We start from the raw sequence: 72089 nt of genomic DNA, 5'->3' as shown, positions 1-72089 counted from the left end.
ATCACTCTTCAGAATGCTGAATCAGTGTCCTAGTTTTCCACATCCCCTCCAATATTCCGCATTATCTTTCCCTGTCATTCTAGCTAATCTGAAAGGTATCTATTGGTATCTCAGAGTTGTCTTAATTTGCATTTTTCTGATTAATAATGACTTGGAGCTTCTTTTCATATGGCTAGAAATAGTTTCCATTTCTTTGTCTAAGAATTTTCTGTTCATAACCTTTGACTATTTATCAATTGGAGAATGGCTTGCTTTGTTATAAATTAGATTCAATTCTCTATATATTTTGGAAATGAGGCCTTTATCAGAACCTTTGACTATAAAACTCTTTTCCCAATTTATTGCTTCCCTTCTTATTATGTTTGCATTAGTTTTGTTTGTACAAAAACTTTTCAATTTAATATAATCAAAATTTTCATTTTGTGATCAATAATGATCTCTAGTTCTTCTTTGGTCATAAATTACTTCTTCTTCCGCAGATTTGAGAGGTAAACTGTCCTATGTTCTCTCTCTAATTTATTTATAATCTGATTCTTTATGCCTAGATCATGAACCCATTTTGACCTTATCTTAGTGTATGGTGTTAGTGTGGGTAAATGCCTAGTTTCTGCCATACTAATTTCCAATTTTCCCAGCAGTTTTTTGTCAAACAATGAATTCTTATCCCAAAAGCTGGGGTCTTTGGGTTTGTCAAACACTAGATTATTAAAGTTATTGGCTATTTTGTCCTTTGAACCTGAGTCCACTGATCAATTAGACTGTTTCTTAGCCAATACCAAATGTTTTTTTGTAACCTTTGTTTTATAATATAATTTTAGATCTGGTACAGCTAGGCCAACTTCATTTGATTTTTTTTTTATTAGTTACCTTGAAATTCTTGACCTTTGCTTTTCCATATGAAGTTTGTTGTTATTTTTCCTAGGTCATTAAAATAGTTTTTTGGGGAATCTGATTGGTATAGTGCTAAATAAATAGATTAGTTTAGGGAGTATTGTCATCTTTATTATATTTGCTCACCCTATCCAAGAACATTTAATATTTTTCCAATTGGTTTGTCTGATTTTATTTGTGTGGAAAGTATTTTGTAGTATTGTTTGTAGAGTTCCTGATTTTCCCTTGGCAAATAGATTCCCAAATATTTTATACTATTGGTAGTTACTTTAAATGGAATTTCTCTTTGTAACTCTAACTGTTGGATTTTGTTAGTGATACGTAAAAATGCTGATGACTTATGTGGGTTTATTTTGTATCCTGCAACTTTGCTAAAGGTGTGTATTATTTCTTATAGCTTTTTAGTGTAATCTTTGTGGTTCTCTAAGTGTATAATCATATCATTTGCAAAGTGATACTTTGGTTTCCTGATTATCTGCTCTAATTCCTTCAATCTCTTTTCATCTCTTATTGCTGATACTAGCATTTCTAACACAATATTGAATAGTAATGATAATAGTGGGCAACCTTGTTTTATTCCTGATCTTCTTGGAAATGGTTCCAATTTATCCCCATTACATATGATGCTTCCTGATGGTTTTAAATAGATGGTACTGATTATTTTAAGGAAAAGTCCATTTATTCCTATACTCTCAATTATTTTTAATAGGAATGGATTTTTTGTTGTTTTTTTGTGGGTTTTTTTGCACCTATTGACATGGTCATATGTTTTTTGTTAATTTGGTTATTGATATGGTCAATTATATGATTTATTTTCCTAATATTGAACCAGCCCTGCCTTCCTGGTACAAATCCTACTTCATCATGGTGTATTATCCTGGGGATGATTTTCTATAGTCTTTTTGCTAATATCTCATGTAAGATTTTAACATCAATATTCATTAGGGAGATTGGTCTATGATTTTCTTTCTGTGTTTTCAACCTACCTGTTTTAGGTATCAGTACTATTTCTATGTCGTAAAAGGAATTTAGTAGGACTCCTTCTTTCCCTATTTTTTCAAATAGTTTATATAGCATTGGGGTTAATTGTTCTTTAAATGTTTAGTAGAATTCACATGTAAATCCATCTGGTCCTGGGGATTTTTTCTTTAGGAGTTAGGGAGTTGATTAATAGCTTATTCTATTTCTTTTTCTTAAATGGGACTATTTAAGCAATTTACTTCCTCCTCTATTAATATGGGAAGCCTATATTTTTAGAGGTAGTCATCCATTTCACTTAGGTTATCAAATTTATTGGCATAAAGTTGGATAAAGTAACTTCTAATTATTGCTCTTATTTCCTCTTCATTGTTGGAAAGTTCTCCCCTTTCATTTTTAAGACAATTTGATTTTCCTCTTTCCTTTTTCGAATAAAATTTACCAAACATAAATCTATTGATCTATTTTTTTTTGTTTTTTTTTCACAAAACCAACTCTTAGTTTTGTTTATTAATTTAATAATTTCTTATACTTTCAATATTATTAATTTCTCCTTTTAATTTTAGAATTTCAAGTTTAATATTTGATTGGGGGGTTTTAATTTGGTCTTTTTCTAGCTTTTTAAGTTGCAAGTCCAATTCATTGATCTTCTCTTTCTCTATTTTATTCAATTAAGCCTCTAATGATATAAAATTTCCCCTTATTACCACTTTGGCTGCATCCCACAAATTTTGGTATGATGTCTCATACTTGTCATTTTCTTGGGTGAAATTATTAAATGTGTCTATAATTTGCTGTTTTACCCAATCATTTTTTAAGATGAGATTATTTAGTTTCCAATTATTTTGATGTATTTACCCCTAGCTTTTTGTTAAATGTAGATTTTATTGCATCATGATCTGAAAAGAATGCATTTACTATTTCTGCCTTCCTGCATTTAATTTTGATGTCTTTTTGTCCTACTATATGGACAGTTTTTGAATAGGTTCCGTGAACTGCTGAGAAGAAAGAGAACACTCTTTTCTGTCTCCATTCAGATTTCTCCAAAGATCTATCATATCTAACTTTTCTAATATTCTATTTACTTCTTTAACTATTTTCTTATTTGTTTTGTAGTTTGATTTATCTAATTCTAAGAGTGCAAGGTTGAGATCTCCACTATTATAGTTTTGCTTTCTATTTCTTCTTGCAACTCTCTTAACATCTCCTTTAGGAAGTTAGATGCGGGGCAGCTAGGTGGTGCAGTGGATAGAGTACCAGCCCTGAATTCAGCAGGACCCGAGTTCAAATTTGGTCTCAGACACTTAACACTTCCTAGCTGTGGGAAGTCACTTAACCTGGATAAGTCACTTAACCCCAACCTCAGGAAAAAAAACAAAAAAACAAAAAAAACAAAAAACAAAAACAAAAACAACATGGGAAACCTCACCTGGCCAGGACACTGAAAGGATTGACAGATTGATAGCTCTTTCTCGATTCTGTGTTAGATGCTATACCACTTGGTGCATATATGTTTTAGTATTGATATTGCTTCATTGTCTATGCTATCTTTTAGCAAGATATAGTTTTCTTCCTTATCTCTTTTAAATAGATCAATTTTTGCTTTTTGTTTTACCTGAGATAAGGATGGTTATCCCTGCTCTTTTGACTTCACCTGAAGCATAATAGATTCTACTAGAGCCTTTTACATTTACTCTGTATATATCTCCCTGCTTTAAATGTGTTTCCTGTAAACAACATATTGTATGGTTCTTTCTTTTGATCCAGTCTTCTATCCATCTGTGCTTTATGGGAAAGTTCATCACATTCACATTGACAGTTAAAATCGTTATCCCCAATTTTGCTTTTCTTTTTCTTACCCCACCTTAACCCCTTTCCCCAGTATTAAACTTATGGACACTACTTATGGACACAGCTCTTCCTCCTTTTTTTTTTTTTTAAATAATTTCTTCTAGGAGAGCCTTGTGAGATGGGGACCAGGTTACATCCCCCTTTGGAATTTTCTCTGGAGACTGTCTGCTATTGGTCTCCTCGAGGTTGAAAATCTGCTCTCTTTCTGTTTAGAAGCTATCGATGGTCCGTTTGCCTCTTTTACTCGTTTTTTTTAAAAAGCCCTTATGGTCTGCTTTCATGGCAAGGAGGTTACGAGATTTCTCTGCAGAGCAGGTACATATATTTGGACATTAGCTATCCTGCAAACAGGTTGCAAAGAGTGGCTGAGCTGTGTAAGTGCTCTGAAAAAAGCTCCACACTGGAAGTGCCTCTGCCCTGGGTAGCACAGGCAGAGCTGGGGAAGTATTCCACTAAAACCCCCACTGAGTGAATAAGTGACTGCCCTGGGACTAGAGACTGAGCAGCAAAAGTGTCACTGCCTAGGCAGAACCTCATCATAGGCATTAGCAGTTGCCCTGGGAAGAATTTCCCCTCTCCCCCCCACCCCACCACGCAAATTTGTCACTGCCCCAGGAAAAAGCCCTGCACTACAGAATGTGGTTGCACAGCTGTGCTGTGTTCAGTGCTGAGTCACTCACTTCCAGGTGCTGTGTGGATGTAGCCAAATGCTATTAGATTCTGGCATTTTTTGGAATACAGTCTATCTTTGGCTTTAATTTCTCTGCTGGTCTACTGCTTTGCAACCAAAGCAAAGTGGTCAACCTGTGATAGAGTCTTCCATATAAATTTTCCAGCCACAGAGACCACCCTGCTCGGTCTGCTCAGTATGCTAGCCTCTAGTTCTATTTCACTGCTTGTTCTGGCCTGCTACCACTGCTCAGGACAAACCTTTTCTGATTATCTTCCAGATTATCTTTGGCTGGGAAGTTGTTGTACTTCCAATCTTCATCAATTTTACCAGTCAAGCACTCTTTTTGAGGCTCAATTTGATAATTAATAGTGAGAATATGAAAGGAGCTTGGAATGTCACGTGTGTCTTCTCCACCATCTTGGCTCCGCCCCCTCCTGTTTCTTTTAAAGTGTTATTTTCTACTGCATTTTTATGCCCCTTTACTTAGTCTTTGAGTCTTGTTTTTTTGATTTCCTTGGGGACTTCCAGGGGTAGAGACAAGATGGGGGAGTGAGGCCAAGAAGCTGTTCAAGATCTCCCAGTGTTCCTTGAAAAACATGACATTTAGTCTCTGAACAGAGTCTAATAGAATAAAACCAATCTCCAGCTTAAGAGAGAGGAAAAACTCCAAGAAGGGTCAGTTTCAATGGGATGAAAAGGATGTTCCATCCAACTCAGAGAGAGTAAGAGAAAGCCAGTGAGAAGTTCTCAATCACAGCAAATAAAGAACTGAAATCCTTGGTCATGTCTCAATAGAAGAGCAGATAAATGGGGAAGCCTCCAGTCCCAGCTCAGAAGGCAAATTCTGAGAAACCAGGGTTTTCTTGGAAAGAGCAGGCAAGACTACCCCTTCAAACTCAGGGGCTTCTGTGTTCAAAACCAAGTCTCAGATATGTACAGAAAGCATAGGATAGCTTCCCTCTTTATCCTAGGGGCAGAACTCAACCAAAAAAAAAAAAAAAAAAAAAAAGAAAGAAAAAAGAGGACATGTCAAAAGAAAAGGAAAAAAAAATGAGCAAGAAACAGAAAAAATAACCTTAATTTAGAAAGCTATCATGGTGACTAAGAAGACCAAAACACCAATTCTCCACAGAGAAAATCTCAAAGAGGGATATGAATTAGTCTTAAGCCCAAAGCAGCCTCTCAGCTGCCACTATGAAAAGGGTTGCCTCAAACATTTTTCCACTTGTGGGTACCTTTCCTTCCTTTAAGATCTCTTTAGGATATAGGTCCAATAGAAACACCACTGGATCAACAGGATGATTTCAGAAAGGCCTAAAGGCCTGGAGAGACTTATATCAACTGATGTTGAGTGAAATGAGCAGAACCAGGAGATCATTATGTACTTCAACAACAATATTGTATGATTATCAATTCTGAAGGATGTGGTCCTCTTCAACAATGAGATGAAACAAATCAGTTCCACTAGAACAGTAATGAATTGAACCAGCTAAACCAACGAAACAACTCAGGGAAATGAGTCTGAACCACTACATAGAATTCCCAATCCCTCTATTTTTGTCCACCTGCATTTTTGATTTCCTCCACAGGTTAATTATACACTATTTCAAAGTCTGATTCTTCTTGTGTATGGACATGTATTTAACATTGTATTGTATTTAACATGTACTTTAACATATTTATCATGTATTGGTCTACCTGCTATCTGGGAGAGGGGGTGGGGAGGAGGGGAAAAATTGGAACAAAAGGTTTTGCAGTTGAAAATTTATCCATGCATATATCTTGTAAATAAAAAGCTATAATAAAAAAAGAAAAAAAAAGAAACACTGCTAGATCAAAGGGCATGCACAATTTGATAACTTTTTGAACATAGTTCCAAAGTGTTCTCCAGAATGGCTGGATCCATTCACAGTTCCAACAACAATGTATTAGTGTCACAGTTTTCCCAATTCATTCCAACACTTGGCATTGTCTTTCCCCAACATCTTAGACAATCTGAGAAGTATGTAGTGGTATTTCAGAGCTATCTTAATTTGGATTTCTCTGATCAATAGTGATTTAGAACACTTCATTTGATTAGCAATCATTTTAACTTCTTCATCTGAAAGTCATCTGTTCGTATCCTTTGAACACTTATCAATTAGAAAATGGCTTGAATTCTTGTATTTTGAATTAATTCTTTATACATTTTAGAAATGAGGCCTTTATCAGAACCGTTGAATGTAAAACCATTTTCCCAATTTATTACTTCCCTTCTAATCTTGCTTGTATTAGTTTTGTTTGTATAAATTTTTTATAGCTTTTTATTGACAGAACATATGCACGGGTAATTTTTCAACATTAACCCTTGCAATCACTTCTGCTCCAACTTTTCCCTTCCTTGCCTCCACGCACTCCCCTAGATGTCAGGCAGTCTCATACATGTTAAATATGTTAAAGTATATCTAAAATACAATATATGTTGTACAAAAACTTTATAACTTAATATAATCAAAATTTTCTGTCTCGTGTTCCATTATTAGTTCTATTTCTTCTGTGGAAACAAATTCCTTCCTTCTCCCTAGATCTGAAAGGTAAACTATCCCATATTCTCCTACTTTGCTTATAATATCACTCTTTGAGTCTAAATCATGAACCCATTTAGATCTTATCTTGTTATGTAGTGTTAGGTGTGGGTCAAACCCTAATTTGTTCTATACTGGTTTCCAAATTTTCCCAGAAGTTTTTGTCAAATACTAAGTTCCTCAATTATAATTGGTCTTCTTTGCCTCTTCATGAGATGTAATTTCTCTTATTTTACCTCCTTTTTCCTCTTGTTGCAATAGAATCCCCTTTCTATCTCTAGGTTCTTTTTCATATTATCATAATAAAATCAAATTATACTAGCACTATCTAAGTATAATTGTAATAGAAATATAGTTCTCAAGAGTTCTTTCCTTTTTACCTTTTTATATTTCTCTTGAGTTCTGTGTTTGGAGATCATTTTTTGTTGTTGTTGTTCAGTTCTTGTCTTTTCATTAGAAATAGGTGAAATTCACCTATACCATTGAATGTCCATCTTCTGCCCTGAAAGTTAATGCTCATTTTAGATAGATAGCTTATTCTTGGCTGTAATCCAAGTTCTTTTGCCTTTCAGAATATCAGAAACCTGGTCCTTTGATCTTTAAGATGGAGGAAGCTGCTAGGTCCTGAGTCCGGAGCCTTTTGTGGCTCCTCAGTATTTAAATTGTTTCTTTCTGGCTGCTTTCAATATCTTTTCCTTGGTGTGATAGTTATGTAATTTAGCCATGATATTGCTTGGGGATTTAATTTGGGGTTCTCTTTCAGGAGGAGATTATTCAATTCTTTCAAGAGCTATTTTACTTTCTGATTCTAAGATATCAGGGCAGTTTTCCTTTATGATTTCATGTAAGATAATGTGTAGGTTATTATTTCATCATGAATTTCAAGAAGTTTAATAATCATTAGATTGTCTCTCCTAGATATGTTTTCCAGTTCAGTTGTTTTTCCTTGGAGGTACTTAATATTTTTTTCTATTTTTTTTTTCATTTTTTTGCTTTTGTTTGACTGATTCTTTAAGTCTTTTTGAGTCATTCACTTCCATTTGTTCAATTCTAATCATTAGTATGTTATTTTCTTCAGTTACCTTTTTTACTTCCTTTTGTATTTGGCCAATTGAATTGTTCATTGTATTTTTTTTTTTTCATTTCAAAAATTTTGTTTTTTAGTGAAGTATTATTTTTTTCATATTACTTTGTAGGGGATTATATGCTTTTCCCCCCATTCCTTCTTGCAATGATCTAATTTCATTTCCCCATTTTTCTTCTTATTCTGTTTTAAGATTGTTTATGCAATTTTCCAAGCAAGCCTTGTGAAATGGAGATCAGCTCATATCTCCTTTTGGGGCTTCATCTGGAGTTGATTTGCCTTTAGGAACCTCAGGATTTGAGGTCTGTTCATCTCTCTTCATAAAAGCTGTTTATGGCTAGAGTTATTTTTGTTTTTTGCTCATTTTTTTAGCCTTGAGATCCCCTGAATGTCAAAGGAGTGACAGCTGCTTTAATTTGCCCTCAAGCTGTTCTGCTGATTGACTTCCAGTGCTGGGTAATTGAAGTTAGATTTGGTGTTCTTCTGGGGCTCAGTGGTTTATAGTTTGCTTTTTGTAGCAATCTGACAAACCACCTGCTTTCAATCAGGAACAAGTAGCATAGTAATATGCTCACAGAAGGTTTCCAGGTGTGTGGACGCTGGAATGCTCTGACTCTTTGCCCCAGTTCCTTGCCCTGGTCTCCCTGTGCTATGGTCTGGGCTCAGCAGATTGACCCCCTGTCTGTTTGAAAAAGACTTGTTTTGAAGTTCTTCCACAGTATCTTCTTCTTGGAATATGTTGTATATGTATAGGTTCTTTGACTCCAAAACTAGTTTAGAGGCTTAATCTGCTGTTGGTTTGAGAGAAGGTCAGAAGACGTTACGGAAAATTTTGTCTGCTCTATGAATGTAATTCAACGCATACTATGCTCACTTCTTTTTTTTTTTTTTTTTCTTTCACATGTTTTTTTCCTCTTCTTCAGATTTTTCTCTTTTAACATGATTGATACAGCAATATGCATTAAAAGAAAGAAAAAAGTAAATTTAAACAAATAGTAGGGTGATTTCACAAAAGCTGGAAACTTACATAAACTGATAAATGAAGTGAATAGATCCTAAAGAACATTGTATAAAAACAACATCAAGATCATATAGTGATCAACTATGTTGTCCAATTCTAATAGACTTGTGAGAAAGAGAGCCATATGTATATAGAAAGAGAACTATGATGACTCAATATAGAACAGAACATAATATTTTTACCTTTTGTTGTTGTTAGCTTGCTTGTTTTTTTTTTCTTCTCATTTTCCCCTTTTGATTTGATTTTTCTTATGCAACATGATAAATGTGGAAATAGTTTAAAAGAATTGTAAATGTTAAAACTATATTGGATTAATTACTTGGTGTCTAGTAAAAAGAGGGAATAGGGATAAAGGAAGAAAAATAAGGGACACAAAGTTTTATAAGGGTGAATGTTGAAAAATATCTGCATATATTTTTCAAAATGTATCATCATTACTAAAAAAAAAAAGAAAGTAAGAACATATAAGTTACTGGAGGACAAAAAAATGAGGAAAACACACTCTCCACAAGAATATTAATGCACCATTGATTGAGCTGTAAATTGGTCCAAAAGTTCTAGACAACAATTTGCAATCATCATAAGAAAGTTCTTAAAATATTAAAACCATTTTGCATTTTATAATAATCTTTATCTCCTGTCTGGTCATAAATTCTTCTCTTCTCCATAGATCTGCTGAGTATTTCTTGCTTTCTTAACTTACTTATAGTTTTACCATTTATATCTAACTCAAATACCCATTTTGACCTTATATTAATATATAGTGTGAGATTCCTTTCTATTGCCATTCAATTTTCTTCAGAAATCTATCATATTTAATTTCTCTAAAATTATATTTATCTCCCTAACTTCATTCTTGTTTATTTTGTGGTTACATTTTTCTAGGTCTGAAAGAGGGAGGTTGAGATCCCCCTCTCAGTATAGTTTTGCAATCCATTTCTTCCTGTAACTTCTCCTTTAAGAAGTGGGATGCTTGAGATGGCTAGATGGTGTAGTGCATAAAATACCAGCCCTGAAGTCAAGAGGATGTATGTAATATTCTTCCTTAAAATATAATGTTCTCTGGAAGTAAGTTTCTTGGGGGGTTTCTGGGAGCAACCTCAGTTTCAGTTCAGAGTAATCACCCCAAATGCAGACAGGAGTTAAAGTCCAAATCCTTTGTCGTCTCCTTCAAAGTCTTGTCCCTTTTCCTTGGGCCCAGCTCGCTTTAATAGAGGCCTATCTCTCTTTAGTTCTGAGAGTTCCTGCTGCTAGTCCTTTGCCTCTGCCAGCTTCTGTCTCTAGCTCCCTCAGAATGTCTCTGAATACAAAGGTTTGTACTTCAGCCTCCAGGCAGTATAAAGGTGGAAGATGGAATGAATTTGTCTCCTCCTCTGAGAGCTTCTAATGAGCTTCTTTTGGCCCTGAGACCTCCTCCTTATATGCTCCACACTGAATATACCCCAATCATTATATCACTAGGAAATCCTCTTTTAATTATATATATATATATATATATATATATATATATATATATATATATATATTTTTTTTTTTTGCTTTGCCTGAGGTTAGAATTGCTACTCATTTGTTTGTTTTTGCTTCAGCTGAATCACAATAACTTCTTTTCTAGCCTTTTATCTTTATTCCATATACATATCTATGTTTCAAATGTGTATCTTTAAAGCAACATATTGTTTATAAGCCATTATGTTTTCCACTTCCATTTTATTTTATTCCATTCAAGAGCTATGCTTATTGATTTTGATATAATAATCTGTGTATTTTCCTCCCTCATATTTCCTCCTCTTTTTACTTTCCTCTCTCCTTTAATCCTGTCCCTCGCCACAAGTGTTTTGCTTTTGACCACTACCTCCCTCAATTTGCCCTCTATTCTGTCAGGCCCCTTACCTTTTCTTTCCCCTTTTCTCTCCTATTTCTGCTTTCATTTCTGCCTTCCCTTCTATTCAACTGCTTTCCTTTCTTTTCCTTTTCTTTTCATAGTTCTCCATAGAGTAAGATAAATTTCTATCCACAACTGATTGTGTATGTTTTTACCTCTTTGAGCCAAATTTGATGATAACATCATTCAAGTTATATTCATCCCTTCTCTTCTTTCCCTTTACTGTAATAGGCCTTTTGGGCCCCTTCAATTAATGTTATTTAATTTACCCTGTTTTGCCTCCCCTTTCCTCTTATCCAAGTATAATTTTCACCCCTTAATTTTTTTTTAATACCATTGCATTAAAGTCAATTTATACTCACATGCTCTATTTATGTATGTTCCTTATAATTATCCTAATTAAGATACAGTTCTCAGATTTATAGCTATCATCTTCCTATGTACTTTAACTTTATTGAATAACATTTTTTTAAACTCTCCTGTTTTCCTTATTATTCCTCTCTGGAGGCCTGTATTTGAAAATTTAATTTTAAGTTCAGCTGGATTTTTTTCATCAGTAATGATTAAAAGTACCCTATTTCATTCAATATCCACTTTCTCTATTGATAATTAGGCTCACTTTTCCTGGGTAGCTGATTTTTGTTTGCAATACAAGCTCCTTTGCTTTGCTTTGCCCCTTCTAAATATAATATTCCATCATAATCATATACCACAATTTGTTCAGCCACTACCCAATTGATGGGCATGGCCTCAATTTCAAATACTTAGCCCTGAGAAGAAAGCAAATATAAGTATTTTTGTATATTATACATCCTTTTCCTTTTATCAAGTGGGGAATGGCTTATATGTGTGTGTGTATATTATAAATTTGACTCACTTCCCTTACATTTGAGAAATAAGCCTTCATTGTTTGAAAATTCTTTCCCCAACTACTATTACTAACTGTATTTCTCCCCTGCTGATTCAATTCTTTCTCTTTTCACCTTGACTTTCAAAACTGTTTTGTTACTGATCACTCCCTCCCCCAATATGCCCTCCCTTCTAGCACCCTCTACCTTTCATATATCCTCTTCCCATCCTACTTTTCTGCAGGGTAAAGTAAAATTGCATACCCATAACAAAGGTATATGTTATTTCCTCCTTTGTCCAATTCTGATGAGAATAATTTTCAGTCATTTCCCTTCCCTTTTCCTTCTTCCCCTCCCTGTAAAAAAAAAAAAAAATTATTGTCTCTGGTATGGCAGATAATGTACACCATTCCACTTCTCCTTTTTATTTTTTCTCAACATATTCCTCTTTCACTGTTTAGTTTTGTTTTTTAAATATTATCCCTTTATATTCAGTTCATTCCTGTGCACTCTGAATATATGCATATATTCCTTCTAACTTTCACAATAATTAGGAATTTCTAACTAGTCACAACTATCATTCTCCCATGTAGGAATATAAACAAAAAATTAACTGATAATAGATAAGTTCCTTATGATATCCCTTTCTTGATTACTTCCTATGCTTCTCCTGAGCCCTGTATTTGAAAATAAAATTTTCCATTCAGCTCTGGTCTTTTCATCAGGAATGCCTGAAAATTATCTATTTATGGAATTTAAACATTTTCTACAAAAGGATTATACTCAGTTTTGCTGGGTAGATTATTCTTGATTGTAATTCTAACTCCATTGCACTCTAGAATATCATATTCTGAGACCTCCAGTTCTTTAAGGTGGAAGCTGCTAAATCTTGTATTATTCTGACTGGGGTTTCACTGTACTTGGATTGTTTCTTTCTGGATGCTTGCAATATTTTCTTCTTGACTTATGAGTTCAAGAATTTGGCTATAATATTCCTGGTAGTTTTCATTTTGTGATTTCTTTCCTGCCTTTACTTTACTATTTTGAATACCTTTATTTTATTTTTTTTAATTTTTAATGAATTATTTTCTTCAGGGAACTTTTGTAATTTTTTCCCCATTTGACCAATTCTACTTTTTCAAGAGTTGGTTTTGTCCTTCTTTTCCCAACCTGTTTCTCTTGCATATCTATTATTTTATTTTGCCAATTTTCCTTCTCTCACTCTTATTTGACTTTTTAAATCCTTTTAGAGCTCTTTTAAGAAGATTTTTTGCATTTGAGGCAAATAAATCTTCCCCTTTTATATTTTACATTTTAGTTTTTACATTTAGGCATTTTGCTGTGTTGTCATCTTCTGAATTTAGGTTTAGACCTTCCCTGTCACCATAGTAGTTTTCTATGGCCATGGTTCTTTTTTTCTTGCTTTTTTCTCTCTTTTTTGTCTAGTTATTGGATTTTAAAGTTGAGCTCTACTCCTGGGAATGGGGGCCATTGCACCAAACTTATTGTGCTGTGGGCCAAGAGGCTGGACACTTTCTGTTTTTGTAAGCTGGGGCCTTTGGTGTTCATGGTTTGCTCACTGCACTGGAGTTGCTGTTGGTCTGAGGCTAGCAAGTTGCCTTGTTAGCAGGTGCTGGAGATCTCACCATTTACCTACTGTGTCACAGATCTGCTGAGCTAGACTGAAGAGTCTTGATTGTTTGTATTGTTCTCTTCTATAAATTATAATGTTCCCTGGGAGCAGGTTTCTTGGGGAGCTTCAGGGAGCAGCCTTCATTTCAGTTCAGAGTAATCACCCCAAATGCAGCCAGAGTGATCTGTGTCATATATAAAAGCTTCCCACTGGCTTACCTACACACTGTCTGTGCATTCTACACTCCCATTTTACCCAACTGAGACAGACTTTTCCTGATATCCTTTAAAGTTATTATAAGCTAGAATTTTCCCCCCTCCATTTTGTGGTAGATTCTGTCAACCCATAATCCATTTAGAAGCATGATTTAATATTGTTTCCATGAGAAACTGGGGAGAACTCAGATAATTTCCTGGCTTCCTGCCACCATCTTTTCTATTTCTTTCCTTTAACTCTTTGCTAAAGTGGACTTAGTTTCTGGAGTGGAGGTTACATTTTTACCTTGATTTTTGTTTTGTTTTTGTTTTTGCTGAAACTGTTTTTAGAGATAATTTTGCAAGGTCTGTAAGCTTTCTGTTTTTCTGAGTTGGTATGGGGTGAGGAGAGATATGTTTATTTCTGTACTGGCCTGTGTTCTGAACTTGAGTGATCACAAATACTTTTTTCTTCACTGACTAGGAGGACTGATTTCCTGTGGCTATAAGCTCATGTGTGTTAGTGTTCATCTACTCACACATGTGACCCATATGCAAGTATAAATACTGCCACAGAGTCCTGCCTGCAGTGCCAAAAAAAGGGTTCTCTGTAATCTCCTTCTGACTTCTTGTTTTATCTTCTTCTATCTGTGAGCTGAGAGTAGCAATTCTGCTACCGATTTATTTGCTTACAAGGCTAACTTCTGGCTTTCTGATGCTCTGTCTTCACAAGCATGGCCTGAACTATATTTTACCTTACTCTCACCTCTGTGTGACAGATCTTTCCTATTGACCATCTAATTTCCTATCGACCATCTAATCTACACAATTATTCAATCCATCTCTTGTCAGTTCTGCCACTCCAGAAATTTGTTTATTTAAAATTATTTGGAGGGTAATAGGTGAACACAGGTGAATTCCTGCCTTATCTCTGATATTTTCAGAAGCAGATTTTTATGCATTAAAAACAATTCATCAAATAAGGCAAATCAATTAAAAGAAAATAATTAACTAGGATACAAAAATTCGCAAAAATGTGATTTCTAATTGGATTATAAAAAGTAGGACTTTCTTTGTTGAAAGGGGAAGAATAAAGAGGTGCAATTCCCTGAAATCAGAAAAAAATAGAGGGATCCCACTTCTCTTCCCTCTCACATATCTCTAAGTGTATATTTTCAATTTCATCAGTGGAACGTGGAAACAATAACTGATTAAATGGTATGAGGCCAGTTTTCAGAGAAGATATATGAGTTGCTTGAGATATATAATTATGAAAAAACTCCTTTCATCAGTCTTCAGAACTAATTGGATTTCTGGTCTGTACAACATAAGTCCTTAGTTTAAAGGCCTCTAATAGCAGGTAGAGATGATCCAGCTTGCCACCCACACAAGATTATGGTCAAACAATAAAAATAATATTTTCTAACAATTCCCACCATTGAATCAATAGTCTCAAAAAAAAAAAAGACTAGACCCATAATTGAATAGAAGGGGAACTGACCTAGTTCCACATATGAGTCACAAGATGGAATCAGTGTGATTCACTCACATCCAACTGCTGCTTGCTATAACATTTCCCTTCCTTTTTGTTTATTTGTTTGTTTGTTTTTAACTGAGACTCTGTGCCAGTGACAAACTCCTTTCCCTATTGCATTTTTTGATGGAATGGTCAACTCAGCTATCTTGTATTGTACCCTAGTTTGCTATACTGATTTCCATTTCCATACCTAGTTCCACTGGGAATTTTGCATTTTAAAGTGCTAGATTTTCATCCTCTCAATTCATGACCTGACAACTCCCAAACCAGTTCTGATGTGTCTAATTACCATGAAAAGTTTTTGGAGAGCATTCCTTTCTTCTTGCTTCTGGATACACATGTATCTGGCTCATCATTACTTATACCAGGAGATTGAGTTTGCTTACCTACTTTTATATTAGACCACACACTTTCTTATTATCCATGTAGTTCTGGATGATTATGTTGATTCATTTTGTGATGGAGGAAATTATTTTATTTAGTTTATCATTAGATTTCTTGGTCATTATTCAGTTTGGTGCACATTTCAGATTTTGTCTGCTGCCTCCATTGTCATGCATCTTCTACAGAAATTCTTTTTATTTCCTCTAAAATAGAACATTGTATACATACATCATACATAAATTCTGCATGAACTCTAAAGTTGCATTTTTCCTAGAGCATGTACTTAGATGATCCCCTAATATGTGTAAAACTTGATTTCTTTTGAAAAGTAATTATATTGCAAGCATTGTGAATAATTAGAATACTGAACACTTTAGGGTCACAGAAGGCATTTTTATCATTACTAAGGCCTAAAAATAAAAGATTTAGATGCAAAAGGAATGTGTGGCTAAGATGTTTTCCCCAAATGGACACTGGGAATTTGCATGTTCCATTGTTTAAAATGTAAAAATAATGAGCTCTTTTTTAAAAAATTTATTTATAATTTTTTTTCACAGTATATATGCATGAGTAATTTTTTTTTATAATATTATCCCTTGTATTCATTTTTCCAAATTATCCCCCTTCCCTCCATTCCCTCCCCCCGATGACAGGCAATCCCATACATTTTACATGTGTTACAATAAAACCTAGATACAATATATGTGTGTAAATACCATTTTCTTGTTGCACATTAAGTATTAGTTTCCGAAGGTATAAGTAACCTGGGTAGATAATAATGAGCTCTTTTAAGGATGGAGTAAACATTATAAGGGATGGGAAAATATAACTTTGTCTACAACATTGCAAATCTATTTATTTTTTAATCTTTAAAAATAAATAAAATTAGGAATTTTTTTAATCTTTAAAAATAAATAAAATTAGGAATTTCAATTTAAAATATAGACTAAATGGAATAGCTAGAATTTCTTATCAACTTTTCAAGACAATTAACATATATCTATAAACTTTTTCATTGTCTCATTTTCATGATTATGCTCAAAATTTTCTAAGCAAGTGAGCCTACTTATCTAGGTGTTTCTTTTTCAAAGAAATACAAAACTAAAGAAGATTACATTATAAGCAGTAGGTTTGAGGGTTATTATAATAGTATGCAAGGTATCATTATTTTTGACTACTGTGATGTTATCTATTAATCAGTATTTGAGTAGACTTTTTAAAGGCTTGAGTCTAAAAGATGATTGTTCTCTATATTAGTATTTTATGAAGATTAAAAGTCATATTCACTTTTTTGACATTGTATTTAGAAGGAATGCCCTCAAAAAGCTAGTGTTCTATAATATTATATATTTTATACCATATTCAAGGGGGCTCAATTGAGACCTCTAAGATTTGAATTTGGAGATTATGCTATAGGAGAATACCATGATGAAATCCATGATGACAGTAAGGAAATATGATGCTGCAGACTAATGCTTTAATTAATGTTAGATTGCTCTGAGAGATAGGAAATGTGAATTTCAATTGGCTGTATCAAGACTTAGTCTTGGTTTAAGGACCCAGATATGTGTGTGTACATGTGCAAGTACACACATAAACTTTAAAGCATTCAAGATGAGAAAACTATTGGAAATATTATGTATTCTTGATATTATAAAATTTTAATAAAATAGAATATAAGTAGATATTGTTTTAAGCTTTTTCACTCTGTTTTTCTTAACATTTGTTTCTTACTAATAGAGTAAGAATCATCATTGCTGGAATGATGCTAAATGTCTGCTAAGAATGTCTTATTGGATGTAGCTACATATGTTTTTTTACCTCCTAAATAGAATCTTACATTATTTGATACTGTTTATTGATGAAAGGATTTAGCTCTTAATTTACTTATAAGTAGCAAGTCTGTAGATTCTTTGAATGAGGTTGAGCCAACTGTCAAAAATCTCCTATAAAGCATTTGGGTTTGTGAGACTTTGAGCACAACTGTGAAATTTCTGTTAATGTTCTATAAGGTGAGGAATCTGATAGTGAGATAGAAAAGTAAATATAAGTAGAATTTTAGACTTAGTGATTTTCTTTTTTGTAGAAATAGTTGAAAAGTTGCTTTACGATATTGACAGTGGCAGAGGATTTGGGTTTAAATCTAGTTTCAAATTCCAACTCTAGCATCTACAATGTAGATAAATTTAAAATGATATTTATTTCTCAGGGCCTCAGTTTCCTCATCAATAAAATGAACAGGTTGAACTAAATGACCTCTAAGATCCCTTCTATCATTAAATCCATGAGGGAGGGTGGAGCCAAGATGGTGGAGAAGACACATGCGAATTTGTACGCTCCCTTCTTCCCTCAATACCAACTAGTCAAATCAGCTTCAAAAATAATGCTGGACTGATAAAAAACATAAGGATTAGAAGCACAACTTACCAGCTGAAGAGAATCTGGAATCTCAATAGAAAAGGTCAGTTCCAAGGGGAGGAAAAAAAGACCAGCACAGACAGGGTTAGATGTTAGCACACTGTGCCAAACGGGCTGGTGAGAACTCTGGGATCAGAGAAGCCACTGAGAGAGAGGAATCTGACACAGGCTGTAGCTCTTCTCTGCTAATAAAACAGTAGATCACAAGAGAAAGCAAGCCATTTTAAAATATAAAGCTAGATCCTAAATCTACCCCAATCCAGAAGTGGCCTAGCACCAATCTCAGCACAGCTGTGCAGCCGCCTTCTGCTGCCTGGGACTTCTCCTTGAGGTAGTTGAGAGCCTGAACAGTGGGGGACAGAGCCCAGGGCAGCCTTTAATCCACATAGTGCGGGGCTCAGCCTGAGGCAGTGGAATTCTAGTAGCAGCAGAACTCCCAGCAAAGCAGAACTCTCAGAGAAGCAGAACTCCCAGAGAAGCAGAACCTCTGAAGCAGGGACTGTGGTTTCTGGGCAGACACTTCTGGTTTGAGCGCAGAGACTTTTCGCATCAGCTGCTAACATCCATGACCCCATGGGAGGCTCTGGCTGGGGTTTGTGATGCTTTCACTGTTCAGCCTTAAACCTCAGGGCAGTCACTAGGACACACAGCGGGGGTCCTTCACTGGGCACTCCTCACAGCACAGCCCTGCTAACCACCTCTGTGGCATTTCCAGGGAGGGGGAAGGGGAATTCTCTCCCAGAGCTCTCTCTTAGCCCAGACACAGGACTCGCTAGATCCATCCAGTCTGGGAGGAAGCTGATAAATTTCTTACCCAAAGGACAGACCCCATTGAGTGTTAACAATGAAGAGAATGGTTGACACTTTCTATAGAGAGAAAGAGCAGGTATCCAACCCCAGGAGGCTAACAGCAGAGAGTCTCTAGATAACAACGTAAAGGGGAATGACACTTGCCCCCCCCATCACATAACACTCTCCTAGAAGAGACTATTAAAAAGTTAAGAGAGATTGAAGAAAAATGGGGAAAGGAAAGAGAACCTATGATACAGAATAACAATGCCCTGAAATTTGAGTTGGAAAAAATAATTCACAAGAGGTGCAGGGAAACAAAATTTGTGAATTAGAAAATGTTAAAAAAAAATCACAGGAATGTATGATTTCTGAATTGGAAAAGATAAAAATTCCCAAGAAAGTAGGATTTATGATTTGGAAAAATAAAATAATTCACTTAAAAAAATTAGTGAAATGAAAAAAAATTCAACGGAGCAAAATGATTCATTTAAAAACTCAATTGGACATATACAAAAAGAACTAAAAAATGTGAATGAAGAAAATAACTCATTAAAAATCAGGACTGAACAAATAGAAATGAATGATTCATTGAGAAAGCAAGAATCAATCAAATAAAACAAAAAAGAAAAATGAAAAGCTGGAGAATAATGTCAAACATTTACTGGGAAAATCTATACAGCTGGAAAATAGATCTAGGAGAGATAATCTGAGGATCATTGGAATTCCCGAAAATTAAGATGAAAAAAAGAGAGAGCCTAGATTCTATTTTACAGGTAATCATCAAAGAGAACTGCCCAGATATAATAGAAACAGAAGGGAAAATAGGCGTTGAAAGAATTCATCGAACACTTTCTGAAAAAGACCCTAAAAAAAGAACTACATGGAATATTGTGGCTAAGCTGCAGAACGACCAAACTAAGGACGAAATATTGCAAGGAGCTAGGAAAAAAATAATTCAAATATCAAGGTGCAACAATAAGGGTCACGCAAGATCTGGCTGCCTCCACATTAAAGGATTGAAGGGCCTGGATCCTGATATTCCAAAAGGTGAAAAAACAAGGAATGCAACCAAGAATAAACTAGCCAGCTAAGTTTAGCATTTTCTTCCATGGAAAAAGATGGTCATTTAATGAAACAGAAGAATTCCATTTGTTTCTAGAAAAAAACTAGACTTAAACAAAAAATTTGATTTACATCCACAAGACTGAAGAGAAGCAGAAAAAGGTAAAAAGAACTCTTGAGAACTGTATCTCTGTTGTAGATATACAGAAAGTCCACATGGATAATTTGATTTTACTGATATAACATAAAAAAGGGAAGTAAGAAAAGGAAGGGGATAGTATCAGATAAAGGTAAAAGAGAGACAAAAAGAGGGAAACTACATCACAGGAGAGGCATAGAAAATCTACCACATCTGAGGGAATTTAGAAAGGGGAAGAAACATTATGTGAATCTTACTCTCATCAGATTAGGCTCAAAGAGTATATAATTGAAATATTTGTTTTTCAGAGAATTCTCTCTCACCTCAATATAAGAGGGGAGAGGAAAAGGGAAAAGGAAAAGGGGAATAAAGGAAGAGTACAAGAAAGGGGAAAGGACTTAAAAGGTTGGGGGAGGGATACTAAAAAGAGAGGGCTGTGCATCACAATTAAATACTTAGGAAGGGGTTCAGGGGGAACAAGAGGGAAAAAAAAAGCAAAATCAGGAGATAATATGATGGCAGGAAATACAGAATTAATAATTTTAACTGTAAATGTGAATGGGATGAACTCTCCCATTAAACAGAGGCAGATAGCAGACTGGATCAAAAGTCAGAACCCTACAATATGTTGCTTACAAGAAACACACTTAAAGCAAGGAGATACATACAGAGTAAATGTGAAAGATTGGAGCAGATTCTATTATGTCCCAGGTGAAGCCAAAAAAGCAGGGGTAGCCATCCTTATCTCAGATCAAGAAGAAGCAGAAAGTGATCTAATTAAAAGAGATAAGGAAGGAAACTATATCCTGCTAAAAGGTAGCATAGAAAATGAAGCTATATCAATACTAAACATATATGCACCAAGTGGTATAGCATCTAACTTCCTAAACGAAAAGTTAACAGAGTTGCAAGAAGAAATAGACAGCAAAACTAAAATAGTGAACGATCTCAACCTTGCACTCTCAGAATTAGATAAATCAAACTACAAAACAAATAAGAAAGAAATTAAAGAGATAAATAGAACATTAGAAAAACTAGCTATTATAGACCTTTGGAGAAAACTGAATGGTGATAGAAAAGAGTATACTTTCTTATCAGCAGTTCATGGAACCTATACAAAAATTGATCATATATTGGGACATGATGATCTCAAAATTAAATGCAGGAAGACAGAGATAGTAAATTTCTTCTTCTCAGATCACAATGCAATAAAAACTACATTCAATAAGAAGTTAGGGGTAAATAGACCAAAAAGTAATTGGAAACTAAATAATCTCATCTTAAAGAATGACTAGGTGAAACAGCAAATTATAGAAACAATTTATAATTTCACCCAAGATAATAACAATGATGAGATATCATACCAAAATTTGTGGGATGCAGCTAAAGCAGTAGTAAGGTGAAATTTTGTATCTTTACAGGCTTACTTGAATAAAATAGAGAAAGAGAAGATTAATGAATTGAGACTGCAACTTAAAAAGCTAGAAAAAGACCAAATTAAAAATCCCCAACCAAAAATTGAAATTGAAATTCTAAAATTAAAAGGAGAAATCAATAATATTGAAAGTAAACAAACTATTGAAATAATAAATAAAATTAAGAGTTGGTTTTATGAAAAAGCCAATAAAATAGATAAACCTTTGGTAAATCTGATCCGAAAAAGTAAAGACGAAAATCAAATTGTTAGTCTTAAAAATGAAAAGGGGGATCTTTCCACAAATGAAGAGGAAATTAGAGTAATAATAAGGAGTTACTTTGTCCAACTTTATGCCAATAAATTTGATGACTTAAGTGAAATTGATGACTTTCTCCAAAAATATAGGCTTCCTAGATAAACAGAGGAGGAAGTAAATTGCTTGAATAGTCACATTTCAGAAAAAGAAAGAGAATGAGCTTTTAATCAACTCCCCAGGATAAAATCTCCAGGACCAGATGGATTTACATGTCAATTCTACCAAACGTTTAAGGAACAATTAGCCCCACTCTTATATAAACTATTAGAAAAAATAGGGGATGTCTGAGTACTAACAAATTCCTTTTATGACAGAGACATGGTACTAATACCTAAACCAGGCAAGTCAAAAATGGAGAAAGAAAACTATAGACAATCTCCTTAATGAATATTGATGCTAAAATCTTAAATAAGATATTAGCAGAAAGACTTCAGAAAATCATCCCCAGGATAATATATTACTTTCAAATAGGATTTATACCAGGAATACAGGGCTATTAGTATAATTGACCATATTAATAATCAAATTAATAAAAACCATATGATCATCTCAATAGATACAGAAAAACATTTGATAAAATACAACATCCATTCCTACTAAAAATGCTTGAGAGTATAGGAATAAATGGACTATTCCTTAAAATAGTCAGGAACATATATTTAAGACCGTCAATAAGCATAATATGTAATGGAGATAAACTGGAAGCTTTCCCAGTAAAATCAGGACTGAGACAAGGTTGCCCTCTATCACTACTACTATTCAATAGTGTATTAGAAATGCTAGGCTTGGCAATAAAATTCAAGAAAGTGATTAAAGGAATAAGAGTAGGTAATGAGGAAATCAAACTGTCACTCTTTGCAGAGGATATGATGGAATACTTAGAGAACCCCAGAGATTCAAATAAAAAGTTATTAGAAATAATCCACAACTTAGCAAAATTGCTGGATACAACTTAAATCCACATAAATCCTCAGCATTTTTATACATCACCAAGAAAATGCAACAGCAAGAGAATTCAAAGAAAAATTCCATTCAAAACAGATGTTGAGAGTATAAAATATTTGGGAATCCAACTACCAAAGAAAAGTCAGGAATTATATGAGCAAAATTACAAAAAACACTTGCCACAAAAATAAAGTCAGATATAAATAATTGGAAAGACATTCAGTGTTCGTGGATAGGCTGAGCGAATATCATAAAGATGACGATGTTCCCCAAACTAACCTATTTATTTAGTGATATACCAATCAGACTCCCAAGAAACTGTTTTAATGACCTAGAAAAATAACAACAAAATTCATAGGGAAGAATCAAAGGTCGGGAATTTCGAGGGAATAAATGAAAAAAAAATCAAATGAAGGTGGTCTAGGTGTACCTGATCTAAAGCTATCTTATAAAGCAACAATCACCAGAACCATTTGGTATTGGCTAAAAAATAGACTAGTGGATCAGTGGAACAGATTATGTACACAGGACAAAATAGGGTCCAACTATAGCAATCTAGTGTTTGACAAACCCAAAGATACCAACATTTGGGATAAGAATTCATTATTTGAAAAAAAAAACTATTGGGAAAACTGGAAATTAGTATGGCAGAAATTAGATATGGACCCACACATAACACCATATACCAAGATAAGATCAAAATGGGTCCATGATTTAGTCATAAAGAATGAGATCATAAATAGATTAGAGGAACAGAGGATAATCTACTCTCATACCTGTGGAGGAGGAAGGAATTCATGACCAAAGGAGAACTAGAAATCATTAGATCACAAAATAAAAGATGTTGATTACATCAAATTAAACATTTTTTGTACCAACAAAACTAATTCAAACAAGATCAGAAGGGAAGTAACAAATTGGGAAAACATTTTTACAGTTAAAGGTTCTGATAAAGGTCTCATTTCCAAAATCTATAGAGAACTGACCCTAATTTATAAGAAATCAAACCATTCTCCAATTGATAAATGGTCAAAGGATATGACCAGACAATTTTCATATGATGAAATTGAAATTATTTCCACTTATATGAAAGAGTGTTCCAAATCACCATTGATCAGAGAAATGCAAATTAAAACAACTCTGAGATATCACTACATACCTGTCAGATTTGCTAAGATAATAGGAACAAATAATGATAAATGTCGGAGGGGATGTGGGGAAACTGGGACACTAATGCATTGTTGGTGGAGTTGTAAAAGAATCCAGCCATTCTGGAGAGCAATTTGGAACTATGCCCAAACATTTATCAAACTGTGCATACCCTTTGATCCAGCAGTGCTACTACTGGGCTTATATCCCAAAGAAATACTAAGGAGGGGAAAGGGACCTGTATGTGCCAAAATGTTTTTGGCAGCTCTTTTTGTAGGGGCCAGAAACTGGAAAATGAATGGATGTCCATCAATTGGAGAATGGTTGGGTAAATTATGGTATATGAATGTTATGGAATATTATTTCTCTGTAAGAAATGACCAGCAGGATGAATACAGATAAATTTGGAGAGACTTACATGAACTGATGCTGAGTGAAATGAGCAGAACCAGAAGATCACTATACACTTCAACAATGATACTGCATGAAGATGTATTCTGATGGAAGTGGATATCTTCAACATAAAGAAGATCCAACTCACTTCTAGTTGATCAATGATGGACAGAAACAACTACACCCAGAGAAGGAACACTGGGAATTGAATTTAAACTGTTAGCACTACTGTCTTTCTACCCAGGTTACTTATACCTTTGGAATCCAATTCTTAATGTGCAACAAGAAAATTGGATTTATACACATATATTGTATCTAGGTTATACTGTAACTCATGTAAAATGTATGGGATTGCCTGTCATCTAAGGGAGGGAGGAGAGGGAGGATGGGGAAAATTTGGAAAAATAAATGCAAGGGATAACATTACCAAAACAATTACCTATGCATATGTACTATCAAAAAATTATAATTATAAAATTAATAAAAAAGAGAAAACATTAAATCCATGAGGTTCTAATGCTATTATATATTTTTAGCCCTTACCTTTTCACCTCCCCAGAACTGAAGAGTAGAGTGAATACATATTATCGGTTCATTATGAGTATAAGTCTATGAAGTGTAGATCACAAAAATGGATCCTAATATAAATCTTTTGGAAAGAAAAGATAATGTTCTTATAAATTTTCATATAGCTCTTCCATCACTATATAATCAAAAGAATATATTTATATTAAAATTTTATTTTGTTTTGCTGTTCCAGATATGTTCCTCTACTTATTAGGAAAGAGTAATAAGAATATTCACTAATTTTTTTTAACAAAATTGAATTGATTCAGTCAAATTAAGCAATAATAATAATAAGCCAGGAAAATAAGACACATTTTTTAGTCAACAGCTTTTAAATCAAACACATGGAAAAAGTCAGATCAAAGCAAGATTCATGTAACAATAAAAGCTAAAAAGCTAGATAAAAAACAGGAAAATGACTCACAAAAATAGCACAAAATTGGGAATCTTTTCATGTAGTCCTAGAAAGCCCAGTTGTAAGGGGGACAGAAAAAGACAGTTGTTTCCATGAAAAATTTCCATGTATGGAAGGGTTTTTTTAATTTTTGTAAACTCTAATACACTTTCCGTACTCCATTTATGATTCATTTTATTAGTAATGCCATGATTTTGGACAAAAATAAGTTGGGAGAAACATTTATGTTTTTATCTTATTCTTATTATTTGTATACTGATATCATAGTTAAAATCTATGGCAACTGAGTGTAATCTGTGGAAGCTAGAAATACCTCAACTATGGGCCTAGAAATGTACTATATGGCAGTTTTCCAATCACCAATGTAATCATCTTTGGGAGTATTGTCATTAGATGATGAGTTTTCAAATGATGATATTTGGTGGTCATAATTAGATATAAAGCTTACTTTAATTAGTGAGATGACAGAGAGACTGTTGAGATTTTCAAGTTTTACTATTACCATCATATCATGGAAATTTCTGTAGAAACAGAGGATAAATCTCAAAGAATATTTATAAGAATCATGAAATGTTAAAGTATGATTTCTAAATGATGGAATCATAGAGGTAAATGATGGAATTTTTGTGTAAAGGACAATAAATAAGATAGTTTCTTCATTTGGACAGTTTATGTCTTTGGAAATAATCATCCAATTCATTTTCTTTGTCAGATATATTGAGATATAATTAGGCAAAATAATTTCTAATAAGTTTTTAAATTTATTCAATTTTTGTCAAATTTCCATTGTCATTTTAAAAATGTTAGTAATATAGTTTTCTTCTGTCTAAAAAAGAAATTAGTCAATAGTTTTTCAAAAGGAGAATGAAATATTGGGAGAAGGGAGAAACATCTACAACTAGCTTGGAAATATGTGTAAAATACAGATTAATAAGATCTTTAAATATTAAATCAAGTAATTTGTATTTTATTCTAGAGGAGCCACTGGAGCTTCTTAAACAAGGTAGTGATGTGAATGATGGATAATGTGCATTTATGGAATATTTACAATGTGCCAAACATTATGCTAAATACTGGAGATACAAATACAAAAAAGTCTCTCCGTCTGAGGAACTTAAATTTTATCAGGCAGTGATAACACAGTGAAGGAGTAGTAGACAAGAAAGGGCATTTTTATTGGAATAGTCGCATGGATGGTGAAAGAAAATACCAGGAACTGGATGACACACTATTTCAAGAATAAGTTGTACCTTTCAGTATTTTTGGCAGGACAATAAGAAGTAGACTCCTGGCAATAACTGAATGGAATTAAAGTATGGTCCAGATATTTGGGGTCAGCTAGATATACCATGCTATGTGAGTGTGCACATTTTCACTTAGCAAACATTATAATTCAGTCACAGCACACAAATTTCAAAAACAAATAAAAAATCAGCAACAAAAAAAGACAGGAATCAGTTACACAGAGCATGATTTCTAGAGATTTGGTGTTTTAGAAGGCAGTGCTGTGATGGATAGCATGGCAAGGATTATTCTTTAGAAACATAATTTGGTATCTATGTAGATGGATTGGAGAGGGTAGAGAGTAAAGACATGAGATCTGATTCAGAGTCTATTGTAATCATATAAGAGAAATGTGAAAAGTTCCTCACTTAAAATAGTTTTAATCTGAGTGCAGAGAAGGTGATATAAGTGATATAAGAAGTAATATAAGTGATATGAAAATAGTCTTGACTCTGTTTCCCTAATTGTTCTGACTCAGTTTCCCTAAATTGGTTCTGACTCAGTTTTCATAATTGTTCTGCCTCAATCCCCTTAATTGCAACCGCCCTCTCTGGTTCATGAAGACTGATATAACTCAGGGCTATTTGCTCTAAGGTTATAAATTGTCAATGTGTAAACTCAGAAAGGGGAATCCAGACATTGTGTCTGGAGTCCAACATTTTCTTAACTCCTAGTTTGTTAGAATTTATGGTCCTACCCCACAACCTGTCAGAACCAATTCAATTCCTTCCTGGAGATTCCCACTCAGGAGTTTGGACTCCACCCTTTGTTTAGCTACTGTGTATAAATATTTCATGGAGAACTCACATTGGCTACTGGAGGATGGATTCTTGGAGACAACAGCCTCATTCAGCCCTGGGACCAAACCATGGATCCTAATTTGTCCCGGTATGTAACGTGCTGTTGTCTCCAGAAGCTGCTGATCGCTCTCTGGGAAGAGATCTGCTGTGTCAACTCAAATCTCTCAGACAGATTCTTCTTCCTGTAGAGAACCGTTGTCTCCAGACAGTTGCCGTTAACTTTTGTCCAGAGAAGTGACTTCCCTTCCTGCAGAGAGCCGTGTCAAGCCTGATGTAGAGCAGAGACTTCTTCTATCTCTGGAGTGCTGCCCTCTTTTTATCCTCCCAGAGAATGGGCATGGGACAATGCAAGGGCTTCTGGGAAGAAGTACTCCAACCAATGAGCTTGCTCCTCTTAGGATTCCTAAGGTGTAAACTCCCTTTAAAGGCCCAAACCAAAGGTCTGAGCCAGAGAACTGTCAAGTCAACCTGAGTTCTCACCTGGTAATCCTAACACCAGTATATCTCTCCCATTCAAATAAAATATCAAAAACTCTGTAATCTCTATCTTGCCTCAGTTTCTCTGGCATTACAAAAGAGGAATCAGCAAGATTTGACACTTTCTTTTAATGGAGGTGAGAATAACTATAAGTTTGTGATTCAGTGTGACAACTATTCAATAGCCTAAAGGAATTATGTAATAGTATATTTTGACAGACTATAATTTCAGTATCATTCAATTTATAACATGATATCAAGAAGCAAAAGCCAAATGAAGAGCCATATTTCAAAAACAAGGGATTAAATTTTGACTGTATCTTGGAAAAACACACTTAACCTAGAATGTGTGACCAAGATGGAAGAGTTCCATGAATAATTCTATATAAAAATTGTTTGCAAGAATTGTCAATATTTAGCTCTCAGAAGACAGAAAAGGAACACAATAGCAGTTTTCAAGCAATGTGTTATTTGTTATGGAGTTAGGGATTAGATTTCATCTTTGGCCCAGAGGTCAGAATAAAAAAAAATTCTAGAATTTTAAATTTGTAAGAGATATCTGTGACCATTTAGCCAACACATATACATACATAATTTCCACTGTAATATATCTTTCAAGTAGTTTCCTAACCAAATGGCACAATTGGAAGCTATAGGTTAAAGCTGAAGAGATTAAATTCGATGAAAAGTCCCATTATAGCATCTTTTCATGATGTGCAGGCAATTGTAAATCTAAAATTGAAAGAAACTTTCAGTGTCTTTCATACAACACCTTCATTTTATTATTCAGGAAGCCAAAGACTATAGAAATCTATTGACTTTTCCATAGTCATATACTATGGCATCAGAATCATCATGGTTTTCTTACATAATACTAGTTTTATTTTTACTATGACATGTTGAGTTTTCATTTCTGTACATAGTATGAACCTCTCAGTGAACGTAACCTTTTTGAAATAGGAACTGGCTCATCTTTCCCTTGAATTCACCAAACGTAGCATTATGTTTTGCCTTAGGAAGTAATGACATAATTTTCATTGAATTGCATTGTTTATATATATATATATATATATATATATATATATATATATATATATATATACAAGCAATGAATCTTTCTGTGTAAGTGTGTATGTGTATATATATATACACATATATGTGTGTATGTGTATGCACATATACATATATGTGTATATATATATACACATATATGTGTGTATGTGTATGCACATATACATATATGTGTGTGTATATATATATATATATATATATATATATATATATATATATATATATATATATATATATATATATATATGAAGTTTAAGAGTTTAAGATATCAGAACCAATGTGGTATTAAATTAAAAAGTGTTAATTATTTTAAAAGTCAATATAAATTTTAGGTTGTTCTTTGTTCAAGCCTTGTTATATATTCTTAAAAGGTCTTCCAATAGAGCATGTATTGGCTGGTCCTATGTCAAGATGAAATGATTTAAAAAAAATAGTCTGGTGGATGACTAATGATTTATAATCTGATAATAGGCCTATCTAAATTTGAAAAGGTTCATCACTTGAGTGGTTCCAGGATGGTAAATTGTTTTCCCCCAGCAATTGTGCCAAACCATTTTCTAAATCAAAGAGAGGCATTCAGTGGAGGAAATAGCCTCAAGGATGAAATTTCAGCTCCTTGAAATGTTGAAGGAAAACAAAACTTCATCATGATTAGAGCCATCCAAAATTAATTGGGCTGCCTCAGGAGACAGTGTGTGTTCCTCTTCCCTGGAGAATTTCAATCAGGGATGGAGAGGGAATTCTCCTTTGGTCATGTGTTGGATTATATGACTTCAGAAGTTGCCTTCCACCTCTAGGCTTCCGTTATTCACTCTACTAAGATACAGAGAGGTTATGACTTGCATCAGTGGAGAAACTATTAAGTTTATTGACATTACAATATATCAGTGCAGTGACATTTCCCTTGATGTTAAAAAGGTGGGCCAGACAGAGGGGAAAGGATAGAAGGGACCCAAGAGAAAAAGAAACAGAATATTGATGTTTAATCTCTATTAGGTATTTTGTCATGCAAGGGAAAGGTATTGACATAGCTAAAATAAAGTTAAAAGATGAGCACAGGAATAAAATTAGGTTTTCTCAAGGACTTGTCAATTTAGAATTCGATTTTCTACCAAACATCATGCTCCATCTTAATACAGCATTAAGTATTCTGTCACATCTCATTTAACAGATCAATTCCTATTGCAGATGTTGGTTTCAAGAAAATTAATTAGTTACCACCATATCAAAAGAAACTAATTTGTGAATTTCTCATAAAAATGGCTTTCCATCTTCTTTGTGAGTGACATATGACAGTTACTTACACATATTCCCAGAGGAAAAATCTCAAATATCACAAAGTATTTTACTTCAATAATCTAATAAATATGAGGAGTGTATATGGCAAAATCTGTCATATGAATATCATTTTTATTTAAAGGGAAGAGATGAGGGGCATCAATCAATAAACATTTATTAAACTTATATTGTGTGGGATAGTGACAACCCCTACCCAAATAAAAATCAGACACTCTCAAGGTAGACAATCAAAGAAGATTTATTATGATCTTGTAAGAAATAGCAACTTCCAAAAGATAAGGCATCATCAATAGAGTAGTGATAAGCACAAGCTGCAAAAAAGAAAAAAAAATAAAAAATTACATAAACCTTAACACAGAAACACCCCTCCCCTCTTGGCCCTTCTTCCCACTGGGTGGGAGTCCAGGCTCCCATTCTAAAACTCTAAAACAGTAATCTATCCAAAACAAAGAAAATTAGCCAATAACACACTTTTTACTATATTAGTGACAATTCTAATATAGGGAAAAGGACAGGGAGAACAGCCAATGACATATTCTTTATCATTTTAGGAACTTAATGCTGATGTGGGGAAAAGAAGAGGAACAACAGGAAATTTATGTTCATCTAAGATAAGTGAACTTCTGAGACTTTTGATTATAGCACAACTTGTAATTGCAAAGTTTTAAGTTATAAACAGAGTATATAGGTTGAGGCCACATTTTTAGGGAGGTCTTCAATCAGTTTATCCCATTCATAAGCACTTTGTTAAACACTAGAAATGAAGACACTTATTTCGAAATTGTGTTGTCTCTAGATAAACCACCTATAAATTCTATTAAAAAATAAAATTTCCCCACATTTCCTGACAACGAACAGGACTAATTTAGCCATACCAAATTTGAAACCTTCTTCTCTATAACTTCTACTTATTGGTAAAATTTATCCTTTAAACATAAGTAGAAAAATTACACAACTATGTTTACTTATGAAAGTCATTAAAATATTTGAAACCAAATATAAAATATTATTTATGTTTTTGTTTATAGCATTTATTGAGCTCGAAGAGAATTTTGAATCCATATTATTAAAGAATATACATTCTACAATTTAAACAATTGATGCAAGACTCTTCTTTTCTCAAACACTACCTTCTTTTTTCATTTCATCATGTTATTGTTTTATTAATTTTATAATGATTTTTTTATTAATTTAATAATTATAATTGTTTTTCACAGCACATATGCATAGGTAATTGTTTTGGTAATGTTATCCCTTGCATTTATTTTTCCAAATTTTCCCCATCCTCCCTCTCCTCCCTCCCTTAGATGACAGGCAATCCCATACATTTTACATGAGGTACAGTATAACCTAGATACAATATATGTGTATAAATCCAATTTTCTTGTTGTACGTTAAGAATTGGATTCCAAAGGTATAAGTAACCTGGGTAGAAAGACAGTAGTGCTAACAGTTTAAATTCAATTCCCAGTGTTCCTTCTCTGGGTGTAGTTGTTTCTGTCTATCATTGATCAACTGGAAGTGAGTTGGATCTTCTTTATGTTGAAGATATCCACTTCCATCAGAATACATCTTCATGCAGTATCATTGTTAAAGTGTATAGTGATCTTCTGGTTCTGCTCATTTCACTCAGCATCAGTTCATGTAAGTCTCTCCAAACTTCTCTGTATTCATCCTGCTGGTCATTTCTTACAGAGCAATAATATTCCATAACATTCATATACCATAATTTACCCAACCATTCTCCAATTGATGGACATCCATTCATTTTCCAGTTTCTGGCCCCTACAAAAAGAGCTGCCAAAAACATTTTGGCACATACAGGTCCCTTTCCCCTCCTTAGTATTTCTTTGGGATATAAGCCCAGTAGTAGCACTGCTGGATCAAAGGGTATGCACAGTTTGATAAATGTTTGGGCATAGTTCCAAATTGCTCTCCAGAATGGCTGGATTCTTTTACAACTCCACCAACAATGCATTAGTGTCCCAGTTTCCCCACATCCCCTCCGACATTTATCATTATTTGTTCCTATTATCTTAGCAAATCTGACAGGTATGTAGTGATATCTCAGAGTTGTTTTAATTTGCATTTCTCTGATCAATGGTGATTTGGAACACTCTTTCATATGAGTGGAAATAATTTCAATTTCATCATCTGAAAATTGTCTGGTCATATCCTTTGACCATTTATCAATTGGAGAATGGTTTGATTTCTTATAAATTAGGGTCAGTTCTCTATAGATTTTGGAAATGAGACTTTTATCAGAACCTTTAAGTGTAAAAATGTTTTCCCAATTTGTTACTTCCCTTCTGATCTTGTTTGCATTAGTTTTGTTGGTACAAAAAATGTTTAATTTGATGTAATCAACATCTTTTATTTTGTGATCTAATGATCTCTAGTTCTCCTTTGGTCATGAATTCCTTCCTCCTCCACAGGTATGAGAGGTAGATTATCCTCTGTTCCTCTAATCTATTTATGATCTCATTCTTTATGACTAAATCATGGACCCATTTTGATCTTATCTTGGTATATGGTGTTATGTGTGGGTCCATATCTAATTTCTGCCATACTAATTTCCAGTTTTCCCAACAGTTTTTTTTTTTCAAATAATGAATTCTTATCCCAAATGTTGGTATCTTTGGGTTTGTCAAACACTAGATTGCTATAGTTGTACCTTATTTTGTCCTGTGTACATAATCTGTTCCACTGATCCACTAGTCTATTTTTTAGCCAATACCAAATGGTTCTGGTGATTGTTGCTTTATACGATAGCTTTAGATCAGATACACCTAGACCACCTTCATCTGATTTTTTTTTTCATTTATTCCCTTGAAATTCTCGACCTTTGATTCTTCCCTATGAATTTTGTTGTTATTTTTCTAGGTCATTAAAACAGTTTCTTGGGAGTCTGATTGGTATATCACTAAATAAATAGGTTAGTTTGGGGAATATTGTCATCTTTATGATATTCGCTCAGCCTATCCACGAACACTGAATGTCTTTCCAATTATTTATATCTGACTTTATTTTTGTGGCAAGTGTTTTTTGTAATTTTGCTCATATAATTCCTGACTTTTCTTTGGTAGTTGGATTCCCAAATATTTTATACTCTCAACATCTGTTTTGAACGGAATTTCTCTTTGTATCTCTTGCTGTTGCATTTTGTTGGTGATGTATAAAAATGCTGAGGATTTATGTGGATTTAAGTTGTATCCAGCAACTTTGCTAAATTGTGGATTATTTCTAATAACTTTTTATTTGAATCTCTGGGGTTCTCTAAGTATGCCATCATATCCTCTGCAAAGAGTGACAGTTTGATTTCCTCATTACCTACTCTTATTCCTTTAATCACTTTCTTGACTTTTATTGCCAAGGCTAGCATTTCTAATACACTATTGAATGGTAATAGTGATAGAGGGCAACCTTGTCTCAGTCCTGATTTTACTGGGAAAACTTCCAGTTTATCTCCATTACATATTATGCTTATTGACGGTCTTAAATATATGTTCCTGACTATTTTAAGGAATAGTCCATTTATTCCTATACTCTCAAGCATTTTTAGTAGGAATGGATGTTGTATTTTATCAAATGTTTTTCTGTATCTATTGAGATGATCATATGGTTTTTATTAATTTGATTATTAATATGGTCAATTATACTAATATAAAGATATACCCGTAACACATTTAACATGTATGGGATTGTCTGTCACCTAGGGGAGGGGGTAGAGGGAGGAGGGGAAAATTCAGAAAAGAAGTGAGTACAAGGCATAATGTTGTAATAATATTACCCATGCATATGTACTGTCAAAAAATTATAATTATAAAATTAATTTTAAAAAAAAGTATTTGCCTATCTGAGATAGGATTGGAGGCTGCACTGTTGAGCCTCTACTGAGCAAGGACTAAAGGTCTTAGTTCCTGATTTTCTGTGATTAAGACCCTCTCACTGGCTTTCCTAGTATCTGTCTGAGCTAAACTGAATATCCTTTTAACCCTAGAGATATTGATGTTTCTTGAATTTTTTTCCTATCTATATTGAGCTGGAGACTGGTTTCATTCCATCAGGCTCTTTTCAGAGGGTTAGTTCCATATGGCTTGTGAGGGAAACTGGGAGAACTCAAGCAGCTTCCTGACTTTACTCACCCATTTTGGCTCCACCCCCTAAAGTCAATCTAATAATTAAAAAAAAATAACCTCTTCACAATCCGTTTTCTCAGGTCAGTTGGTTGTCCATTGAGGTATTTTATAGTCTTTTCCCACTATATTTTGTTTTTGTTTTATTGTATCTTAATTCCTCCTGAAACCATTAGGTTCCTTTTGCTCAATTCTAATTTTAAAGGAATTATTTTGTTCTGTGATCTTTTGTATCTATCTCCTGTTCCATTTGACCTATTCTATTTTTAAAGGCATTTTCTAATGTGAATTTCTTTTTCCATTTGAACAATTCTACTCTTTAAGAAATGTTTACTTCAGTAAATTTTTGTGCATCTTTTATTTGGCCAATTCTAACTTTTTTAAGACATTTTCCTCCTTATTGATTTTTTGTACTTACTTTACCTAGTCTGTTTTGAAGATGTTATTTTCTTTAGTATTGTGTATGTTAGTGTGTGTCTCCTTTACTAAGTTGTTATCTTGTTTTTCATTATTTTCTTGCATCACTCTCATTTATCCTCCCTATTTTTCCTGTGCACCTTTTACTTGATTTTCCAAATCCTTTTTAAGTTCTTCCAAGGCCTGAGATCAATTCATATTTTTTTCTTACAGGCTTTGGATGTTTGAGTTTTGACTTTATTTTTTTTTATGACTGAGTGTTTTGATCTTTCTTTCACCATTGTTGCTTTCTATATTATTGTTTACTTATTTTCCCAGCCTATTACTCAACTTTTAATTCTTTTACAATAGGGCTCTGCTTCCAGGATGGAGAATGCACTGTGCCAAGCTTTAGGGGCTATGTGCAGCTATTTTTTAAGATTTTTTTATGAACCTGTAAGTTTTCAGTTCTTGCAAGGTGTTATGATTACTATTTTACTGGTCTCTTCTATGATCTGTAAATAAACACAAATGCTCTTTTCTGCCCTAAAACTGGGGCAAAGATCCTTGTTGCACTCTGACTGCAAATTCTGGTGCACTAATGCTGCTCTTCATCCTGGGATTATCAGCCAGGACAAAGACCCAGATTGAAGTATGAACAAGGAATAGATTCTTGTCTTGGTGCTGACAGGGAGCCCTGTAATCTCCTCCTGGACAGTTGTTCCAATGTGTAACTCGTACTTCTCATTTGTAAGCTGAGAGTTCCAGAAGTGTACATTGCTGCTATTCATTCAGTGGCTCTCAAGACTTGCTCGTGGTTTTCTGGGGGCAGAGCTGTACTTGCATGGCCTCTTCTAGATTAAACAAATCCAGGTACAAAAACCTTTTTCTGCTGGCCTTCTGAATTATCTTTACCATCTGTGGGCTGAGATAACTGGAAACATTCACTGGCCAGTTATCTTGAGTCCTATTATTGTTTTTCTGGTTCTGGGGCTGTGATCTGAGCCTGATTGCTCTTTTCTAAGTCTGGTGTGACATACTTTTTTTTTGCTGAGCTTCCAAGTTGTTCTGAGCTAGAAAATTGCTGCAGTGCATCTTTTTTTTAAATTTTGCTGCTCTAGAATTTGTGTAGAGTCATTATTTAAAGGCACTACAAAGGGTTTGGAGGAGAGCTCAGATGAGTCCCTGTTTTTAGGCTGATATCTTGGCTCTGTCTCTCTCTCTTCCTGTTTTTTAGGGGACCAGTTTTAGGGGGTACTATCCTCTGTCCTAATTTCTACTCTAGTTACTTTTTAGAACTGGTGTTTTGAGGTGTAATACGTTTAACTTGAAAGTGAGGAAAGTTGTTAGGAATAGTTTCCTGAGCTTAAAATGTCCATGGAATGGTGTCTTCAGTTGCATACTAAAGAAAATAGTTGTGAGCTAAGTTTTACATTCATTTATATCTCATTTTAAATTTAATTATTAGCCAAATTATAATTGGGTTATATATTTCACAAATATCTTTTTTATTATAGCGTTTTATTTACAAGACATATGCATGGGTAATTTTTCAGCATTGTCAGCTGCAAAACCTTTTATTCCAACTTTTCCCTTCCTTCCCCCCCTCCCCTAGATGGCAGGTTGACCAATACATCTTAAATATGTTAAAGTATAAATTAACTACAATATATGTATACATGTCTATACAGTTATTTTGCTGTACAAAAAGAATCACACTTTGAAATAGCATACAATTAGCCTGTGAAGGAAATCAAAAATACAGGCGGACAAAAATAGAGAGAATGGGAATTCTATGTAGAGGTTCATAGTCATCTATAAGAGTTCTATCGCTGGGTGTAGCTGGTTCAGTTCAGTACTACTCTATTGGAACTGATTTGGTTCATCTCATTGTTGGAGATGTCGATGTCCATCAGAATTGATCAGAATTGAACAATAGTATTGTTGTTGAAGTATATAATGATCTCCTGGTTCTGCTCATTTCATTCAGCATCAGTTGATGTAAGTCACTCCAGGCCTTTCTGAAATCATCCTGCTGGTCACACAAATATCTCTTTTTAAAAAAATATGACAATTCTAAAGCTTAATTCTGCTGGAGTTGGCCAAATTACAGTTTTACACAAAATAATTTAAAATGTATTAAGATGATACCGACTTTTCAAAATGCTAGTGGATGCAGTAATCAACTGATTGTCTGATTTGGGGCTCTAATCATTGAGAGAACAAATCAGATAGCATTTAATGAGCAATACTAGAATGTAATTATCCCTATCACTGATTAAGAGGTTTTTCTATATCCCTGAATGAATGATGTAAAGTTTTGTATGAAGATTAGATATTATCATGAACTCTATATTGATAATATGAGCCATGAGTTTATAAATGTGGTCCACATAGTACCTTGTTTGAGATAAAATTTGGAGTTATCATATATGTAGGGACCTACTGAAAAGATTCTTTGCATGGATTTAAAAAAAATGGATTCCCTATTTTTAAAGCTATATTAAAGAATAACTATATTCCTTTGTTTGAGACAATAATTCTACAGAATTGTTCTAATGGATTTTACTTGCAAGTAATAAAAAAAAATGATTTTTGTGTTACTTGAGTTATATCTATAGTTTTACCAAAAGCAGTATAATTTTTGTGGGCAATATAATAATTATAGTGCATTGCTAAATGTTAGTTCTAACTCATAAATCTCTTTTGTTTTGATTTGATTTTGCTTTTGAACAGAACTATATTACTTCCCTCACTTGAGATCTTTATTAACTACAGATGTATCAAATAATGTTTTGCCTTTTGGCTTAAAAATCTTAAGTAATCAGTTCTACTTGCTTAATCCCAATAATATAATTAAAATATTTTAGCATACTTTTCTTGGAATAGTATGGTTAACCTTTTTAAAAAAATTATTATTCTAAACTTCCAAATAATCCTATTTTAGCTGTCATTAATATAGTCTTTTGAAGTTTGCACAATGCTTCTCATCCACTCTCCACTTTGATCCTTATAACAACTCTAGGAGTTTTTATAAAACAAAAGACTAGAATATCAATAATAGATATAATCTGAATTTCCATTGTTTTTAGAGATACTACACCAGTAATACTAGAGACTTTCTCATTTTAGTTAACTTGAAGAGAAACTTATGTTGTTTTTTTTATATTTAGGTGTTTTACATATTTTTTCAAGTATCAATTTAAAATTACATTAAGAAGTATTTTGAAATTCCTAAAATATGAAACATAAGGCACTTATATGCAAAATTTTAATATATCTACTTAAAAGATAAAAAAAAAAGATACCAGTTCATTACACTGAGAGGTCTTCTCCCACTTAAGCTGTTTATATCTTATACTTATTTTTTAATAGACTCTCAAGCCCAGGGAGAAAAGAGGAACTATTTCTATGGAAATATTCACCTTCAGAAAAGCAGAAAACCATCACCTTTGTTGTTCTAAAAAAAGCTTTTGATTTGTATCAGTTGACTGCCCTGTAAGCAGACTGACTGATATTTAGAACTTGAATATTTTGATACTGTCTATTATTTTACATTTCTGTTTTTTCACAGACTTTGAATTATCTATGTTCTATTAAATGATGAATGATTCTACATCACCTTCTTTTACAACTTAGCATCTATTATTTATGCCTCAGGGAACTAACTAGCAATCAAAATATCTTTATCTCCCTCCCCAGGGTTCAGAAAGAAGTGTTTAGAGAATAGAACAAGGGAAACTTAGGGCTTGCTTAAAAGGTACAGGTTTGTAATATACTTCTGAGTTCTGGTTTTTGATGCTCTTCCACTAAGAAGTAAAGAAAGGACAAGCAGATGTACTACTATAGTTTCTGGAAGGAGCCTGAATAATTCAAGTATGACTAAGTTTTGTTGAAACCTGTTGTAACATTCTCAGACCCATGGGGATTCATTGCTATAGAGTTTAATCTTTCATTATAATTTATTAAACATTACCATTCTCCCAGCCAGAACTGAGCAGTTTATCTATTTACACTCCCTTACTGTAAATAAGTTGTATACCTCTACTTTATTACTATCAAGATTAAGAGGTTATTTAAGGGTATTAAATCTGAACTCTCTCCATGAGATGCAATTTTTATCTGTAATATTCCTAAGAAGTGGCCATTAATCATACATGTCCATTGAGGTTGAACATAACATATTAGGGCAGTTTTAATTATTAGAATTTTTTTTTCCTTTATGTTGAGTCCCAAATTACCAGTAAACTCCAAATTCTTACATCTTGGGTTAAGCATTTACATTATATCCCTTGTATACATAGAAACCAATTCAACTATTTGAAGATAATTACTGTGCCCCTGCTCAGTCTCTCTTCTCCAGACTAGTCATACCTATTTCTGGGATCTTATCTAAATATAGCATGATATATAATTCTTGAAGTGCTAAGTGGTACAGTAGATAGAGAATTGGACCTGGAATCAGAAAAACCCAATTCAAATCCAGTCTCAAATACTTTCTAGCTGGGTTATCCTGGATAAGTCATTACCTCAGGTTTCTCATCTGTAAAATAGGTATAATAATAGCACCTATGTCCTAAGTTGTAAAGATAAAATAAGAAAGTGTTTTACAAGTGCTATGCAAACCATAAAACATGAAATAAATAACAGCTATTATTATTCCATCATAGTGTTCCTTTGAATAATTCTAGCTTTCAGTGCACTAAATAAATGCTGCATCAATGATTAGACAAAATATTTCAGATGCAATATGACAACAGCAGAACATATTGGTACTGTCACAGAAGCACAGATATTTTTATGTGCAAGCAACTTAAAAGCAAATTAGGTCTTCTGGCTTCCAAATTAAATTGTTGACCCATATGGAAGTCACATCTCAGTAGAATGCCTTTCTTTAATGCAATTGTTTTAGCAATATTACTATATCACATTTAAGATACTGTATTTCATTTTTTGGAATTTAAAAATATATCTTAAATTTTGTTTAAATTGATACTTGAAAAAATAAATAAATCAACTAATAGAAAGTACAATTATATTAACTAATTTTTCCTTCAACTTAACTAAAATTCCAACTTTATAAAATAATTCTTTGGTTATTTGATTGATATGGTATTGAGTACATAAATTAATTCTAGTAGATTTATTTTCATGATTTCCATTCTGAAGTTTAATTGTGAAGTTTTAATTTTTTCTTTTTTAGTTTCCTTTAAAACAAAAACTTGGTTAAAAGCCAATTAATTGATCTGCTATTTTTTTCTCTTCTTTTATTGATTTATTCATTTAGACAAACACATTTTCCACTAAATACTTGCTTTGGCTACATCCCACAAATTTTGATATGTTTTTTCTTTTTTATTAATAGTTTTTATTTACCAGGTATATGCATGGGCAACTTTACAACACTGACAATTGCCAAACCTCTCATTCCAATTTTTCCCCTCCTTCCCTTCCCCCAGATGGCAGGTTGACAAATACATGTAAAATATGTTAAAGCATAAATTAAATACAATATATGTATACATGTCTAAACACTTGTTTTGCTGTACAAAAAGAATCAGATTCTGAAATAGTATACAATTATCCTGTGAAGGAAATCCAAAATGCAGGCGGACAAAAGCAGAGTGCTTGGGAGTTCTATGTAGTGGTTCATAGTCATTTGCCAAAGTTCCCTCGCTGGGCATAACTGGTTCAATTCATTACTGCTCTATTGGAACTGATTTGGTTCATATCATTGTTGAAGATGGCCACATCCACCAGAATTGATCATCATATATTATTGTTGTTGAAGAATATAATAATCTCCTGGTCCTGCTCATTTCATTCAGCATCAGTTCATGTAAGTCTCTCCAGACCTTTCTGAAATCATCCTGTTGGTCATTTCTTACAGAACAACAATATTCCATAATATGGAATACAATTTTTCTAAATGAAATAATGATCAAGTAGATTTCAAAAAACTCAGAAAAGCTTACATGAATGAATGCCAAATAAACTGATAATGAATGAATTGAGCAGAGCCAGAACATTGTACACTATAACAGTAACGTTGTGTAATGATCAATTTTGATAGAACTAGCTTTTCTTAGTAATACAGTGACAATTACAAGCCAATTCCAAAAAAATTCATGATGTAAAATACTATCCACATCCAGAGGAAGGACTATGGAATTTGTATGCAGATGGAGACATACTATTTCACTTTATTCTGCTTTTTCTTTCACAACAAGACAAATATGAAAATATGTAACATGATTATACATGTATAACCTCTAGATTGTTTGTTGTCTTCGGTAGGTGCTGGTCTTTTCAGAAGGAATGCTTTAAAGCCTTCTAGTTCATTGACTATCTCCCCCCACCCCCACCTTGAAGAATTATACTCAAATTTTCTGGGTAAGTTAGCCTTGATTAAATGCTTAGCTCTTTTTCTTCTGGAATATCAAATCTGAGTTTTTAACTCCTTTAATTATGATTCAATGATGTTTGATTTATTTGTTTGGATACGTCAATTTTTTTTCTCTTTGGTCTGGAAGCCCTAAAATTGGGCTATAATGTTCCTGGAAATTTTAATTTTAGTATTGATTTAAGATGGTACATGTTAGATTCTTTAAATGTCTATTTTACCCTTTGCTTCTAGGATATCAAGGCACTTTTTCCCTGATAATTTTTGAGATATGATTTATAGGCTGTTTCTTTAATCATGGCTTTCAATTAGTACAAATAATTTTCAAATTATGTTTCTTGGATCTATTTTCTAGCTCTATTTTTGCAATGAAATATTTCACATTTTCTTTTATGTTTTTCATTCTTTCAATTTTTAAAAATTGTTTTATGGAATCATTAGCATTCACTTTCTTAATTTTAATTTTTATGGTATTATTCTCTTTAGTGAGCTTTTGTGTTTTTTTCCATTTGGCCAATTCTCCTTTTTAAAGAATTATTTTCATTAGTGAATTTTTGTACCTCTTTTTCCTCTTGCCCTAGTGTTTTGGGCCAGAGCTCTGTACTTGAAACAAGGATTCTTAAAAGGTGCTAAGTAGAATTGATAAGACAATGGTTATCTAGTTTAGCATTAATCTGCTGAAACCTCCAAAAAAACAACCAGAACACTACATTTTGGTGTCCAAACGTGGTAGTAAGGATTTACAATCAGCAGTCCAGACTAGCAGGATTGGGAGTTCAGCGAAAAAGTCTCTGTGACCCAGAAATTAGGGTAAGTACAAAAACAGAAAAGGAAACTTTATTAAGGGTTAAACCAATTGAAATGGGACAAATGTTTAGAAAAGAGCCTTTTTCACCTGAAGGAAAATGTGTAGAAAGCATGGTTAGACTCATAAAATCAAGATTTAATTGTAACTTGGGAGCAAATCACTGAACATTTAGAAACATTACAGTATTCCTCTCCTTGGTTCTCTAAGGAATAAGAATTAGATCCAGACAAGTGGAGATTAGTAGAATAGCAACTAAGTAAATATTACAATGATAATGGTCCTGATTCACTTGCTAAAGAAACATTCTATACACATAACAATACAATTGGCTTTATGAATTACATAAGTATTAGAATAAGTTAAAAGAAGAAAGAACAGGAGGGGGATGTTACTGAAAAAAAAAAGTTGAAAAGAATAAATATTTAGAAAAGAAAGGAGTTAAGTGCAATTCTGATGAAATTAAGGAATGTGGTGCTTCACAGCAGGAGTCGTTAGGGCATTTCCCATTCCCTGACCTACCCTCCCCCTCAAATAACTTTTTATGGGTGGAAGGAGGAGGAGGAGGGGGAGGGGCAGTGACATCACCTATGAAACTGCCTATGACAACATTACAAAAGGCACTGGTTAAAGCTAAAAAAAATCAGGATATATCTGATTTAATAGAAGCTACTCTGTTATTCAAGAGTTTCACTCTTCAGGTCAAGAAAAGAGAAGATATACTCCTTTTGATCTGGAAATCATAAAGGATTTGAAAAAGGGTAGCACTCTTTATGGTGCTACGTAATTTTATGTTAAGATGGTACTAGAGAATTTGGTTTATGAAATTTAACCCCTAGTGATTGGAAATCTATAGCAAGGACATATTTAGAACCTGGAAAAAAAACTTGTTGTGGCTTTTGGAATATAATGAACTATGTAGAATACAAGACCAATGAAATAGGCAGACTGGAGTTAATATACAAATCATCTTTGAACAACTAGCAGGTAAAGGTCAGTATGCAGACACTTTAGCACAGATTAATTACCCTTTGATAGCATATGAGGAAATTGTTGCTGCTGCTATAAAAGCATGGAGCACTCTCCCAGAAAAACAAGATAGGGGAAGCTTTCACGAAAATAGAGCAAGGTCCAAATGAACTATTTGCTGATTTTGTGGGATGTCTGCAGACAGTTGTCACAAGAACCATTGATAAAAACTCAGCAACAGGAATAATGATCAAACAACTTGCTAGAGAAAATGCTAATGAGGTTTGTAGAAGAATTATTCTGGGACTAAATGAGGATGCTCCTTTAGAGGAGATCATAAGATGATGTGCCACAGTGGGCACAAATGCTTTTTATACCCAGGCTATGATACAGAACATGGGAAGACAGGATTTCCAGAGAGACTTTTCAATGCTTTCAATGTGGTAAAATAGGGCATCTCAAAGCTGAATGTAGGCAAAGAAATAGAGTGAGAGGACAGGGTGAGAGAACAAGATCCAAAATCCCATGTTCAAAATGCAACAAGGGCTTCCATTGGGCCTTGGAATGTAGATTGACCCAGGGAAATGAGAGGGAGAGCCCAGCTCCCAGATGTCAAACAAAAAACAGGTGGGACATGATGGCAGCCCAGAGAGTCTTTAGAAGCTCAATACCCTGATATGATCAATCAGCAGAGAAGCAATCAGATGGGAGAAAGGGATTACATGATCAATTAGCCAAAAAGCAAACAAATAGGAGAAAGGGATTACAGTGGGGGAGAATACAGGCTTTTTAACCTGACAGAAGCACAGTGTCCAGTGTGAGCAGTTCCAATGTAACCGTCAGGTGATGTGGAGAAATCCAGTAAGTGATGAATGGAAGAGACCAGATAGGTTAATTGCTTGGGGGAAAGGGTTTGATTGTATCTCTACAGAACAGTAGGAATCAGATGGGTGACAACGAGCCATATTTGTCTTGTCCATCAGAGAGAGACAGAAAAAGAGAAAAACCTCAAAACAAAGGAGAAGACCTAAGAAACATCTGACACTGAAAGAACATGGCTGATAGAGACTGTTACAAAACTTCAAAACCCATAAAAATCATTGGATGCCTTGGGACGAAAAATTGTTGATAAGACTGTTGCAGAACTTCAAAACCGGCAGGAATCATTGTATTCCCTGAGACATGGTAAGACTTCAAAATCTGCAGAAATCATTGGATTCCCTCACACATGATGAGACTATTGCAGGACTTCAAAACTTGTAGGAATCTTAGATTCCTAACACATGAAATAATGGATAATAGATTGGTTTTGTACGATTTCTACAATTTATGGACATGTATAATTCCTCATGTTGATTCATGTTGTTTGTTACATTACTACTAGCCTGTATTACCATGTGCTTATATAATAACTCCCATGTTGATGAATTTATGTATATCTTTTCAAGTGAGACCCTTCAGAAACCCACTAATCAGGTTTGATTCCCCATTTTCCATTGGTGTTTTCATCTCCCTCCCTGCAAGCAAAAAACAAAACAATTGAAGATACTATGTAGGTTCACACTCAGTTCCCAGAGTTGTCTCTCAGGCTCTTTGCATAACAAGACCATTGGAACTTCCTGAATCATCTTTCTATTGTAAAGAGCCACATGTATCAGAATTGATCATCATATAATCTTGTAGTTGCTCTGAACAATGTTCTTTTGATTCTATTCACTTCAAATATTTTCTTTATTGTTTTTGTACCTTTTTAACTAAGCTATAATATTTTCATGATTTTCCCCCTCATTCTCATTTACTTACCTAATTTTTCCTGTACCACTTATTTGTCATTGAAAATAAAATTTTGGTTCTTCTAGGAATGTTTTTCCTGGGCTCATGTCCAATTTAAAATTTCTTTCAGACTTTCCCTATACCCGTTTTGACTATCTTGGGTTTTTTTGAGTTTGTCTTGATTTTTTCTTTCACCAAAGTTGATTTTTTTAATGGTCAGTTTGTTTTTTTCTAGTTTGCTCATTTTTTCCAACCTATTTTTTGATTTTGAATTTTTATTAAAATTTATTTCTTTTCAATGTGGGGAAGACACACTGTTGTGTTCTCTTCTTTTGATAATTTTACTAGAATTTTACTAGTGTATAGAAAGCAACTAGGTATATTATCATACTTTCTAACAATAAATTTAATACTTGCCTCAGTGCAAAGGGTTAAAAAACAAAATCAGGATGTGTCACAAGAACCAAAACAGTAGGAGGAGTAGAGAGATGACAAAGCATTCAGAAAAAGACAGAGATACAATAGGAAAATGTCATGAAATTTACTCATAAAATTCTAATCAATTTTTATTTTAAAAAATTACTCAAATTTTGGTTCTTCTAGGAATTTTTTCCTGGGCTTATGTCCAATTCAAAATTTCTTTCAGATTTTCCCTATAGCTGTTTTGACTACCTTGTCTTCTTTTGAATTTTTCTTGATTTTTCTTTTCACCAAAGTTGATTTTTTTTAATGATCAGTTTTTTTTCCTAGTTTGCTTATTTTTCCAACCTATTTTTTGATTTTGAATTTTTATTAAAATTTTTTCTTTTCAATGTGGGGAAGACACACCATTGTGTTCTCTTCTTTTGATAATTTTACTAGAATTTTGCTAGTGTATAAAAAGCAACTAGGTATATTATCATACTTTCTAACAATAAATTTAATACTTGCCTCAGTGCAAAGGGTTAAAAGACAAAATCAGGATGTGTCACAAAAACCAAAACAGTAGGAGGAGTAGAGAGATGACAAAGTATTCAGAAAAAGACCGAGATACAATAGGAAAATGTCATGAAATTTACTCATAAAATTCTAATCAATTTTTATTTTAAAAAATTACTCAAAGACAGACAGGTTTTCTCCATTATCCATTTGAATTTTTTTCTATTAATACTCTGACACTACAGATAAGACATCTGAAATTAAAGGAGTCATCAATAATTTATCTTCTTCTCTTGAGTCTTGCTAAAATGAGTATGATGTTTAAAATGCTAGTTCTTTCTGCTGTTGCTTTTTAAAGAAAAGATTAAAGATAGACTTAAGCATTGAGTTTTATTAGGATATTTCAGGAGGGGAAATTTTTAAAAAAATTTGTGTTTATTCATGTTATGCAGATACTTGTCTTTATGAATATATGTATATATATACATATATACATATATATTATATATGTATGTATGTATGTATGTATGTATGTATCTATCTATCTATCTATCTATATATATATATATATATTGCTTTGATATAGGCTATAGTCAAGAAGGAAAATTGACTTGTATGTATGTAAACAAACCAAGTTTTCCAATGATTCTCTTTCAAAGCCCCAAAACACACCAACTCAGTATAGTGGTATCCTTTTGTTTCCATGATCAGATTATTCAAGGAGAATTGTGGGTTAGAACTAAATCAAGATGGTTAACTCCATTTCTCCACCTTACTTTCCATATATAAATATCCTGAAAAAGCAAAAGTGCTGAAGAGTAAACGATATTTATGTTTCACAATACACAAAAAATAGAGTACTTCAAGCCAGACAGACCTATTCAATATCTTCTGCATATACTTCCCAGTGATCAAGTTCTGAGTCAAGTTAAATGATTCTGGGAATATGTTACACAGGTTATGGATATTATCTCACCAACTTCTAATCTAGAAGAGTTTTTGCTGTTCTTTTCCTGTGTCTATTTGTTTTTGTTTTTGTGAATGGATGTAGTTTATCTTCTTCTAGTATATCAGCATTCTATGAAAAGAAACAGGGGCAGCTAGGTGGCGCAGAGGCTAGAGCACCAGCCTTGAACTCAGGAGGACCTGAGTTCAAATATGATCTCAGACACTTAATGCTTCCTACCTGTGTGACCCTGGGCAAGTCACTTAACCCCAGCCTCAAAAAACAAAAACAAACAAACAAACAAAAAAAAAAACCGAAATGTGACATAATGGAGTATTGAATCTGAAAACAAAGAGAAGGTTTAAATGCCTGAATTAGGCAAAAGTAATATCGAAGAATGTGAGGACCAAGTTAGCACCCTGGATACTTTAGAATCAGCCAGAGTCGGGATAAGCAAAAGTCCTTGGTCTTTATTCTTGGTCTTTAGAGGTAGAAGGGAATTGGAATGGACACAGATCTTCTCACCTCCCTTCTTGTCCTCTCTCCCAAAAGTACCTTTGGCTTGTCTTACTCCATCCCCTAGTCCTTCCCACAATTCTCTGTATACACCAACAGATTGAGTCAACACAGAATAGTGGGAAGGGCCATTTTCCAAGCATATTCTATAGAGTATTGTCCAATAAGTAATTAGCCTTAAGTGCTTGGTTGTCCAAGTGCACCTACTCAGTTTCAGCCCTTTACAGGAAAAATATAGATAAGATTTATGTATTGATGCATATTAATATACAGGTTTAATAACTTAAAACTGCACTAAGGTTTTTGAAACATTGTGTATAGTATGTGTGTATGTGTGTGTGTGTTTGTATGTGTGTGGCAGTACTCGTGGTATAAAGAGAACTAACTTTTGCAGTCACCATCTCAGACAATAAGTTCTAACTAAGGTACCTTTTATTACTGGATTGTTTAAAAAAAATATAGTGAGAGAAACAGACCTAACGAGAAGGAGTTGCTCAATTGCATTTAAATTACACTAAAAATGAATGTAACATACATTCATTCAGACCTAAGTAAAAACACTCTGAAGGCATTTCTTTGGGCTCTTCTGGTAATGTCTTGTTTATTGTCTTATACTATCTTTAGGGAATCCAATGATTCTGATTCTTATTAAATAATTTGTGCTTCATTTAACTATACAAAGACTTGCTATATCTTCCCTTATGTAATAGACTCAGTAATATTTCTATCACCATATACTAATCTTGGCTATTAGGGAAATGACAAATATAAGGAGTTTAAAAAAAAAAAATGAATAGAAGATAAAAGCCTTAAAGAAAATAATAATACCCCCTGGAACAACCTGTTCAGTTGAACATGATCTTATTTGCCCTTATTTTTAAAGATAAATTTCTGTGGTATTTTTATGGTAATACTGAGAGGAGAGGGAAATAATTTTAAGTAACTTATTCTGTCAGTTCTGTGAGTTTCAGGAGTTCAACTGCCATGAAAACTGACTTTCATCACCTTCATCTTCCCTCATCATTGGGTCTGACAGTATCTGGCAGGAGGCATTCATTAAAAACTGGTAGTTCAAATTGTAGATGTTTTCTACATATTTGCAAAACATGTCATTTAAATAAATAAATAAATATATATATATATATATGTATATATATATATATATATATATGTATACACACACACACACACACACACACACATATATATATGTATATATATTTGCTAATCACTAATTCTCTTTGGAGCAAATTTGTATGTGTGTATACATGTACTTGTTCTAAGTTCAGAGCTTGTATAATTCCCATAGTTTTCAAGCAAAAGTTTTAACAGACTCCTTAAACATTTAACTGTTCTGCAGAAACAAATATTGTAATGGATGAAGTTCTGAAATGATGCTATATTGTAGCATCTCCCAGGAAATTAATCAAAGTCATTCTTTCCTTTATTCCTCATAAGAAAAAAAAACTTTGAAAATGTACTTATTGTTTTACTGTAGGAAAATAACATTCATTAGGATGCCACTTTGCTTGATTTTAAATGAGGTGAATCACAAAAATGAATGTAGTAAATGTCTTTCCCTTCAAGTTGATATTGTAATGATTGTCCAGCACAAGAGACTTCAATGGACTGGGTTGAGATGAGGAATAGACCTTTCTAGAAAAACTCAAGTTCTATGACATCATGATAGAGCTTACAAATATCTGAATTTGCAAAGAATTCTCTTTGCAATAGCCAAAAATGTAAGTAATACAATGTTTCTCTCCCTCTTTCTCTCTGTTTCTGTATATACATATATACATATATAAACTATCTTCCTATTTCTATATTTGTCTATGATTATTGATACTATATTAATTTATATTATTAGAAGTCATATATAAAATAATGTACACATATATCATCTGTGCATGTATACAAAATATGAATTTATGAACATATTTGACAGACAAGGAATCTGAGAGTCACAAAGGTTTAGTCAATTCCCCAAGGTCTCATAGACAGTGGTAGAGCCAGTCAGTACCCAAATCAAAGTGCAGTGTTACTGTTATTTTTACAATAAAATTATTTTAATTTTTTTCTTTTCAAACTGAGTTCTAATATCTTGTTCCCTCCTATCCCTGCCAAATCCACTGAGAAGGCAAGCAATATTATATGAATTATATGTGTTAAATCATACAAAACATTTCCATATTGCTAATATAGATAAAAGAAAAACAGAATTAGTGGATGAATTAAAGGAGATGTAAAAAACAAAATTTATTTCATTGTTACTCAGAGTTCATCAATCCTGTCTCTAGGAGTAGATACTTCCTCCCTCCCCCATCTTTAATCCTTTGGAATTATCTTAGATCATTGCATTGTTCTGAGAAGCCAATTCTTTCCCAACTGATCATCATTTTAACATTACTATTATTGTGCACAGTGATCTCTTGGTTTTTCTCACTATATTTTACATCAGTTTATGTTCTTTCCATATTGTTGTTTTCAAAAACCACATCCCTTGTCACTTCTTGCACCACAATAATACCTAACTGCAATTATATGACATGAGTTGTTCAGTTACTCCCAAATTACTGAGCATGCCTTCAATATCTAATTCTTTGCAACCACAAGAAGAGCTTTTTTACATGTGTGTGTGTGGGGGGGTGTCAGGAAACTGGGGTTAAGTGACTTGCCTAGAGAAGTAGGGTATATTAGGAAGTATTAACTGTCTGAAACTGAACTTGAATGCAAGTCCTCCTGACTCCAGCATTATTGCTCTATCCACTGTATCATTTAACTGCCCCTGTTATATTTTTGTCTATAAAAATGCTTTTTCCTTTTTCTTTGATCCACTATTAGTATTTCTGGGTCATAGAGTCAAAGTTTTATAGTCCTTTGGGCATGGTTCCAATTTTTTTTTCAGAGAAATGTCAGACTAATTCATAATTTACCAAAAGTTTATATGTCTCTATTTTTCCGTATCCCCTGCTGCATCTATTATTTCTAATAGATGTGAGGTGGTATCTCAGAGATATTTTATTTTGCCTTTTCCTAATCTTTAGTAACAGAGCATTTTTTAAAAATATGACTACAAGATAATCTTGATTTGTTTAGTTTTGTTTTCTGAAAACTGCCTACTCATATCCTTTAACACTTTATCAACTGGGGAATGGTTCTTATATCACTTACATATTTGGAAATGAATCCTTTATTAGAGAAAATCATATTTTATATTACTTCATTGTTTTTATTACTTTAGCAAAATGATGTTTCCCTGGCTTTTACTTTTAATAAGTCTATTTTTGCTATTTGCTTTGTATGAGATGATGCCTACATCTGACTTGGTTTTTTAACTTTAGCTGAAGCATAATAAATGCTGTTCAAGCCTTTTTTGTGTTTCTTTCTGTTGGTAGTGTTTCTTTCTGTTGGTAGTGTTTCTCTTATAAACAACATATTATTAGATTTTAGTTTTTAACACATTCTGCTATTATTTTATTTTAATATTTTAAGAGTGAGCTCATCCTGTTTACATTTATGATTGCAAATTTTTATTTCTCTCTTTCATTTTTTTTCTATTTTTTTAAGTCCTCTTTTTTTATGCTGTCTATCCTCAAGTCTGTTTTGCTTCTGGCCATTGCCTACCTTAATCTATTTTCCCTTCGATCATCTTCTTTCTACTCCCATCTCTCTTATCTTCTTTTCCTTTTTCCCTGTTTGGTAAGATAAACCTCTATACCTGAGTGTGTGTGTGTGTGTGTGTGTGTGTGTGTGTGTGTGTGTGTATGGGTGTATGGGTGTACAAAGTACATATATATCTATCTATTTTTTTTGGCTTTGAACCAATTCTAATGAAAGTAAAGTTTAAACATTGCCTACCACCCCCTCATGTTCTATTCAGCTCTAAAAGATCTTGTGTATCTCCTTTTGGAAATCTATTTTTTGCTGGGACACTGATACATTGTTGGTGGAATTGTGAATACATACAGCCTTTCTGGAGAATGATTTGGAACTATGCTCAAAAAGTTATCAAACTGAATATCCTTTGATCTAGCAGTGTTACCACTGGGCTTATATACCAAAGAGATTTTAAAGAATGGAAAGGGACCTGTATGTGCAAGAATGTTTATGGCAGCCCTCTTTATAGTGGCTAGAAACTGGAAACTGAGTGGATGCCCATCAATTGGAGAATGGCTAAATGAATTTTGGTATATGAATATTATGGAATATTATTGCTCTGTGAGAAATGATCAGCAGGATGAATACAGAGAGGCCTGGAGAGACCTTCATGAACTGATGCTGAGTGAAATGAGCAGGACCAGGGGACCATTATATACTTTTAACAACAATACCATTTGATTATCAAGTCAGATGGATGTGGCCCTCTTCAACAATGAGATGAACCAAATCAATTCTACTGGAGCAATAATGAACTGAACCAGCTACACCAAGGGAAAGAACTCTGGGAGATAACTATAAACCACTACATAGAATTCCCAATCCATCTATTTTTGTCTGCCTGCATTTTTGATTTCCTTCACAGGCTAATTGTACACTATTTCAAAGTCTGATTCTTTTTGTACAGCATATAACTGTTGGACATGTATACATATATTGTATTTAACTTATACTTTAAGATATTTAACATGTATTGGTCAACCTGCCATCTGGGGGAAGGGATGGGGGGAAGGAGGGGAAAAGTTGGAACAAAAAGTTTTGCAATTTTCAATGCTAAAAAATTACCCATGCATATATCTTGTAAATAAAAAGCTATAAAAAATGGAAATCCACTTTTTGAAAATCATCCCAAAATAATACATAATTGGTTCATATTCATGTTCTCTGTCTACAAACTCATTTTACTTGCCCCAATAATAATAAAGTTATGAGGGGTTACATGTATCATCTTCCCATATTAGAATGTGAACAGTTTAACTTAACTGAATAATTTATGAATACTTTTCCATATTTTCCCTTTTTTGTGTTATATTGAGAATTGTTTTTGAATATAACATTTTCTATTCACTCTGATCTTTTCATCAGGAATTCTTAAATGTCTTCTATTTCATCAAATCTCTGAAGTTTTATATTTATTTTTGCTGGTTAAAAAACTACTTAACCTTCTAGCATATTATATCTTAAAATTTCTGCTTCTTTAATATTCTGGCTACTAAATCTTATATAATTCTCATTGTTGGTTTCACAATATTTTAACTATTTTTTTTTTCATTTTTGGCTACTAGCACAATTATCTTATTAACCTTGGAGCTCTTGAATTTGACTAAACTATCTTTGGGAGTTTTCATTTTACGGTCTCTTTTAGGAGTTAAGTGATGAATTCTTTCAGTTACTATTTTGCTCTCAGGAATTGTAACTCAGTCATTTTTCCTTTATAATTTCTGGAAATATGTTTTCTAAGGTATTTCTTTGATCTTGGCTGTCAGGTATGCCAGTACTTAAGTTATTTCTCACTAATCTATTTTTCCAGAATAGCTGCTTTTCTGATAATGTATAACACATGTTCTTTTTTATTATTCCATTTATTCTTTGATTCTATTCTTTTAAAATATATATTTATTTTTATTTGTTTATTTGCTTAATCCCATTTTAAAAATTCATTTGTTTGGCTGTTTATTTATTTATTTATTTATTTGTTTATTTATTTATTTATTGGCAAGACAATTGGGGTAAAATGATTTGCCTAAGATCACAAGCTTGGAAGGGTGACAGTTGAACTCAGGTCTTCCTGACTCCGGGGTTGGTTCTCTACCCCATTCACCAACTATCTGCCCTTTATTTATTTATTTAAATATATCCCAGATTCATTAGCTTCTATTTTCCTAATTCTTATCTTTAAGGAATCATTTTCTAAAGTGAGCTTTTATACTTCTTTCCATTTTGCCTATTCATTTATTTTATTCAATAAATTTCTGTTCCCTTTACATTGGGCTAATTCTGTTTAAATGTTTTGTTTTGTTTTGTTTTGTTTCTGCATTTTTGTGCCTATTTTATCTTTGTATCAATTTTATCACTTTATTAATTTTTTTTTCACATCAGTCTCATTTCATTTCTTTTTTTTTTTCCTTTATCACCCTTCTGTTTTTATTTTACACAGGATACTCTCTAATCTTTCCTGGTTGAATAAAATCTGAAAAATTATGAAGCAAATTTGTATATAGTGGGAGGTACCTGTTAAGCTTTAAATCATCTGATCCAGAAACTATTGATTTCAGAATTGAAGAAGCATTCATAATGTTACCTAGTTGATACTGGATTATTATATTTCTTGTCTTTTATATTTCTACTCCACATTCTCAATTATCCACACTGATAAAGATGTTTATCTTCAGCTATTCTGATTATTATTAAAATTCTAAATTGCTAATATTTATAATTAGACTTTTTCACTAATACAACTTTGCCTATTAACTTTAACATGTAAATATATAGGTGCATATGAAAAAATATCTGTTTATTTCTATTTCCTATTTCCATTTCTATTATAGAAATACAACTTAGCATGATTTTCTTAGTCTGTACCTTCTGAGTATTGTATCAAAAGAGTAAAAATAACTCAATGCAATCTATATCACTACAAAATTAGATAAAGTCGTGTGTCTCCATAGCATCAAACAATCAATTAAATTTCAGGAGACTAGGATTTAATATGAGGATCTGAGAATCAGTTACATTGACGGGATATTTGACTTACTAGAAATTCAAGAGATCATACAAAACATAGTCATTTGTATTCATTTAAATGAACACAAATGACAATACCCTACAATTTTTTTAAATCTTAAAATCAGATAATTGGAAGTTACTCAGATAGCTTCTACTGAACTTTATAGTTTTTTGGTTTGTTTGTTTGTTTTTTGTTTTTTTTTTTTTTTTTTTTTTTTTTAACAAAAGTTTTTGCAATATTCCCAATGAGTGAGCACCTAGCCTTTGGATGAAGCATTCTTTTTGGGGAGAATCCAATACTTCTTAAGGCCATCCTATATTTTTAGGAAAATTGAGGAAAATAGGAAAATAAAATTCTAAAATTTTAGAAAATTTTTCCTTAAATGAAACAAAAATCTGCTTCTTACCAACTTCTTCCCTTTACTCTTACTCTTTCTTCTAGCTCTAAAGAAAATCCAATTTCTTGCTCGTCAAAATTATATCAAATCTTATAATGGCTGCTATGTCCTCCTTGTATCATTCTAAAGGCTAATTTCAGAATATCCAAGGATTCTTAGTATGAAGATCCTAGTCACTTAATATCCTGCTTGTTCATAAGGTAATCTCCAGTCCTACCTAAATCATGGTGCTCAGAGTAAAAACAATGACCCATTAATGTTTACAGGGAAATTTACAACAAACCAAACAAATATATTATTTTGGACACTTTTATTTTTAATGCAAGTATAATTGTATTTTTCTCAAATATGTAAAAATGAGGAATCTGTGATCTTAGTAAAGAACAACTTAGTTGCCTGAAAAACATAAAAATTATAGGCTTTCCAGAATTTCATGCCAAACAAGTTTCAAATCTTTATCTTAATAATTCAAATTTGTGTTATGTTACATTAAAATAATTGGAACTTTCTTTTTTAGCATAAACTTTTTTTTAGACAAGCTTCAGAAATGTTGGATTTATATGTTTGATTATTGAACCTGTGTTTGTATTTATCCCAACTTAATTCCACCTCATTTGATTTTTTCATCATTAGCATTTAAGGATAATCATGTTAAATCTTTTTAATTCATGGCCTTGAAAACCATATATATATATATATATATATATATATATATATATATATATATATATATATATAATCTTTCATCCACGCTTGTGAGAAAAAAAATGTTGTGCAAGACATGAATAGAGATCCTTCCTCCAAAATGATTCATTAATGACTACATTGTAACTCTAGTCATTCAAACAGTTCTATAACTACTTCTGGCCAAGATGTCGGCATGGAGGCAGACAGCTGCTTGAGCTTTGCATTTTCTCTCAGGACTTACTTCATGACAAGCTTTGGAATTAATGCTTGACCGGAAAAGAAACCCACAAATAATCACCAACAGAATACATCCTTGAAATTCACCAGAGAAGGTCTGTGTTTGCTTGGGGGAGGGTCAAACAGACTGGGCACAGACTGAGGTCAGGCAGTGAGAGTGAGGCAGGCAGCTCACACAGCTCAGACCAGAGGGGGGAGGGGTGTGATCTCTTCTGTTTCGGCAAAAAGACTTTTAGCCCAGTGTGGATGTTCCGTCTTGGCAGCAAGCCAGGAGCAGCAGAGAAGGTGTAAACACCGAAGGTAAAGAATAAAACCCCAGAAAGCTAGCATTTCTCTGGACCGGGCCACCCCCACCCCCACCCAAAATGACTCAGTGTGTTCTTAGAGCCTCAGAATCCAGGGAAGAAGATGGACATTTAACAAAATAAATGAATTCTCGATGAAAAAATCAGATCTATACAAAATGTTTGATCTTTAAATACAGAACTCAAGAGATCTCTAAAAAGGTAAAAAGAAATCTTGAGAACTATATTTCTGTCATAAAGATATGTAAATAACACATTTATAATTTGTCCTAGAAACCAGAGGTGGAAAGGAAATTATATCATAAAAAAGGGGAAAGTGATGGTACGACATCTCATGAAGAGGCAAAGGTAACCTATTATATCTGAGAGAAAGAAAGGATGGGAACATAGTGTATATCAATAGGCATATTTGATTTATGGTGAAACTTCTTCCACTTCATTGAAAAGTGAGAGGGAAAGAGTAAGCTAATGGGAAGGGAATACAGAAATTGTGAGAAAAAAGGGGTAAAACAGGAAGAAGAACTTTAAGGTGGGGGAAGGATGCTAAAAAGGGAGGGCTGTGAAAAGCAAGTGGTGTTCACAAGTTTAATACTAGGTAGGTGGGTAAGAGGGAAGGAAAGGGGAAATCATAAGCAGGGGTTAATAGGATGGCAAGAAATATAGAATTAGTCATTCTAACCATAAATGTGAATGGGATAAACTCCCCCATAAAGAGGAAGCAATTAGCAGACTGGATTAAAAGCCAGAATCCTACTTTAGGTTGTTTACAGGAAACACACCTGAAACAGGGTGATACATTCAAACTAAAAGTAAAAGGGTAGAGCAGAATCGACTATGCTTCAGGTGAAGCCAAAAAAGCAGGGGTAGCCATACTCATCTCAGATCAAGCAAAAACAAAAATTGATCTAATTAAAAGAGTTAAGGAAGGTCATTATATCCTTCTAAAGGATAGCATAGATAATGAAGCAGTATCAATATTAAACATATACATACCAAGTGGTACAGCAGCTAAATTCTTAAAAGAGAAATTTAGAGAGCTGCAAAAAGAAATAAACAGCAAAACTATAAAAATGGGAGATCTCAACCTTGCACTCTCAGAATTAGATAAAACAAACCACAAAATAAATAAGAAAGAAGTCAAAGAAGTAAATAGAATACTAGAAAAGTTTGATATGATAGATCTTTGGCGAAAGCTAAATGGAGACAGAAAGGAGTACACTTTCTTCTCAGCAGTTCATGGAACATATACAAAAATTGATCATATACTAGGACATAAAAACCTCAAAATCAAATGCAGTAAGGCAGAAATAGTAAATACATCCTTTTCAGACCACAATGCAATGAAAATTACATTTAATAAAAAGCCAGGGGAAAACAGACCAAAAAATAATTGGAAACTAAATAATCTTATACTAAAGAATGATTGGGTAAAACAGCAAATCATAGACATAATAAATAACTTCACCCAAGAAAATGACAATAATGAGACATCATACTAAAATGTGTGGCATACAGTCAAAGCAGTAATAAGGGGAAGTTTTATATCTCTACAGGCATAAAATAGAGAAAGAAAGGGTCAACGAATTGGGCTTACAACTAAAATTGCTAGAAAAGGAACAAATGAAAAACCCCCAGACAAACACGAAACATGAAATTCTAAAAATAAAAGGTGAGATTAATAAAATTGAAAAGAAAAAAAATATTGAATTAATTAATAAAACTAAGAGTTGGTTCTATGAAAAAACCAACAAAATAGACAACCCTTAGTAAATCTGATTTTATTTTATTTTTTTTTTTTTCATAATATTCTTTATTTCTTATTTGGTCATAAATTCCTCCCATCTCCAAAAATCTAATAAATAAACTATTCTTTGTTCTCCTAATTTGCTTATATTATAACCTTTTATGTCTAAATCATGAAACCATTTCAACCCTATTTTGGTATAAGGTTTGAGATAATGGTCTATGCTTAGTTTCTACCATACTATTTTCTAGTTTCCAATTAGGTTTTTAAAGTTATTTTCTTCAACCTTTTTTTTTTGGTACCATTTTACCAAGTTTATTAATTGATATTCCATAATTTTCTTGAATCACTCTCCTTTTGTTAATTGAATTTTTACTCTACCATTTGTATTCACTTTTTTTTTTTTTAGTGAAATCTTTTTTTTTTATTATATATATATATATATATATATTATAATATTATCCCTTGTATTCATTTTTCCAAAATACCCCCCCTTCCTCTATTCCCTCCCCCCGACGACAGGCAATACCATACATTTTACATGTGTTACAATATAGTCTAAGTACAATACATGTGTGTGAGTATCATTTTCTTGTTGCACAATAAACATTAGAATCCGAAGGTACATGCAACCTGGGCAGACAGATATTAGTGCTAACAATTTACATTCCCCTCCCAGTGTTTCTTCTCTGGGTGTATCTACCTCTGTCCATCATTGATCAACTGGAAGTGAGTTGGATCTTATTTATGTTGAAGATTTCCGCTTCCATCAGAATACATCCTCATACAGTATTGTTGTTGAAGTATACAGTGATCTTCTGGTTCTGCTCATTTCACTCAGCATCAGTTGATTTAAGTCTCTCCAACCCTCTCTGTATTCCTCCTGCTGGTCATTTCTTACCGAGCAATAATATTCCATAACTTTCATATACCACAATTTACCCAACCATTCTCCAACTGATGGACATCCATTCATCTTCCAGTTTCTAGCTACAACAAAAAGAGCTGCCACAAACATTTTGGCACATATATGTCTCTTTCCGCTCTTTAGTATTTCTTTGGGATATAATCCCAGTAGTAGCGCTGCTGGGTCAAAGGGTATGCACAGTTTGATAACTTTTTGGGCATAATTCCAGATTGCTCTCCAGAATGGCTGGATTCTTTCACAACTCCACCAGCAATGTATTAGTGTCCCAATTTCCCCACATCCCCTCCAACATTTGTCATTATTTGTTCCTGTCATCTTAGCCAATCTGACAGGTGTGTAGTGGTATCTCAGAGTGGTCTTAATTTGCATTTCTCTGATCAGTAGTGATTTGGAACACTCTTTCATGTGAGTGGATATAGTTTCAATTTCTTCCTCTGAGAATTGTCTGTTCATATCCCTTGACCATTTATCAATTGGAGAATGGTTCGGTTTCTTATAAATTATGGTCAGTTCTCTATATATTTTGGAAATGAGACCTTTGTCAGAACCTTTGTTTTTAAAAATATTTTCCCAATTTGTTACTTCCCTTCTAATCTTGTTTGCATTAGTATTATTTGTACAGAAACTTTTTAGTTTGATGTAATCAAAATCTTCTATTTTGTGATCAATAATGATCTCTAGTTCTCCTCTGGTCATAAATTCCTTCCTCCTCCACAAGTCTGAGAGGTAGATTATCCTCTGTTCCTCTAATCTATTTATTATCTCCCTCTTTATGCCTAAATCATGGACCCATTTTGATCTTATCTTGGTATATGGTGTTAAGTGTGGATCCATATCTAATTTCTGCCATACTAATTTCCAGTTTTCCCAACAGTTTTTTCCGAATAATGAATTTTTATCCCTAATGTTGGAATCTTTGGGTTTGTCAAAGATTAGATTGCTATAGATGTACCCTTTTTTGTCCTTTGTATCTAATCTGTTCCACTGATCTACCGGTCTATTTCGTAGCCAATACCAAATGGTTTTGGTGACTGCTGCTATATAATATAGCTTTAGATCAGGTACACTTAGACCACCTTCCTCTGAGTTTTTTTTCATTAGTTCCCTTGCAATTCTTGACCTTTTATTCTTCCATATGAATTTTGTTGTTATTTTTTCTAGGTCATTAAAATAGTTTCTTGGGAGTCTGATTGGTATAGCACTAAATAAATAGATTAGTTTGGGGAGTATTGTCATCTTTATTATATTCGCTCGGCCTATCCAAGAGCACTGAATGTCTTTCCAATTATTTAAATCTGATTTTATTTTTGTGGCAAGTGTTTTGTAATTTTTCTCATATAATTCCTGACTTTTCTTTGGTAGATGGATTCCCAAATATTTTATACTCTCAACATTTGTTTGGAATGGAATTTCTCTTTGTATCTCTTGCTGTTGCATTTTGTTAGTGATATATAAAAATGCCGAGGATTTATGTGGATTTATTTTGTATCCTGCCACTTTGCTGAAATTTTGAATTATTTCTAGTAGCTTTTTAGCAGAGTCTTTGGGGTTCTCTAAGTATACCATCATGTCATCTGCAAAAAGTGATAGTTTAATTTCCTCATTTCCTACTCTAATTCCTTGAATCTCTTTCTCGGCTCTTATTGCCGAGGCTAGCGTTTCTAGTACTATATTGAATAGTAATGGTGATAGTGGGCAACCTTGTTTCACTCCTGATCTTACTGGGAAAGGTTGCAGTTTATTTCTATTGCATATTATGCTTACTGACGGTCTTAAATATATACTCCTGATTATTCTAAGGAATAATCCATTTATTCCTATACTCTCAAGAGTTTTTAGTAGGAATGGATGTTGGATTTTGTCAAATGCTTTTTCTGCATCTATTGAGATGATCATATGGTTCTTATTAATTTGATTATTAATATGGTCAATTATATTAATAGTTTTCCTAATATTAAACCAGCCCTGCATTCCTGGAATAAATCCTACTTGATCATAGTGTATTATCTTGGAGATGATTTTCTGAAGTCTTTTTGCTAATATCTTATTTAAGATTTTAGCATCAATATTCATTAAGGAGATTGGTCTATAGTTTTCTTTCTCAGTTTTCGATCTACCAGGTTTAGGTATCAGTACCATGTCTGTGTCATAAAAGGAATTTGGTAGGACTCCTTCATCCCCTATTTTTTCAAATAATTTATATAACATTGGGGCTAATTGTTCTTTAAATGTTTGGTAGAATTCACATGTGAATCCATCTGGCCCTGGGGATTTTTTCCTGGGGAGTTGATTAATAGCTTGTTCTATTTCTTTTTCTGAAATGGGACTATTTAAGCAATTTATCTCCTCCTCTGTTAATCTAGGGAGCCTATATTTTTGGAGGAAGTCATCCATTTCACTTAAGTTATCAAATTTATTGGCATAAAGTTGGGCAAAGTAACTCATTATTTCTCTAATTTCCTCTTCATTGGTGGAAAGATCCCCCTTTTCATTTGTAAGACTATCAATTTGATTTTCCTCTTTCTTTTTTTTGATCAAATTTACCAAAGGTTTATCTATTTTATTGGCTTTTTCATAAAACCAACTCTTGGTTTTATTTATTAATTCAATAGTTTTTTTACTTTCAATTTTATTGATTTCTCCTTTTAATTTTTGTATTTCGAGTTTAGTTTTTGGTTTGGGGTTTATAATTTGGTCTTTTTCTAGCCTTTTAAGTTGTAAGCCCAATTCGTTAACCTTCTCTTTCTCAATTTTCTTCAAATAAGCCTCTAAAGATATAAAATTTCCCCTTATTACCGCTTTAGCTGCATCCCAAAGATTTTGATATGATGTCTCATCATTATCATTATCTTGGGTGAAATTGTTAATTGTTTCTATAATTTGCTCTTTCACCCAGTCATTCTTTAAGATGAGATTATTCAGTTTCCAATTACTTTTTGGTCTATTTACCCCTAACTTTTTACTGAATGTAGCTTTTATTGCATTGTGATCTGAGAAGAAGGCATTTATTATTTCTGCCTTCCTACATTTAATTTTGAGATCTTTATGTCCTAGTATATGGTCAATTTTTGTATAGGATCCATGAACTGCTGAGAAGAAAGTATATTCCTTCCTATTGCCATTCAGTTTTTCTCCAAAGGTCTATCATACCTAGTTTTTCTAATGTTCTATTTACTTTTTTAATTTCTTTCTTGTTTGTTTTGTGGTTTGATTTGTCTAAATCTGAGAGTGCAAGGTTGAGATCTCCCACTATTATAGTTTTACTGTCTATTTCCTCTTGCAGTTCTCTTAACTTTTCCTTTAGAAAGTTAGATGCTATACCACTTGGTGCATATATGTTTAGTATTGATATGGCTTCATTATTTATGCTACCTTTCAGCAGGATATAGTTTCCTTCCTTATCTTTTTTAACGAGATCTACTTCTGCTTTTGCTTGATCTGAGATAAGGATAGCTACCCTTGCTTTTTTGGCTTTACCTGAAGCATAATAGGCTCTGTTCCAACCTTTTACCTTTACTCTGTATGTATCTCCCTGCTTTAAGTGTGTTTCCTGTAGGCAACATATTGTAGGAGGTCTGCTTTTTGATCCAATCTACTATCCGTCTCCGTTTGATGGGATCGTTCATCCCATTTTACATTTACAGTTAAAGATTACTAATTCTGTATTTCCTGCCATCGTATTATCCCCAGATTATGCTTTTTTCCCTTGACCCCCCTGATCCCCCTCCCCGATATTTAATTTACAGACCCCCCTTGTGACGCGCAACCCTCCCTCTTTTTTTTTTTTTTTTTTTTTTTTTTTAGGATCCCTCCCCCCTCCCTCCAAGTCCCTTCACTTATTCTCCTTTTTCTTTTCCCTTTTCCTCTCCCCCCTTTTAATGAGGTGAGAGAAAATTCTCTGAAAAACAAATATGTTAATTATTTACTCTTTGAGCCTCTTCTGATGAGAGTAAGATTCACATAATGATTCTCCCCCTCACTAAGTTCCCTCAGATATGGTGTATTTTCTATGTCTCTTCCTGGGATGTAGTTTCCCTCTTTTTATCACTCCTTCCCCTTTTTCTGAACCGACCTCCTTCCCTTTACTACACCCCCCTTTTTTTCTTTTATATCAGTAAAATCAAATTATCCTTGAGTATTTTTTATATACCCACAACAGAGTTACAGTTCTCAAGGGTTCTGTGTACCTTTTTCTGTTTCTCTTTAGTCTTGTGGATGTAGATCAAATTTTTTTGTTTAAGTCTGGTTTTTTTCTTAGAAACATATAGAATTCCTCTGTTTCATTGAATGACCATCTTCTTCCATGGAAAAAGATGCTAAACTTAGCTGGGTAGTTCATTCTTGGTTGCAGTCCTTGATCTTTTGCCTTACGGAATATCAGGTTCCAGGCCCTTCTATCTTTTAATGTGGAGGCAGCCAGATCTTGGGTGACCCTTATTGTGGCACCTTGGTATTTAAATTGTTTTTTTCTAGCTGCTTGCAGGATTTTCTCCTTTGTGTGGTAATTCTGCAGCTTAGCCACAATATTCCGTGGTGTTCTTTTTTTAGGGTCTATTTCAGAAGGAGTTCGATGAATTATTTCCACATCTACTTTCCCTTCTGTTTCTATTATCTCTGGACAGTTCTCTTTGATAATTTCCTGTAAAATAGAATCTAGGCTCTTTTTTTGGTCATAGTTTTCTGGAAGTCCAATAATTCGCAGATTATCTCTCCTAGATCTATTTTCCAGGTCTATAGATTTTCCCAGTAAGTATTTGACGTTGTTCTCCAGCTTCTCATTTTTTTTTGTTTTGTTTGACTGATTCTTGGGTTCTCTGTGAATCATTCATTTCTATTTGTTCCATCCTGACTTTTAAGGAGTTATTTTCTTCTTTCACAGTTTTTAGTTCTTTTTGTAAATGCCCAATTTCGTTTTTAAATGAATTATTTTGCTCTATTGAATTTTTTTCCATTTCCCTAATTTTTTTTTGAGAATTATTTTCTTTTTCCAATTCAGAAATTCTATTTTCTTGAGACTTTTTTATCTTTTCCAATTCAGAAATCCTACTTTCCTGTGTTTTTTTAACCTTTTCTAATTCACTAATTTTGTTTCCCTGCATCTCCTGTGAATTCTTTATTTTTTCCAACTCCAATTTCATAGCTTCCCTTTCCTTTCCCCATTTTTCTTCGGTCTCCCTCAATTTTTTAAGAGCTTCTTCTAGGAGAGAGTTATGTGATGGGGGGCAGGAATCGTTCCCCTTTAGGTTGTTATCTTCTGAATCTTTGCTGTTAACTTCCTCGGGGTTGGATACCCGCTCTTTCTCTGTATAGAAGGAATCTATAGTTTTTCTAGCTTTTTTGCTCATACTTAAAAAAAATCTTTTGGGGTCTGTCCCTGGGGTAGGAAATTATTTACTTCTTTACCAGCTTCCTCCCAGACCAGATGGATGCAGTGGCCCCTCCGCCTGAGCTAAGATAAAGCTCTGGGAGAGAGTTCCCCACCCCCTCCCTGGAAGTGCCTCAGAGGTGATTAGCACTACTGTGCTTCGAAGGCGTAGAATAGTGAAGACTGCAGGAAGCCCAGGCTATGTGTCCGGGTGGGGAGTGGATGTTTGCAGCAGGTGACGTGAGAAGCCCCTGTGCTCAAACTGGAAGTGTCTGCCAGAAACCGAGGTCCCTAGTTCAAAGGTTCCGCTTCTCTGGGACTTCCTGGAGCTGAGTTCCACTCCCTCCAGCTAAGCTAGGCAGTGTGTGTTGCCTTGGGCCGTATCCACCCACTTGTCAGTCTCTTAACTATTCTCAGGAGGTAGCTGAGGCCACGCCCCCTGGTGCCGAGTCCGCCGAGTCACCCCCCAGGATGGGGGAAAATCTAATCTGAGTTTTAAAATATTTTGGCTTTCTCTTCTGAACTGCTAAATAATTAGCAGAGAAGAGCTAACAGCCTGTGCCAGATTCCTTTACCTCAGTGGCTTCTCCGATCCCAGAGCCCTTCCCAGCGCAATGGGCGCAGTGTGCCCCTACCCCACCGTCTGTGCTGGTCTTTCTTATTCCTCCCCTGAGAACTGACCTTTCCTGTTGAAACTCCAGATTCTCTTCAGCTGGTAAGTCGTGCTTCCAGTCCTTGTGGTATCTATCAGTCCTGAACTAATTTTGAGACTTATTTTATCTAATTGGTTGTGAGGGAGTGAGGACGTTCACTGAGTCGTGTGTTTCTTCTCCGCCATCTTGGCTCCGCCCCCAGTAAATCTGATTTTAAAAAGGCAAGAGGAAAAGCAAATTGTTAGTCTTGAAAATGAAAATGGAGAACTCACCACTAATGAAGAGGAAATTAGAACATTAGTTAGGAGCTACTTTGCCCAACTTTATGCCAATAAATTTGATAATTTAAATGAAATGGAAGAATACCTTCAAAAATATAGCTTGCCCAGATTAACAGAGGAAGAAGTAAATAATATAAATAGTCCCATTTCAGAAAAAGAAATAGAACAAGCTATTAATCAACTCCCTAAGAAAAAATCCCCAGGACCAGATGGATTTACATTCTACCAAACATTTAAAGAACCACTAACCCCAATGCTATATAAACTATTTGAAAAAATAGGGCTTGAAGGAGTCCTACCAAATTCCTTTTATGACACAGACATGGTACTGATACCTAAACCAGGTAGTTTGAAAACAGAGAAAGAAATTTATGGACCAATCTCCCTAATGAATATTTGTGCTAAAATCTTAAATAAAATATTAGCAAAAAAACTACAGAAAATCATTCCCAGGATAATACACTATACCAAGTGGGATTTATACCAGGTATGCAGGGCTGGTTCAATATTAGGAAAACTATTAGCATAATCGACTATATCAATAACCAAATTAACAAAAACCATATGATCATCTCAATAGATGCAGAAAAAGGATTTGATAAAATCCAACATCCATTCCTACTAAAAACACTTGAGAGTATAGGAATAAATGGACTATTCCTTAAAATAATAAGGAGCATATATTTAAAACATTCAGTAAACATCATATGTAATGGCGATAAACGGGAGCCTTACCCAGTAAGATCAGGAGTGAAACAAGGTTGCCCACTATCACCATTACTATTCAACATTGTACTAGAAAAGCTAGCCTTGGCAATAAGAGCCAAGAAAGAGATTCAAGGAATTAGAGTAGGTAATGAGGAAATCAAACTATCACTCTTTGCAGATGACATGATGGTATACTTAGATAACCCCAAAGACTCTGCTAAAAAGCTATTAGAAATAATTCAGAACTTTAGCAAAGTTGCAGGATACAAAATAAATCCACATAAATTCTCAGCATTTTTATACATTACCAACACAATCCAACAGAAAGAGATACAAAGAGAAATTCCATTCAAAATACTGGATGATACTATAACATATTTGGGAATATATTTACCAAAGGAAAGTCAGGAATTATATGAGCAACATTATGAAACACTTGCCACAAAAATAAGATCAGATTTAAATAATTGGAAAGACATTGAGTGCTCTTGGATAGGCTGAGCCAATATAATAAAGATGACAATACTCCCCAAACTAATCTATTTATTTTGTGCTATATCAATCAGACTCCCAAGAAACTATTTTAATGACGTAGAAGAAATAACAACACAATTCATATGGAAGAACATAAGGTTGAGAATTTCAAGGGAAGTAATGAAAAAAAAAATCAAATGAAGGTGATCTAGTTGTACCTGATCTAGAACTATATTATAAAGCAGCAGTCACCAAAACCATCTGGTATTGCCTAAGAAATAGACTAGTTGATCAGTGGAATAGGTTAGGTTCACAGAGCAAGATAGTGAATAAAAATTGCAATCTAGTGTTTGACAAACCCAAAGATCCCAACTTCTGGGATAAGAATTCATTAATTGACAAAAACTACTGGGAATTGGAAATTAGTATGGCAGAAACTAGGCATGGACCCACATTTAACACCACATACTAAGATAAGATCAAAATGGGTCCAAGATTTAGGCATAAAGAACGAGATCATAAATAAATGAGAGAAACATAAGATAGTTTACCTCTCAGACTTGTGGAGAAGGAAGGAATTTTTGTCCAAAGAGAACTAGAGATCATTATTGATCACAAAATAGAAAATTTTGATTACATCAAATTAAAAACTTTTGCACAAACAAAACGAATGCAAACAAGATTAGAAGGGAAGTAACAAATTGGGAAAACATTTTTACAGTTAAAGGTTCTGATAAAGGCCTCATCTCCAAAATATACAGAGAATTGACTTTAATTTATAAGAAATCAAGCCATTCTCCAATTGATAAATGTCAAAGAAAATGAACAGACAATTTTCAGATGATGAAATTGAAACTATTTCCACTCATATGAAAGAGTGTTCCAAATCACTATTGATCAGAGAAATGCAAATTAAAACAACTCTGAGATACCACTACATACCTGTCAGATTGGCTAAGATGACAGGAACAAGTAATCATGAATGTTGGAGAGGATGTGGAGAAACTGGGACACTGATGCATTGTTGGTGGAGTTGTGAAAGAATCCAACCATTCTGGAGAGAAATCTGTCCAAAAAGTTATCAAACTGTGCATACCCTTTGACCCAGCCATACTACTACTGGGCTTATATCCCAAGGAAACACTAAAGAAGGGAAAGGGACTCCTATGTGCCAAAATGTTTGTGGCAGCCCTTTTTATAGTGGCTAGAAACTAGAAAATGAATGAATGACCATCAATTGGAGAGTGTTTGGGTAAATTGTGGTATATGAATATTATGGAACATTATTGTTCTGTAAGAAATGACCCACAGTATGAATACAGAGAGGCTTGGAGTGATATCAACTGATGCTGAGTGTAAAGAGAACAACTAGGAGATCATTATAAACTTCAACAATGATACTGTATGAGGATGTATTCTGATGGAAGTGGATATCTTCAGCATAGAGAAGAGCTAATCCAATTCCAATTGATTAATGATGGACAGAATCAGCTACATCCAGAAAAGGATTACTGGGAAATGAGTGTAAACTGTTAGCATTTTTTTGTTTCTCTCCCCAGGTTATTTTTACCTCCCGAACCCAATTCTTCCTTTGCAACAACAACAACAACAACAACAACACAATTTGGTTCTTCACATATATATTGTACCTAGGATATACTATAACATATTTAATATGTATGGCAATGCCTACCATCTAGGTGAGGGGGTGGAGGGAAGTAGGGGATAATTCGGAAAAGAAGGGAGTATAAGGGATAATGTTGTAAACAATGTTATAATTACAAAATTAATTAAAAAAATTTCTATATCCAACTCTTATGTGTGACTGCCACCATCACACCATTCCATCTTGTTCATTAGACTATCATAACAAACTGACAAAAATCTAGGAAAAACTAAAGTCTGACCTGATGTAGTATTTTTTTTTAATTTTTATTTTATTTTATAATTATAACATTTTTTTGACAGTACATATGCATGGGTAATTTTTTACAACATTATCCCTTGCACTTACTTCTATTCAGATTTTTTCCCTTCCTCCCCCAACCCCCTCCCCCAGATGGCAAGCAGTCTTATATATGTTAAATATATTACAGTATATTCTAGATACAATATATGTGTGTAGAACCAAATTTTTTGTTGCACAGGAAGAATTGGATTCAGAAGGTAAAAATAACAGTTTACATTTATTTCCCAGTGTTCCTTTTCTGGATGTAGCTGGTTCTGTCCATCATTAATCAATTGGAATTGGATTAGCTCTTCTCTATGTTGAAGAAATCCACTTCCATCAGCATACATCCTCGTACAGTATCATTGTTGAAGTGTATAATGATCTTCTGGTTCTGCTCGTTTCACTCAGCATCAGTTGATGTAAGTCTCTCCAAGCCTCTCTGTATTTCTCCTGTTGGTCATTTCTTATAGAACAATAATATTCCATAACATTCATATACCATAGTTTACCCAACCATTCTCCAATTGATGGACACCTGATGTAGTACTGATGAAGGCATTGCTGATCACTTGTGAATCACTTCTTTTTGAAGCTATTCAGTATTTTTTTAAAAATTTGATTTGTTGCTTAATATAAATCTCTCTTAAAAACTTTTCTTGTTTACCAAAATTTGTTTTACTTTACATTTTAATTTTCTTCATTTCTTTTTAAAGTCAACTTCCTCTATAGAATTTTAGTTCATAAGATAAAGTTTCTACATTCTCTCATCTTTTTGAAATGTGTATTCCTAAAATTTCGGATTTATTTAAGAATTTTTCCAGAATATTTTAGATATAATAAAAAAGTATACCAATATTTTCATAATTTTAACACTAATGAGCAGCTGTACCTTGTTGCTATGAATCACATTATGAATACTATAATTTCAGGGACAAGTAGGTAATCTAACTGATAGAGTATGAGCTCTGAAGACAGGACCAGGTGAGTTCAAAATCTGGTTTCAGATACTTACTATCTGTATTGAAAGTGAGCAAGTCCATTAAGTCCAAATGCCTCCAAAATAAAATACTATAATTTCATCTTATTATTTTTTTACCTTGAAAAAATAAAAAAAAATATAAATTAAGGCAAGAAATTAATAGCTGGGTACCCCTTAAAAGAGAAAATTTTAACATACATTAAAAAAAGAATTGAAGTTCTTTTTGATTATTTTATTATTCCTGTGCTATTCTTGTGGTCTGTTTACTGAATTTATTTCCACATTCTGGCATGGTTGTCTGTAATATATCCTAATGGTAATATCACTTCTGTTTCTTCTTCAGTCATTCTTCATTCAATTCTGCCCATTATGATTTTATACCTTATTCCTTGGATTTCATCAAAATATTAACTATGTATGTCACCCACAATGCTATACTGGGACTTCTTTTGTCCTTCCATACTTTTTGCCATAATGACATCATAAATTCTCATGTTTTCAATTATCCTCTTTATGCTGATGATTCTCTAGTCATGGTCCCATACCACATAGTCTCAGTATTACTTTTGAGGTTAAATTTACTTCTGTGTACTAATTATTATCATGTATTTTGTTCTTCTTTGGAAATAAAACAAAGGTTATGAGTTTTATTTATTTATTTTGGGGAATTTGTATTCCTTAAATTATAATTATTGTATATCTACATTGTACAATGTATTCTTTCACATCTAACTTGATATATAGACAATACACACACCACACCCACACCATATTTTTCTACTCCTCTTTCTTTTCAGTTTAAAATATTTTATAGAAGAAATAAAAGATGTTGTGAAATGCTTTTGTTGTTGTTGTTGTGGATTCTCATCAATGTTAGGTTCATTCCATTCTTGGACAAGAGTTCATCTTAGGCTATGCTTGAGAAATACAGATTCCATTCCAAGACACTATTATTTTATCTATCTTGTTTTTCTACTTTTCAAATAATTATCTCCTTGAAGTCCTTGCCTTTGATGGGCATAAGTAATGAACACATTACTTGTCACCTAAGGTCTTCGGTTGCTTGCCAAGGATTCATAACTTTTAGCAATGCTTTTTCTATTCTATTATCCTTTGAACCCACAAGAATCAAAAAAAATGTTGATGATAATAGTTGTAGTAATAATTATCATTCATACACCATTTTAAATTTTTCAAGGAACTTTACATTTATTATCTAATTTATTTATAACTGCAGTGTAAGTGCTTTTAGCCCACCTATTTTATAAATGAGAAAATTGAGGCAGAAAGAGTATAACAAATGGCTTATTCAGTCTCACAGCTAAAGGTATCTGACATACTATTGAACTTCTCTTCCTGATTCCAAGACTGTTTGCTATAAACTATTTTAGCCAGGTCTAATCCATTTGTCACACATCCAAATGACCTTCAACACACCTTAAAAAGGTGCATATGGAAGGCAACAGACATATGTATGACTAATATCAAAATAAAAAAAAAGATAGTTGCTTCAACAAGATGTCACCAACTATCACTACTCTTTTTTCCCCTTCTGTCTCTTCCTATATGTTCTCTTTATTTTCCTCTAGATTGGTGGATCCACATCATCAGTGCTTTTGATTTAGAGCCCTTTGGGAAAAACTACATATTCTTACTCTAAATTTTGGTTGCTTCTTCTTCTTTTTTTTTTTTCTCTTCTGTGCCACAATCTTTCACCCATACATACTCTATTATGGGTCTAGATTCGCCACTTACTCTTTGATACTTTTCCTTATTTTCACATTAAAATCAGTTTTAATTATTTTAAAGAACATTTCATTCTCTCAGTGTTCAAGACGCATTCACAATCCATTCTAGGAGGGACATGATCTTTCAACTTGGGAATATGTAATAATTACTAACTCAGGTGTGGGTGAAAAATCATCATAGAATACTTCAAAAAGCTAGTACTGATTTTATTTTTAAAAATAAATGATGGGGCAGCTAGGTGGCACAGTATATAGAACACCAGCCCTGAAATCAGGAGGACCTGAGTTCAAAGCTGACCTCAGAAACATAACACTTTCTAGCTGTGTGACCCTGGGCAAGTCACTTAACCCCAATTACCTCAGCAAAAAATAAATAAAAAATAAATCACATTCCCCAATAGATTAATGATCAAAGCATATGTAAAGATGATTTTCAGATGATGAAATGAAAGTCATATGAAAAAATACTTTAAATTTCTCTCACATAGGAAATCATCTTTTAATTCCCAAATTATACCAACATTGTGCCTCTTGATGATAAGATTAATTACATTACTAATAAATATTCATTAATTCCTTTTACTTCTAACCATTTATTCATTTGTGATTTGAAGATTTTGCTGAGTTTTTAAAAGCTATGATAACAGAAGACAAGCTCTTAGAGCTTCTCTCAAGTAGCAAAGACTTCAGAATCAATATCATCATTATCATCATCATCATCATCATCATCATCATCATATTATTGGTCAGAGAAGTATGGAATGTTGATGTCATATAAGTCCATTAAGATAGTTCAAGATTTAGAATAGTTTTTCTTGGTAATTAAGTTGTCCATATTGAATTAATCATATTTCCTTGTAATTCTGATGTAATTACATCAGAATTACAAACAAAATATAACAAAATTAGAGATTACTGCTAAAGGGAAAAGGCAAACTAAGACTAAATAAATATAAAATGAAGGGAACTTAGTTATAAGTTATAATACTTGAGTTTAATTCTAACTCTGCTGCTAACCCATTATGGAAATTTTGACAATTCTTGACAGTTCTCAACAATGAGATGAGGGGAAAAAATCAGATTGTTCCTTAGTATTCTAGATTTTATATTATTCCAACCATAAAAACAATTCATCTTTGACTGAACATTTATTTTAAGAAAGTTATATAATTCAATGTAAAGGAGATTCCTCTTCAGACAAAGGTAGGATTATATTACCACTGAGATACCAACCAAGACAAATTCATGTATAGAGTTATATGAGACAAAGATATAAAAGAGAAAGATATTGAACTCTGATAGGGCAGCTTAATTTTCTTTTTTCCCAAATCACAGATCCATATTGTTTCCTGACTATTTTCAAAGCATGCCATTTACATTTATGTCACCTTTTTCATTTGATTAGTGATTTTTAATGTTTCCCAAGATTATGATACTTTATTTTGTGACCACTTATAAACCATGTCACTGCAAATACTTGCTCAAGTCCTTCTAACTCACTTTTTAGATATTATCTCACTCCATTAGAATGTTAAGTTCCTTCAAATCAGGAACTACGTCACTTTACTTGGATTTGTATCCCCAGTTCTTGCCATAAAGTTTCACACATGGTAAGCACATAATAAATACTTTTCTTCATTTATACATTGATTTATTCAGCTCAGCTTATGAAAATGTATACATTCAATCCTTCTAAACAGAATTTATTCTTTATTCAGTCAATACAAAATTTATTAAGCATTTATACTGTATCTGGAACTGTGATTAATTCAGAACAACAAGGTAGAGTTGTATATGTTTAAGTTAAATATCTCAAAAGCTTGTGGGAGAGTTCTATTCTTCTGAGATGAGAGGGGGAAAAGCTTCTCTTTGATTTTTCTTATTGTCCCAGAGCTAAGAGAGGAGTTGTGTCTGAATTTAGAGAATACTCTTTATTTCCAAAACTACACTAGTAGAAATGGATCTTGCTAACTACTAGAAAAGACAAACTTCTCTACATTTTTTTTCTGTATGCTGTGT

Source organism: Sminthopsis crassicaudata, chromosome 1 (assembly GCF_048593235.1).
Source record: "Sminthopsis crassicaudata isolate SCR6 chromosome 1, ASM4859323v1, whole genome shotgun sequence".
NCBI lineage: Eukaryota > Metazoa > Chordata > Mammalia > Dasyuromorphia > Dasyuridae > Sminthopsis > Sminthopsis crassicaudata.
This window is presented reverse-complemented; position numbering follows the sequence as displayed.